At 38.1% G+C, this 67,365-nt stretch overlaps 1 protein-coding gene and 2 non-coding genes across 3 annotated transcripts; 1 reads left to right on the top strand and 2 right to left on the bottom strand.

Annotated features, from left to right (window-relative positions):
- Positions 1-20,286: 20,286 nt before the first annotated feature.
- Positions 20,287-20,393, bottom strand: LOC149750904 (small nucleolar RNA R71). The gene has a single exon (XR_016399052.1). It is a non-coding gene; the product is annotated as a small nucleolar RNA R71 (small nucleolar RNA).
- Positions 20,394-27,151: 6,758 nt separating this feature from the next.
- On the bottom strand, positions 27,152-29,686 carry LOC149750903 (uncharacterized). Its single transcript, XM_089928547.1, has one exon. The coding sequence runs from the start codon at positions 29,684-29,686 to the stop codon at positions 27,152-27,154; it is 2,535 nt and encodes an 844-aa protein (XP_089784673.1).
- Positions 29,187-29,293, top strand: LOC120112669 (small nucleolar RNA R71). Its single transcript, XR_005514244.3, has one exon. It is a non-coding gene; the product is annotated as a small nucleolar RNA R71 (small nucleolar RNA).
- Positions 29,687-67,365: the final 37,679 nt, after the last annotated feature.

The following is a 67,365-nucleotide window of genomic DNA, read 5'->3' as shown; positions in this document are numbered from 1 at the left end:
GATCCATCCTCATGTATCCCGAATTCAGATATATCTCTTGCTTCTACTGACTTCCGAATCTTCAATAACTGCTGGTTATTACGCTGAGCTGTCTTGATCCTCTCTATGAGTGTTGGCTGAACCTGCATATAAACCAATTGAGTCCCCGAGCCAAGTACTCGGATCTCTAATTCAAGTTTCCTCACATCTTCCAAAATATGTCGTTGGCTAGTAATCAAAGTAGCCATATTTCCTATTGACTTTCTGCTTAAAGCATCTGCAACAACATTAGTTTTTCCAGGATGATAATTAATCGTTAGATCATAGTCCTTCAACAATTCCAGCCATCTTCTTTGTCTCAAATTCAGTTCCTTCTGGGTAAATATATACTTCAAACTCTTGTGATCTGTAAACACCTCGCATCGTACTCCGTAAAGATGATGTCTCCAAATCTTGAGAGCAAAAATCACAGCTGCTAACTCCAAATCATGAGTAGGATAATTTTGCTCATAAGATTTTAATTGTCTAGAGGCATAGGCTACTACTTTACCGTGTTGCATCAAAACACAACCGAGTCCCTTCCTTGAAGCATCACAATAAATTGTGAATCCATCATCACCTGCAGGTATGGTAAGAATAGGTGCTGTAACCAATCGCCTCTTTAATTTCTGAAAGCCTCATTCACAATCTTCAGTCCATTCAAACTTAACTCCTTTTTGAGTTAAGCGAGTCAAAGGTATAGCTATAGAGGAAAATCCTTCCATAAATCGTCTGTAATAGCCTGCCATTCCTAGAAAGCTGCGAATCTCAGAAACATAAGTTGGCCTGTTCCATTGCACTACAGCTTCCACTTTTGCTGGATCCATAGAAATCCCATCTCCGGATATGATATGCCCCAAAAACGATATCTCATTCAACCAAAACTCACACTTTTTTAATTTAGCATAGAGCTTCTCCCTCCTTAAGAGTTGAAGGACGCTTCGTAAATGTTCCTCATGCTCTTCTCTTCCATTTGAATAAATTAAAATGTCGTCAATGAACACCACCATAAATCGATCTAGAAAGGATTTAAATATTTTATTCATTAAGTCCATAAAAGCTGCTGGGGCATTCGTCAATCCAAAAGGCATCACCAAGAATTCATAATGTTCATAATGAGTTCTGAATGCAGTCTTGGGTACATCTTCCGCTTTGATCTTTAGCTGATGATATCCTGTGCGGAGATCAATCTTAGAGAAAACATGTGCACCTTGCAACTGGTCAAATAAATCATCTATTCGAGGCAAAGGATACTTGTTTTTTATAGTGACTTTATTCAATTCTCTATAGTCAATGCAGCGTCTCATGCTTCCATCTTTCTTTTTCACAAAGAGCAATGGAGCTCCCCAAGGTGACACACTAGGTCGTATAAAACCCTTGTCCAGTAAATCTTGCAACTGATTTTTCAATTCTTTTAATTCAGCTGGGGCCATTCGATAAGGAGCTTTAGAAATCGGACCTGAACCAGGTACAAGATCAATAGTGAATTCAATTTCTCTATCCGGTGAAAATCCTGATAACTCCTCGAAAAAGACGTCCGAAAATTCATTCACTATAGGAATATCCTCTATCTTTAGTTCATCTTGTTGTATATCAATTACTGAGGCCAGATAACCTGTGCATCCTTTCCTTAACATTCGTCCAGCTTGCAAAGCAGAGATAATACGAGGAAAAGCAGTTCCTTGGTTCCCACAGAAACTGAATGCCGGTTCCCTCGAAATTTGGAAGTTTACCCTCTTAAGTTGTCACGCCCCCGGCCCGAGATCGCGAGCCAGGGGTCGCGCCAACCGCCGCACACTCGTAGGAAACTCTCCCCACGAGCATGCAAGGCATCTAAACCAAACACCTCAAATATGAAATTCTAAAATAATTTAACTAAATAAATGCAAATCTTATTCCATTGACTAAATCAAGTCATAAGGTCTCACAAGTCTAAATACGCAGTGGAATAATCATTTACCAACATGCAGAAACCTAGTTCTTAAAATAACAAAAGTTCACCAATCATAATAAATGTCCATAATAACAAATCAACTTAAATAACCCTAATCTAAGATAACTTGTGCCACAATCCTTCTAATCGCTCTCCCATTTTGAATCCCCAATAGACTAGTTCTCGAAATCTGTAAAACAACAAGAGATGGTATAATGAGCTAGACAGCCCAGCAAGTAATGAACACTTTAACTAGATAAATCAAGCAGTAATATGTAGAAAATAAATATAAATGCAGTTCCAAAGTACAAGTCAAATATGTCTTAAATTCATAAGATTCTTTTCACGGTTTCGAGATTCTTTCACATATTCAATTCATCTTGTCGATCCTGGACTATGACCACATGTTCCCTGTGGCAGGGTCATCAACACCTACTAATCTTCTTGCGGTGAGTCCTTCAGGACAATCAATTGCCAACGTATCTGTCCCCATTGGCGGGGTCCTCAACATAGCCAGGTCGAAGTTCAATTAGTTCTCTATTTCATAATTCAGTCATGAAAATATGCAGTGTCAAAACCAAATATTGTTCATATCTTATGTTATTTCAATTTATCAGATTCAACTCAACAGCCAGGAACTATGGCCACATGTTCCTTGTGGCAGGGTCATATCACCGACTATTCTTCTTGCGGTACCAATGTATTAGCCCCCATTGACAGGGTCCTCAACATAGCCCGACTGCAAGTCTGAATCTATTTCAAGTCTTTATCTTTTTTTTTTTTTACATTATGTTCAGTGTTCCAAGCCGAAAAGTACAATGTCAGAGCAATTAAATACAATTCAAATCAAAAGCAAATACGTTCAATCAGAGTCATACAATATTTTAAAAATATACATATAATCCATGCATCAAATTCGAAATCATGAATAATTCGATTCGTAAAACATACCTATAGTTTGCTAATAAATCTAGAAAAGAGGTTACATCACTTACCTTGCGAACGCGATCCACAATAAATCTAATTAATTCCGCAAATCCCTCGCAGAACCTAATATTCAAAAACCATTTTCTTTTTTTAAAATTCATCACAATATATCTATACAAAGACTTAAATTTTTAATATCCTCCCATGGGTGGCCCTGCAGGAGTGCCTAGCACCCCGAGTGCGGGTTCATACCCGTAAACCACCCCCTCTCTTATTCATTTTTTTTTCTTTTTCTTTTTCTTCTTTTCTTTTTCCTTCTTCTTTTTTTTTCTTTCCTTTCTTCTTTTCTCTCCCGACTCCTCTTCTCCTTCGGTGAAACAGGGGGTCCCGTGACCCCCCCCCCCTTTCTTCTTCTTCCCTCTCGATCGGACTCCGGGGCGGCCATGGTGGCCGGCCCCGACGGCGGCAAGAGGCGGTGGAACAAGCCCGACCACCCCCGGCGGCAGGCGGCGGCGAGCACGCCGGCGGTTAACGCATCAAGCCGAAGCAAAGCATCCCTTTTTTTTCTTTTTTTTTTTGGGCCAAAATCCGACGATCGGCCGGCTCAAAATCACCACTCACCATGGCTAATCACCAAGCAAGGAGAAGGAGAAGTTTACCTTAGCCCCGACGAAGATCCGACGCCTCTCTTCTCCGGCGGCGAGGAAGAAGAAGACCACCCGGTGCCGTGGCTTTTCTCTCTCTCTCTCTCTCCCTCTCTCTCGGTGGCAACACGAAGAAGAACCCCCCCTGCGTGCGGCGGCTCTCTCTTTCGGTTGGCTCAAAGGAGGAGAGGAAGGAGAAGGAAGAGAAAAGAAGAAAGGAAAGAAAAAAAAAAGAAGGAAAAAGAAAAAGAAAAGAAGAAAAAGAAAAAGAAAAAGAATGAATAAGAGAGGGGGTGGTTTACGGGTATGAACCCACACTTGGGGTGCTAGGCACTCCTGCAGGGCCACCCATGGGAGGATATTAAAAGTTTAAGTCTTTGTATATATATATATTGTGATGAATTTTAAAAAAAGAAAATGATTTTTGAATATTAGGTTCTGCGAGGGATTTGCAGAATTAATTAGATTTATTTTGGATCGCGTTCACAAGGTAAGTGATGTAACCTCTTTTCTAGATTTATCAGCAAACTATAGGTATGTTTTACGAATCGAATTATTCGTGATTTCGAATTTGATGCATGGATTATATGTATATTTTTAGAATATTGTATGACTCTGATTGAACGTATTTGCTTTTGATTTGAATGTCACGCCCCTGCCTCTGCAAGGCACGTGAGGCACCCAGTGCCCACGTGGAGGCCACATGAGGGGGGAACACGGGGCTTCCCTGCCAGATATTGTCCGGTTCTGGGGCTTCATGCAAGCGTCCTTCACCCCTCCCCGATTTTGTTTTCCACCCAAAACGCGTCTACAAGATTAGAAGACACCCGCCTCATATGCCCAGGCACTGGAACGAGTCTTTCCGATGTGGGACTATTGGGCCTTACACCCTTTCCACCATCAGACAAGAGCCGTCCTCGGCTCTGATACCACTTAAGTTGTCACGCCCCCATCCCGAGATCGCGAGCCGGGGGTCGCGCCAACCTCCGCACACCCGTAGGAAACTCTCCCCACGAGCATGCAAGGCATCTAAACTAAACACCTCAATTATGAAATTCTAGAATAATTGAACAGAATAAATGCAATCTTATTCCATTGACTAACTCAAGTCATAATGACTCACAAGTCTAAATACGCAGCGGAATAATCATTTACCAACATGCAGAAACTTAGTGCTTAAAATAACAAAAGTCCACCAATCATAATAAATATCCATAATAACAAATCAACTTAAATAACCCTAATCTAAGATAACTTGTGCCACAATCCTTCTAGTCGCTCTCCCATTTTGAATCTCCAATAAACTAGTTCTCGAAATCCGTAAAACAACAAGAGATGGTATAATGAGCTAGACAGCCCAGTAAGTAATGAACACTCTAGCTAGATAAATCAAGCAATAATATGTGAAAAATAAATAAATATGCAGTTCCAAAGTATAAGTTATATATTTCTTAAATTCAAAAGATTCTTTTCGCGGTTTCAAGATTCTTTCACATATTCAATTTATCATGTCGATCCTGGACTATGACCACATGTTCCCTGTGGCAGGGTTATCAACACCGACTAATCTTCTTGCGGTGAGTCCTTCAGGACAGTCAATTGCCAACGTATCTGCCCCCATCGGCGGAGTCCTCAACATAGCCAGGTCGATAGTTCAGTTTGTTCTCTATTTCATATTTCAGTTATATATAAAAAAGAAACATACAATGTCAAAACCAAATGTCGTTCATAACTTAATTTCTTTCAATTTATCAGATTCAACTCAACAGCCAGGAACTATGACCACATGTTCCCTGTGGTAGGGTCATATCACCGACTATTCTTCTTGCGATACCAATGTATTAGCCCCCATTGGCGGGGTCCTCAACATAGCCTGACTGCAAGTCTGAATCTATTTCAAGTCATAATCTTTTCTTACATTATGTTTAGTGTTCCAAGCCAAAAGGTACAATATCAGAGCAATTAAACACAATTCAAATCAGAAGCAAATACGTTCAATCATAATCATATAATATTCTAAAATACACATATAATCCATGCATCAAATTCGAAATCACGAATAATTCGATTCGTGAAACATATATATAGTTTGCCGATAAATCTAGAAAAGAGGTTACATCACTTACCTTGCGAACGCGATCCACAACAAATCCAATTAATTCCGCAAATTCCTCGCAGAACCTAATATTCAAAAACCATATTTTTTTTTAAAATTCATCACAATATATATATAAAACCTAAATTTTAACATTCTCCCAGGGCCGACCCTGCCGAAGTGTCTAGCACCCCGGGTTCGGGTTCGGATCCGGGTTCATACCCGTAAACCACCCTCCTTTTATTTTTTTTTCTTTTTCTTTTCTTTTCGTTTTCTTTTCTTTTCTTCTTTCTTCTTTTCTCTTTATTCTTTCTTCTTTTCTCTCCCGACTCCCTTCTTCTCCTTCGGTGAAATAGGGGACCCCATGACCCCCTGTCGCCGCCCCCTCTTCTCTCCTCTCGATCGAACCCAAGGCGGCCGCGGTGGCCGGCCTTGGCAGCGGAAGGAGGTGGCGGAGCAAGCCCGGCCACCCCCGACGACTGGCGGTGCCGAACACGCCGACGGCTAGGGCAAGCCGTTTTGGACCCAAATCCGGCGATCGGCCGGCCCCAACCCACAACACATCATGGCCAAGCATCAGAAGAGGAGGAGAAGAAAGCGAGGGACTCTTACCTCATCCCCGACGAAGACCGGCGCCTCCCCCTCTCCGACGGCAATGAAGAGGAAGAAGACCCCCCGTACGAACCCAATAGCCCTCTCTCTCCCTCTCACTTTCGGCGGCAATGCGAAGAAGACCCTCCCCCTTTGCGGCGGCTCTCCTTCGGTGGGCTCAAAGGAGAAGGAGAAGGAGAAGGAAGCCCTAAAACAGGGCTCTTCCTTCTTCTTTGGGATGGAAAGAATCCATCCCGTTGCTGCACGTGAGGCCAAGTGTTGGGACTGGGCCGGTCAAATGGACCGGGCCCAGTTCCAGGGTCTCACAGGTATGAAAACCCTAAATAAACACTATAGAATTCAAGATCTATTTTTCATCTTAAGCTCCTTCTATGTAGAACGACATGTTACTCAATGTAGATCTAATGTGCTGGCGCAGGATCTCAAACAAATACCCATTAAATCAAGTAAAAGTAGGCTGTAAAAAGTATAGGAGGGAAAAATAAATTTATCCAAAAGAAAATAAAAGCTGAAATTATGAGCTCGGGCTCCTCTCACAAATAAGCCTCATGCCTCTCCCCCTCTCTTAAAAAATTCTCCTAACTTTATGTAACTCTCTCCCCTTCTTTGTAAACCACACACTCTTTCCCGCTACTGGACAATATCGTCACCGTATCCCACTAAAAAGCAAAAACATTACTATCTCACTTCCACTGAAAAAAACCGTACTCAAATATATTATGTCTAAGACTCAACCTAACTAAGTGAACTAATACAAAATGACAAACTATTCCAATTAAAATTAGAATAAGAAACAAAAATAAACTAAGAGTAGAATCCTAGTACAAGCATGACAAGCAATTAATGGACTCCCAACATCGTATAGCTCCTCTATTGTTGCATCATATGGTCCACCGTAGTGGAAAACTAACTTGAACATCACTAACAATTCTGAGGCACATTTCCAAGAAAAAGCTTCTTTCCCTGAAAACAATATCTACATTCCCAGCATGCCTCCTTCGGCCCCCTAACGTTTGGAAGTTTCCACCCATTCCAAATAACTATGCTTCCTTCAGCATCCTTTGAGTGATTGCATGAGTCTTGTTCTATATGATGTCCAGAATATATTATGACCCAAGAGACATTAGAAGCAAAATGTAGAAGTAGAGCAAGGGGTAAAGTTGTTTTAAAAGAAACAGAAAAAGTTTTAAATTTAACATATTCAGAGAGCACCATCAACAGAAATATACATTTTAGATTAAGAGCTGAGCAACTCCAAAAGGTGCCAGGGAGAGGACTGTTGAGGATCCTCCGGACCTACCCCCAGTCTCAGTGAAATGCAGCTAGAAACTCACATCTCAGCTACTCATGAAATTTTGTCCTTTATTTGCATCCTTACTGTTCTGTGGGCAACACCTTGGTATGCCTTCTCCATCAAGGCCCACAAAATGTATTCAGTAGCATGCAGTATCATGCTTTTGTCTAGCAAAAATCGTGTTTCTGATTGCTAAAAGCATAGGTAAAGAAAACAGATTTCACACAAAAGAAAAGGCAATGGAGGAATGGGAGATAAGCTTTGCTCCCATGCAAGAAAACAAAACAAACTGCAGCTAAGGGATAGAAATATAAAGGTATTACCTAAAAGAAACATCAGCAGAAATTTAGATGATAAATTTGATATACTTACTGTCAACCTTAAAGGATGAATTTTGATGATTACAAAATATTTGAGATGATATTGTGTACTAATGACATTAGCCTAATTGTGAAATTTTATAAGTTAAGAAAAATCAGAAGAAATGAAGCACTGCAAAATCATAAGTTCTTCGCAAACATCTCATTGGAAATGTTCTAAAAGGAAATGATTTTAACTTATCCATGGAGATCAGAGATGAAGTCTAAAGTTTTTTGTTTGAAAAACTTGAGTCAACCCCTAAGTAAAAAGGACAAGTTTAAGTTGATTCTGATATGTTTTACTCAAGCAACACAGTCAATGAGTCAACCCCCGCAAAACATGAGTCGACCCTTGTGTAATTCAAATTAGACAAAGCTTTTATCGCCTGAGACAAAGTCTGAAGAGGCGACCCTTGTTCAAAATGAGTCGACCCCCGAAATTGAAGAGTCGACCCTTGTGTTTGAAGAGTCGAACCCTGCTCAGTCTCAGTGTCAGCCGAAAAACTATAGTATGAGTTGACCCTTGCATTTACAGAGGCGACTCCTAATGAAGATGAGCCGACCCTTAAGGATAAAGAGTCGATCCTTTGAAGATATCACAGCATAAGCCTTCTCAACATCTCGAAGTACCGATCCAGAAGGAACATGAGTCGACCCCTGAGTTACATGAGTCGACCCTTGTACTGCTGGGACCACAACGGGAAGCTTTGAATGACTTTTGTCTTCTTCTGTAACAAAAAAAGATTTTCATCAGAACGGGAAGAAAGAAATTCAAATCCTGCTGAAGAATTTGTCTATAAATATGAGGGAACCTCAGAATGGAAACAACAAGAAAGGAAAAAAATTCTATTGAAAACAAAAGGTTTCAACTGAGAAAAAGAGAAGAAAAATCTTAACAGTTCATCATCCTCACCGGCATTCCATCTGAAACCTTCTCCCGTGAGGAAATCAATCGAAGCTTCTCACTATATCGAGAAGAGCAGCTGTTTAAGCATTGGAACATCCTTCCACAGCCAACCTCTTCATCAGCTTCAATCTTCATTTTTATTGTTTCACTCTTTATATTCTGAAGCTTAAAGTTTTCTAGTTACAACATTCTTTTAGTTGGATTAATTGTTGCTGTAACAGTTTCATTGATTTGAAACTTGTAAAGGCTCTTCCAAGCCTCGATTGGAAGTTGCTGAATCGGAAATATTCAGCAAGAAAAAGTTTTTGATTGGTTTATCTGAAAACCAACTGGGTTGTTTGTGATCCCGGAAAAACAAATGGTGAAAATTTTTTGGTTGGTTTGTCTGAAAACCAACTAGGTTATTTGTGAGCCCGGAAAAACAAATGGTGTAATGTTTTTGGTTGGTTTATCTAAAAACCAACTGGGTTATTTGTGATCTCGAAAAACAAAAAGTTTTCGGTTGGTTGCTTGAAAAAATCAACTGGGTTTTGATTGTGAGCCCGAAAAACAATCAGGCTGTAATCTGCTGGGTTATAGTAAAATCTCAAGCAAGGCTTGAGGAGTGGATGTTGGTGCTGTGAGTGCACCGAACCACTATAAACCTTGGTGTTTGTGATTGTGGTTTTTCTCTCTTCCTCTCCTTTGCATATTCCTGATTGCTTTCCTCATTTTATTCAATGTCGTATTTGTGCAATCATATTTCCGCTGCTAAATCTATAGGATAACTGTAACTCATGCTCTTCACACGTTTTAACTTTAATTTTTAAAGAGATCCAATTCACCCCCCATCTTGGGCTGCACCTCTGGGCAACAAGTGGTATCAGAGCCTGGTACTTACAGTAACTTTTTGATTTAACAATCAAGAGTTAAAGGTCATGGCAGCCACTATGGGATTCTTAGTTGCCGAAGGGCAATCTACCAATAGACCACCTCTTTTCAATGGCACAAATTTTACTTATTGGAAAGCACGTATGCAAATTTTTATTCAAGCACTTGACTATGATTTATGGACTATTATTGTTAACGGACCTCACACACCAACTAAAATTGTTGATGGCATCACCTTATTCAAATCTAAGATTGAATGGGATGACCACGATAAAAGAATGGCTCAGCTAGATGCAAAAGCCATGAATGTTCTTTACTGTTCTTTAGATGCAAATGAGTATAATCGTATATCTATTTGCATGACTGCTAAAGAAATCTGGGATAGGCTGGAAGTTACACATGAAGGCACTAACCAGGTTAAAGAATCTAAAATCAGTATGCTGGTGCATAAGTATGAATTATTTAGGATGGAAAATAGTGAATCTATAACTGAAATATTTACTAGATTCACTGATATTATAAACGGCCTGAAAAACCTTGGTAGATCTTACTCTAACAGTGATCTTGTTCGGAAAATTCTTAGGTCTCTTTTTAGAGCATGGGAAGCAAATGTCACTGCCATTTAAGAAGCCAAAGATCTCAACTCTCTCCCACTGGAAGAACTGGTGGATTTCTTAATGACTTATGAGCTCTCAATGAAACAGAACCTTGAGGAGGATGAACCCAAGAAGCGCAGAACCATTGCTCTTAAATCCACTCTACATGAAGATGAGAGCGAGGATTCTGAATCTGATAACAGTGAGGAAATGATCCTGATTACAAGAAGATTCAAAAAATTCTTTAGAAGAAATAGAGAAAACTTCAAGAGAAGGCCTGTAATCAAGGGGGAGCAAACCAAAGAAATAAGGAGCAATATGTTTGTTATGAGTGCAGAAAGCCTGAACACTTCAAAACAGACTGTCCTCTATTAAAAAAGGCTCCAAAAAGGTTAAGGAAGAAAGCTATGCTGGCTACTTGGAGTGACAGTGATGAATCCAACTCTGGAGAAGAAGAACAGCAACAAGAAGCTGCAACTGTGTCTAATGACACACGAAAGTGAGTTATATTTAAATACTGAATATGATTTCACTTTCGATGAACTTCAATATGCTTTTTTTGAGATTATGATTGAATATATAAAGCTTAGTTTAAAGAATAAGGAGCTAAAGATTAAAAACCAATCGTTGGAAAAAAAAATGCTCAGCTTCTGGATAATAAAAAGGAACTGCATGAAGAAAAACAGAAGTTAGCTAAAGAACTTGAAAAACTGAGACCTATAGTAGATAAATTTATCCTAAGCTCTGAGAAATTAAATCTAATCCTAGAGAGTTAGAAAGCTGTTTATGATAAAGCTGGTTTAGGATATAATCCTTAGAAGAAACAAAAATCATTGAAGAACATATTTGTAAAGCTAACTTATGTTCAACCGAAATCTATATTGTTTAAGTTAGATAAACAGAAACAAGAATACACTGCATGCAATCCTAAAAGCCAAAAACTTGTAAGCAATGCTTCAATTAAGAAAATATGGGTTCCAAAGGGAACCATCATTGCTAACATTCAAGAACCCAAAAAAGCTTGGGTACCAAAGATAAAGAATTAAATTTCTATTTTGCAGGTATGTCTAGCATCCCAAGCATCAAACAGAAAATGATATTTGGACAGTGGGTGCTCTAAACACATGACAGCGGATGAATTTCAATTCATATCCCTTAAAAAGAAAGATGGAGGAATGGTTACCTTTGGTGATAATGGAAAAGGCAAAATCATTGGTATTGATAACATTCGGATTACTCCAACCACTTTTATTGAAAATGTTTTATTAGTAGATGGATTAAAACATAATTTGCTAAGCGTTAGTCAATTCTGTGATAAAGGATATATTGTGACTTTTGAATTATCTATGTGCCTAGTTTCAAATACTAATAACAGTGGCATAGTATTTACTGGACATAGACATGGAAATGTGTATTTGGTTGACTTAGATCAAATACTCATGAAAAACATAGACTGTTTGGTAGCTATGAAAACAAAAAATAGTGAACCTAGTTGGTTATGGCATCGAAAATTAGCTCATGCAAGCATGGACTTAATTTTAAAACTTATTTGAAAAGAACTTGTTTTCGGCTTGCCAAAATTATCATTTGAAAAGGATAAAATCTGCTTTGCATGTCAACTAGGGAAACAGACCAGAACTTCTTTCAAATCTTAGAAAATTATCTCCACAACTAGACCCTTAGAGCTTCTACACACGGACTTATTTGGACCAACTAGGACTACAAGCCTAGGTGGAAAACTTTATAGCTTTGTTATTGTGGATGATTTTTCTAGATATACATGGATTTTATTTTTGGCACATGAAAGTGAATTTTCAGCTTTTACTAAACTGTATAAAAAGATTTCAAATGAACATGGACTGCAGACCATCAAGATTAGAAGTGATCATGGAACTGAATTTGAAAATTATGACTTTGAAAATTTTTGCACTGAAAATGGTATTGAACTGAAATGCCTAGAACAATGTTATGTGAAAGTGTCTTACCTAAGTATTTTTGGGCTGAAGCCATAAATACAGCTTGTCATGTTCTTAATAGAGTTACTATTAGGTCAATTCTAAAGAAAACTCCTTATGAACTTTTGAAAAATAAGAAACTAAATCTTTCATACTTTCATGTTTTTGGTTGCATCTGTTTTGTTCTAAATAATGGTAAGGACAACTTGGAAAAATTTGATTCAAAATCAGATAAAGTTATTTTTCTTAGATATTCTTCATCAAGCAAAGCATATAGAATATTTAACAAGAGAACTCTAGTCGTAGAAGAGTCAATACATGTTATCTTTGATGAATCTACTGATCCTTCTTCAAGGAAGAACGTAGATCTCGATGATGATTCAGAAGAACTCGATAAGCAAGTCAAAGAATTAACCCTAAAGATGTTTCTGCATCTGAAAATTTAGAGCATGATGATAGTCAAGAAGAAGAATATCAAATGCTTAAAGGTAAAACTAGTCTACCAAAAGAATGGAGGTATGCACATAGTCATTCTAAAGACTTAATAATTGGTGATCCTTCTTAAGGCATTAGAACTAGATCTTTTATTAGAGATGTTTGTAATCACTTTTCATTTGTTTCTCAAATTGAACCAAAATCTTTTGAAGAGGCTGAAAATGATAACAATTGGTTAATGGCAATGCAAGAAGAACTAAATCAATTTGAAAGAAACAATGTTTGGAATTTGGTTAGAAGGTCTAAAAATAAATTTGTAATTGGAACAAAATGGGTTTTCAGAACTAAATTAAATGAAGATGGAATTGTAATTAGAAATAAGGCTAGATTAGTTGCAAAAGGATATAATCAAAAAGAAGGAATTGATTTTGATGAAACTTTTGCACCTGTAGCTAGACTTGAAGCTATTAGGCTATTACTTACATTTGCATGCTTCATGAATTTTAAATTATTTCAGATTATGCCTTTAAATTGAACAAAGCACTTTATGGCTTGAAGCAAGCTCCTAGAGCTTGGTATGATAGACTAAGCAATTTTTTAATAAAGAATAATTTTTTAAGAAAAAATGTTGACAAAACTCTGTTTATTAAAAGAAAAAATTCTGACATTCTAATTGTTCAAATATATGTTGATGATATTATATTTGGTGCTACTAATGAAAGTTTATGTGAAGAATTTGCTAAGCTCATGCAAAATGAGTTCGAGATGAGTTTGATAGGTGAACTTAACTTCTTCTTTAGACTCCAAATTAAGCAAACAAGAGATGGAATCTTCATCTACCAAAGCAAGTACTCAAAGAAAATCTTAAAGAAGTTTGGTTTGGAAGATTCAAAATCAATAGGTACTCCTATGAGCCTCTCTTGTAAATTAGAAAAAGATGAGCATGGTAAATTTCTTGATTCAAAGCTGTATAGAGGAATGATTGGATCTTTACTTTATCTTACAGCAAGTAGACCTGATATAATACATAGTGTTTGTATGTGTGCAAGACATCAAGTAAATCCTAAAGAATCACACTTAATTGCTTTTAAAAGGATATTAAGATACTTAAAAGGAACACAACACTTAGGCTTATGGTATTCTAAGACATCTACAATTGACTTAATTGGATATTCAGATACTGATTTTGTTGGTTATAGATTAGATAGAAAAAGTACAAGTGGAACTTGTCAATTTCTTAGAACAAACTTAATTTCTTTATTTAATAAGAAACAAAATTCCGTAGCATTATCTACAGTTGAGGCTGAATATATTGCTGCAGAAAGTTGCTGTGCTCAAATTTTGTGGATTAAGCAACAACTCGAGGACTATGGCATAAAACAAAATAAAATTTATATAAGGTGTGAAAACACTAGTGCTATGAATCTGACTAAAAATCTCATACAACACTCAAGATCTAAACATATAGAAATCAAACATCATTTCATAAGAGATCATGCTCAAAATGAGGATATAAAATGGAATTTATAAATACTGATAAACAAATTGCAGATATTTTTACTAAACCTCTTAATGAAGAAGTATTTTGTAAATTTAGAGGTGAATAATGCATTTGTGATCCATTTTGATGATTGATTATGAATGATAAATTGTGTATTTTGATTGACTATTATTGGTTGAATTTTAGTTGATTTGATCCGTGGTTTACAATTGAGTTTTAAATCTTATTCAAAAAAATTTTGTCTCTTGAACAGTCTAAGGAGACGACTCATATAAATGAGGAGTCAACTCATGTAGTAAGGGACGACTCTTAAGTTAAAAGAGTCGACCCCTAACTTACAGGAGACGACTCTTAAGTTAAAAGAGTTGACTTCTCGTCTATAGGAGATGACTCATGAGTTGAATGAGTCGATTAAAGTGGAAACTATTTGAAACGGATCCTAAAAGGCTTTTTCTCTCTCTTTGAAATGTTGAACCTGAAACGTTTCATACCCCGTAGAGCATCTTTTTATCCTAAACTCTCTTTCAAACAAAAACCTCCAAAACTCTAGAAAACCTTTCTGAGGTTCTGATTGATCTTCCAATGGTGAGAATAAAGCAAGTTACATCCAGACCAAAGAGAAAGAACACCATTCCACAAACTGAGAGGAGAATAAAGGCTCGGGCAGAGAATCCACAAAGGAAAGTAACACCACTGCCTCAACCCGTTACATCCCCTCTATCACCTCCGTCCTCAGTTTCGAAAAAAGGATCTCTCTCCATAAGAAATGTATCCACAGGAAGGAGAGTGGATTTTTGAGTTTCTAGAAAAGAAAAATTTCCCTTTAGGCCAAAATGTAAAGGATATGGGTTGGGAATACTTATGCTCACTGAAATGTGCCAACCTACCCGACCTGGTACGAGAGTTTTACAATAATGCCAGATATGGATAAGGATAAATCTTGTCCAAGGTAAAAGATGTCCCTATTTTGATTACTGAAGAGATTCTTAGAGATACCCTTCGAATTCCAAATGATGGAGAAAATAGAGATCACCTAGAGAATATGAATGAAGGGATAAGCACCATTCTGAATAGAGAAGTCACAGAAGATTGGACTGAAATCAGTGCCAATCAACTGAATGCTGAGATGCATTTGCTACATCACATGATCAACAAAATGTTCTCCCCGAAGACAGAAAAATTTGATCATGTTTCAGAAAGAGATATACTGGTAATGCACCATATTATACAAGGACTCCCACTGAACCTACCCTGCTTGATTATCAAATATATGGAAGCTCAAGGACAGAGAAAAGGAGCTTCACTTCCTTATGGTATGGTCTTAACTCAAGTCTTCTGTTACTTCAATGTAAATCTAGAAGGGGAGACCAAGAAGGAACTACTATCTTCTGATGTCTACAATGACAAATCATTGAAAAGAATGAGATCTGTCAAAACTGAGGGCAAATGGACTCATAAAGAAAAAGAAATTCAAGATGAAAGTGGTCAAGACACTCCAACACCACTTAAAGGCAAAAGAATTCCTACATAAGTACCTCCAACAGAGCCTCCAGTCAGTCAACCTCCTCCAATCCAGAGGCCATTAGATCCTTCACTCAGACTTGAGAAATGGCAATTAAAATTTATTGGAGATAACATTATAAAAGCAATGTTCAATTCTGGAGTCTGCTGGAATTCGGTTGTTGACCTCATTGACTTAGTAAAAGAAGTAAAATCTGAACTGTAAGGATTGAGGCAACTAGCAGCTAACCAGCAGAGGAGAATTACTGAGATTGGAAACAGTTGAGAGAACAAGAAAATTCTATTCAAGGATCTGTACAAGCACTGAAAGAAGAACACACTCAGCTCACTAGCTCCATCACTACACAAAATAGTAAAATTGACAAGCTGATGGAAGAGTGATAGTCCCTATACTCTACCCCAAGTGCACGGGTCGTGACAAGTAGAACAGGGTAAAAAGAGTATCGTTTCCACAAGGAGGTGATTCAAGTACCAATTTAAAAATTTCCTATATTATTTAGACGAACCCAAATTGATGTGACTGACTGCAATTTCTTAACTTGAAAAATCAAATATGAAAGGTTCCTAGGGCTTAGATTTCATTAATTGAATTCCTTCAATGAATTTAAATCTGATTGTTAATATTATGCTAATTACAATGACCGAATCCCTTTTTTTTATGTGATATCCTCTTTCAAGGCATAACACCTATACCTATATTAATCCTATATCTACTTTCATGATCATAGAAATTAATATAAATTCCTTATGATCTGTGAAATTTTTGAATATAGGTCACAAGGGTGTGCATTTATTTCTAAACTACACCACCAATGTTTGATAAATTCGCCAACTAATATTGAACTTCAACTTTCGTTACTTCATTCAACATCTTAAGCATGCAATTCATGGCCAGTAAATTGCAAGAATGAAAATCGAAATCATCAAATTGCAATTAACAAAATATATTAAATACAACCATACTTAATTCATATCAAAAATTCAATGACTACGTCCTAGCCCTAGGATAAGAAAAGTAGCAAATCATAACTAATAAATCAATCCAATTATTTCTCAAACATAAATTTGCATTCAACATCCTTAATAACAATTCAGCAAATAAAAAGAAAAATATCAGAGAAATGAAAAGAACTCTGTATTTGCAAAAATCCTCCGTTTCGTTCTTTCTCCCAGAATTCCAGCTTTTTCTTCCTAGAATTTCTAGCTTTTCTTCCTCTCGGAATTCCAGATTCTCTGAGTTTTTTCTTCCTTATCTCGTTCCATTCCCATCGTATCTGCTGGCCCTCTTCTTCTCCCAACCGATTCTCCTTTTTTTTTTTGAATTTTGAAATAGATTTCCCCCATATCTGTTGGCTGAAATCCGAAATTCTAGGCTGATTTTATGACTCGACTTCCAGCTAGATTTAGAGCACCAAAACAATAAAATCTGGAGTCATACCCTTCATGAAAGTTTTAGATCTAGTTCCAAACTTTCCAACGCACCAAGGTTTGCTTTATTATGACTTATAGAACTCCAGATACAAGTTGAAAAGCGAAATAGGGTCTGGGCTGCAGTAAAATTCTAGACAGATTCGGACTTCTCCATTTCGGATAAGTTTTGGACTTCAAAATGGCAGAACTTGGTTTTGTGATCTTCATAAAAGTTTTAGGTCTATGTCTTATCTTTCCAGCAAGAGAAACAACACATGAAACGAAGGTCTGTAGCTCCAGTTAGAATCTAAAAACTGAACAATATTCTGGCTTGACTAGACCAGCCCAAATTCAACCGAATTCAATAATTAAACACCTGCAAAATACCAAGAATTTTCAAGAATTAAATAAATATAAAAGACACCTAAATTTTAGACAAATGAGCTAAGAACATACAAAACACTCTAAAACAAAACAATTAAGACTAAGAAAATGTGTAAAATAAATTCCAACATCAAATACCTCCAAACTTGAATGTTTGCTTGTCCTCAAGCAAAAAAAAATCCATAAAAACAAAGGACAATAACCATAGCCAGGCTCAACTCATCACAACCAAAGGACCTATCATGCAAACATCAAATCTTCAGCTTAGTATATAAATAATAGCAAATAAAGGAAAACTAAGCATACTCACATTCTCTAGATCAAATATCCATATATAATTCCAAACTCAATCATATTTATCATGCGACCAACATAATTGAATCATGTAACAACTCAACCTGCAATTACCCCTTCTCACTACTACAAACAAGGTAGCAAACTAGAGAGTTTTTTTTTTTGAAGAATTATTCTTTGTCTTTAAGTTGTCACTCGTCTTTTGATGCGAATACAAGTATTTGTGATGGATGCATCCGATTACTCAACAAGTCACACACTTAAAGTGCTTTTGCATACTCATATTTCAAGTTGTTGTTTGACGTAAAAGTAAACATTGGTAATGAATACCCCTAGTTACTAAGCAACTCAAAACATTGGAGTAGATAGAACTTTGTACACATTTATTTATTCGACTGTCTAATCATTATCACTCTATTTACTTAAACCCTGTTTAGGACAAGATCAAAGGGGATAATCACAAGAAAAGCATTACACTCATCTTTTATGCATAATCACACAACTCATACAACTTTGCAAGAAAAGATGTACTTCAATAATCCCAAAGAAAAACAAATATGCTTACTCTTACTTTATAAGATATTGCCTATCCTAAATTAAAATTCAATGCTTAAACACAATAAAGAACTCAAAAGTGTAATGTTGATCCTAGATAAATCTCACACGAGTGCAAATGCATGTTCATTTCTCCTCATCCTCACCAATTAACTTGCATGAAAGTGAACAAACCAAAATTTCAAAAAAAAAAATTCTTTCTCAAACAAACGTAACCAACACTAGCATTCAGCATAATCAAATATCCACTCCCCCAAACCTAATTTTTTACATTGTCCGTAATGTGAAAGCAAAGAAAAATGGAAGACTAATACTCCCCTTTTAGCAAGGCTGAACACAATGAATGTCCGATTGAATTGAACATGAACTAGCTTCTTGCAAACCTACACAACACAACCAAAAAGAAAGGGGTCACAGCAATAATTATTCAAAGACTTAATAAAAACAACAACTAAAACATATAATAAAAGACAAAAGAAAGGAATTTTTTTTCCTTTTTTTTTTTTTGTTTTTGGGTTGCCTTCCAAGAAGCGCTTATTTACAGTCATTAGCTTGACTTCCACACCATCAACCATAGGTAGGATTCTTCAAAGAGTAAATCACTCCTTTAGGAACCACATTACTAGCAAAATAAGGCTTCAAACGCTGCCCATTAACCTTGAATGCACCAGTGATCTCACTACGCACCGCAGCAACACCATATGGATACACTTTTGTTACCGTGAATGGGCCATACCACCTAGAACGAAGCTTGCCTAGAAATAACTTAAGTCTTGAGTTGAAGAGTAATACTTGCTGCCCAATTTCGAAGTTTCTAATATGAAGATGTTTGTCATGCTAATGCTTTGTCTTTTCCTTATAAATTCGAGTATTTTCATAAGCATCCAACCTAAACTCCTCCAACTCACTCAACTGTAACAATCTCTTTTCTCCCGCAGCTTTCAAATCCATGTTCAACTCCTTGATTCCCCAATAGGCCCTATGTTCCAATTCCACTGGTAAGTGACAAGACTTTCTGATGAGAGCACAAAAGTGCGACCTACATATCACTAAAATTAGTGTTATTGCTAACGGATAATAATAAATTCACTAGATTAATATTATATTTGGGTTTGACATAGATTATCATAAATTAGAGATAAAATGCATATTAAGTACAAATTTGACTTCAGAAGGATCCCTTCCCAGATCCGACCTGGTTGAAGATCGGGTCGGGTCCGAGTCGGGGTTGGGTCCGAATCAGGTCCAATTTCTTTGTGCTTTTGGGAAAGAATTTTGGGCAAATCTAATTTGGCCATATCATAACTATGAGGTGCTGGGTGACCCATGACTTAAAAGATTTGCAATTGACCTCCAGTCAGAACAGATGACCCGTGACGAACTCAGTCCGTCCGTCTACAAGCCAAATTTCATATCACACTATTTTTTTTTATCTATATGACTAATTGGATGGAACTTGGTATCTCCCAGCTCTCATCTCAGGAGGGCAAAGAAAGTCCCAGACCTTCTTCCAAAATCTAATTCCATTACAGAAACTGGCACATGACCCATATTCAGTTCAATGTTCCAGCAAGGCGTGATCACGCCACCATCCCGCTCCTCCCAGTTTCATTCCATATCAGCCTATCTCCCTCAAATCTCCAGCTTCATCCGTGCAGGGGAGAAGGAATGATCCCAAGCGCCCGTCCGCGTTCATCCAATTTGAAATTCGGGCTGCAACAATAAATATGCTACCCAAATTCCATGGGTTTGAAAGTGAACAACCCTACATTCATCTAAATAAATTCATGACAATTTGTCAAACTTTCAAAAATCAAAATTTAGATGAAGAAAGTGTAAAATTGAGATTGTTCCCAATGACCTTAGAGGATCGAGCCGCGGCATGGCTATATTCTCTAGCCCCAAATTCCATCACAACATGGGAACAACTATCTAAGAAGTTCATGGCAAAATTTTACCCCATGATTAAAACAGAAAAAATTAAGGATGCCATAAGAACTTTTAGAGAAAAATCTGAAGAGAAATTTTTTCAAACTTGGGAACGATTCCATGACTTGTTGGTCAAATGCCCACACCATGGGCTTGATAAGGCTGATCTGGCCCACTTCTTTTATAAAGGACTAACTCCGGCACATAGAAACATGATTGAGTCCAAGCACAAGGATAGGTTCATGAACCAAACCCCAGATCAAGCCTATGAATTTCTTGTTAACTTTGCTGAAAATGCCCAAAATTGGAGTAGCTATGGTGAGGAATTAAATAGAGATAAGTTCGGATCTAGAAAATCAGGTAATTATGAAATAAAAACAGACCCAGAACTCAAAAATGTCATGTCCAATCTAGTGAATGGGATGAACAATTTAAGTAAAAAGTTTGATGCTTTCACTGTTTTCTCTAGTTCCAGTTCATACAAAGAGTCAAATCCCATCATGAAAGTGGAACACGAGCCACAGGGTTTATGTATCTTGTGTAACAGTTCTGAGCATCTAGTGGAGTGCTGCCTTAATCTGCCCACCATAAAGGCCGAGCAAGCAAATGCTCTAAATTCATATAGTGCCTTTAAGAAGCCCACTCCTAACTCGTTCAGCCCAGTTTACCACCCTGATAATAGGTTCCACCCAAATTTCTCATACAAGCAGAATGAACCTATTCAGCATCAAGGTGGTCCACCAGGTTTTCAAAACAACTTTTTCAGGATAAGTCCATCACAAATGAACCAACCATTGGTTCCATCTGTACCTCCTTATAATGCCCCTATCACAGCAACCTTCACCATTAGAAACCATGATGGCTAATATGATGAAACAACAACAAGATTTTATCAAGCAACAACAACAGACCAATACAGCCCAAGCCCAGACTAACCAATTCCATGCTCAAGCGATTGTAAAACTTGAGGTTAGTCTAAGCCAAATAGCAAACTCTCTAGGGGATAGAAAGAAAGGTGAACTACCTAGTCAACTAGTGCCTAACCCTAGTAGAAAACAAAATCAAGGTCAGAGAGGTCAGTACCAAACCGATTCTAATGGAAATCTGACCTATGAAGTCCAGGCAATTACCACTTTAAGGTCTGGCAAGCAAGTGGAAGGGGTCAAGCATTCTGAGGAAGGGGTCAAGCATGCGCCCCTTAGTTATGTTCCCCTTATGAGCATAGATCGTCATCAGCCGACTGTTCTTCATCGGACTCTTCCAAAACCATTCTTAGATAATGGTTAAAAAAAATGAATCCACATTTTGTCTGGCTGAAGACATAAAACTTAGCGCTCTTGGGAGGCAACCCAACATGTAAATATTATAAAAAAAAATTTACTAACATGCAGGTTTGGGGTTTTTTTTTTTACCCCAATTGTCAATTTACCTACCCATATCAGGTAACTTCTCCTCTATCCTATTACTGCTTTAAATCTTCTTTAACATTGAGGACAATGTTAGATTTAGGTATGGGGGTGAGAATATTTTTGATTTTTTATGCTAAAAAAAAAATAAAATTAAAATTTTTAAAAAAAAGGAGTTCAAATTTTTAACTCAAACTCTAATCTTTTTGGCTGTACAAACTAGGAATTGTTTTGACAATAGCTTTAAGTTAAGGAATATGATAGCAGTTCTAGCTTGAGTTTTCGTCCCACCTATCTTCTGCTAACATGATATAAGATGATTTAGCACCAACACGTAAGCACATGAATAGTGGGGTATGTATACTTGCAACTAATATGAATACTTTTAATCTTTGGGATAATTTAAAGTTATATGTGTGATGAACACCCTAATCAAAAAAAAAAGAAGAAAAAAAAGAAAAATAAAATAAAAAAAATAATGAGTTTATTTTAAGTCTTCTCACTGAGTAACCGGGCCTCTTGCCTGGCAAGCAGCGAGTGTTCGCGTAAAAAGGTGAGGATGATTGAGATTAAACTTTGAGTGACTAATTTAACCTTGAAGCCTAGTTAACTTAAGTTATTAAGCCTGTTAGGGTGTCTACACCTAGTGCCCTGAGCCATCTGGATTGGGAGTCATTGGCCTAGCACTCGCTACATGGGTCAGCTAGAAAGCTTAATAAGGGTAGATATTGCACAAGTCATTCTTCTTAGCATTCAGTCTGATAAATAAAAAATAAAATAAATAAATAAATAAATAAATATGGGGTATTCATTACCATTTAACTCTAGAAAGTCTTAAAAATTAGAGTGATCATGTTGGAAGTAAGTGAAAGCCACTCATTTATATGATACTATCTTGCACCTCACTACATTCTTGACTTCTTAGCAGATAGATGGGGAGTAATAGAACTTGAGTTAGAGTCTGCTTAAATATGATAGTAATAAGTCTTTATTGTCCTTGCAATTCTAAGTTCATACAGTAATACTTGTTCAAATTTCGAGTTAAAAATTGAAAATCCCTGACTGATGAAGTTTGTGGGTAACTTTACTGCAAACCCTCACGAGACAACACTCATCCACTAGGGTAACCTAAGGGTTTAAAGGCTTGTTGCACGTGCTAAGTGCAATCGTGACTCCCTACGAAAATGGGTACATATATTAGTTTGTGTATTTAGCTTCAATTTAAAAAAAAAAGAAGGAAAAAGTCATAAGTTAGACTACATCTTTTTGTGCCCTAATTTTATCATTTGCTTGTTAATTGCTAGAGACTAGCAATAAGCTAGTTGGGGGGTGTGATGAGAGCACAAAAGTGCAACCTACATGTCACTAAAATTAGTATTATTGCTAACGGATAATAATAAATTCACTAGATTAGTATTATATTTGGGTTTGACACAGATTATCATAAATTAGAGATAAAATGCACATTAAGTACAAATTTGACTTCAGAAGGATCCCTTCCCAGATCCGACCTGGTTGAAGATCGGGTCGGGTCCGAGTTGGGGTTGGGTCCAAATCTGGTCCAATTTCTTTGTGCTTTTGGGAAAGAATTTTGGGCAAATCTAATTTGGCCATATCATAACTATGAGGTGCTGGGTGACCCATGACTTAAAAGATTTGTAGTTGACCTCCAGTCAGAACAGATGACCCGTGACGAACTCAGTCCGTCCGTCTACAAGCCAAATTTCATATCACACTATTTTTTTTTATCTATATGACTAATTGGATGGAACTTGGTATCTCCCGGCTCTCATCTCAGGAGGGCAAAGAAAGTCCCAGACCTTCTTCCAAAATCTAATTCCATTGCAGAAACTGGCACATGACCCATATTCAGTTCAACGTTCCAGCAAGGCGTGATCACGCCACCATCCCGCTCGTCCCAGTTTCATTCCATATCAGCCTATCTCCCTCAAATCTCCAGCTTCATCCGTGCAGGGGAGAAGGAATGATCCCAAGCGCCCGTCCGCATTCATCCGGCGATCCCGCATCTGTCCGTGGGCCAAAGAAGAAGATGGATCTTCTTCCATCCGTGAAGCACTCCTCCAGCTCATCCCGCAGCTCCTCCCTCCTTCCGCTTCATCAATCCCGGCGATCCCGCACGGCGTTCAGACCCTCTTCCGGATTCCCAGCGTCTCAGCCCTCTCCCGTGGATCCACGTTTTCCCCTCTTCCGTGATGCTAGCAGTGGTCCCGCAGCGTGTCTCCACCGTGTCTCTAGCCGTCTGCGACCAAATCCCCGCACCTCAGCCCGCGCCTCCCTCCTTCCGTTTCCAAATCTCAGCCTCCCAGCATCTCGGACGACCCTCTTCCCCGATTCCAGCGATCCCACGCCCATCAATCATTCCGTGATCAACGTCCCAGCCAAGAGCCGCGTCTGCCCTCTCCTTCTGCCCATAACGCTTGCTGTGGCGATCTATAAGAGGGGGAGGTTGAGGAGAGCTCAAGGGGGGGTGGAGGTGGTGGCCGGCGGGTCCAAAGAAAAGAGAAGGAAAACAGAGCATTGCTCTGTTCTTGGGGGGAAGAAAGGAATAAAAAAAAAATTATATCTTATGTTGAGTTCTACCGTGGGAGAGAAAGGGAGAGAAAGGGAGAGAAAATAAAATTTTCTTTTATTTTATTTTATTTTTATTTGCAGAAGAAATAAACTTTAGGCTTCATCTTCAGTTTTTCATTACTTTTTGTAATCATTCCTTTTTATGAAATCAATCAATTTTCTTTCATGCAATCCATGGTCTAGGTTCAGTTTAATTTCTATTTTTTTAATGCAATCTTTTAATTTTTCTTTTATGCAATACATGTCTAAGTGTTAATTTAATATTTTACAATTTATTATATGCATTCTAGAATTCTTAATTTTAAGATAACCTTGGAATGAATCTTTGCAGTTTGATTGACGATTTTAATTTATATTCTGTCTTTAGAAATCGACTTCTACTCTACATCAAATTTCAATTGCAAATTTTCTTTCTTTCCTTTGTTTATTTTCAAATAGAAAACATTCTCTAATAGACTGGAGAATCATTCCACATCACCGAAGTAATGTTTTTCCTTTATCATTCAAAAATCGGTTTCAAATCCGAGTGAACGTTCTAATTTTTATGCAACTCCAATCGCCTCCCTGTGGATCGACCTCTTACAACCGCTATTCTTCGAGTAGGAAAGGTAAGAGTAAAATTAAATTAAACTTTGTTTGTCGGTTCTAACAACGATCTGTTTAGCATATTTTTAGTTAGACAGGAATCGAACGAACACTTTCTAAAGACTAGTCTGTAAGGAGACATACCCAAAGGTGTCTTGAAAGCTGTCCTATAGGCCCAAAGTGCATCATCTAACTTATTCGCCCAATCCTTTCTTGAACTGCTCACAGTTTTCTCCAAAATTAGCTTCAATTCCCTATTTGCAAGTTCCACTTGCCCATTTGTTTGAGGATGATAGGCAAGTGCCACCTTATGAGTAACCCCATATTTTTTCAACAAAGCCTCAAATGACCGGTTACAAAAATGGGAGCCTTCATCACTAATAATAGCTCTCGACACACCGAATCTTGAAAAAATATTTTTCTTCACAATTTTCATCACCACCCGAGAGTCATTAGTCTGAGTTGCAATAGCTTCAACCCATTTAGACACATAATCCACTGCTACCAGGATGTACTGATTGTTGAAGGAAGAAGGAAATGGGCTCATGAAATCAATTTTCCATAAATCAAACAGTTCAACCTCCAAGATATTGGTCAAGGGCATCTCATTCTTTTTCGAAATGTTGCCAACTCTCTGACATCTATCACACATGCTCACATATTGTTTAGTATCTTGATATATGGTCGGCCAGCAAAAACCAGACTGCCATACCTTTGCAACTGTCTTGGAGGTACTGAAATATCCACCACACTCCAAGGAATGGTAATGGTCAAGTATATCCTGCATCTCATCTTGGGGCACACATCTTCTAATCATCCCATCTGCACAATGTTTATAGAGTAGCAGTTCTTCCCAAAAATAATGCTTCAAATCCCACAAAAACTTTTTCTTCGGATGATAGCTCAAATCAGGGGGAACAATGCCACTCACCAAATAGTTCACCAAATCAACATACCAGAGGATGACTGAAACTACCAACAACTGCTCATCTGGAAAGCTTTCATTAATAGGCACCTCATCTGCTCTTGACTGCCCCTCTAATCTAGACAAGTGATCTGCCACCACATTCTCCATGCCTCTCTTGGTCTCGAATCTCAAGATCAAATTCTTGAAGCAACAGCACCCACTGAATGAAACGCGGTTTGGCATCTTTCTTTTTCAGCAAGTACTTGATTGCTGAATGGTCCGTATATACGATCACCTTGGAACCTACAAGATAAGATCAAAACTTATCAAAAGCAAACACAACAACAAGCAATTCTTTTTCAGTAGTTTCATAATTCAACTGTGCATTATTTAAAACTCTACTAGCATAATATGTAACATGCAACTTCCTATCTTTTCTCTGGCCGAGAACAACGCCCAAAGCGAAATCACTAGCATCACACATTAGCTCAAAAGGCAAACTCCAATCTAGGGCTGCCATAATTGGTGCTGACACCAACTCTTGCTTCAACCTGTTAAAAACATTCAAACAGTTCTTATCAAAATCAAACACAACATCCTTATTCAACAGATTACAAAGAGGTTTAGAAATTTTAGAGAAATCCTTAATAAAATGCTGGTAAAATTCTGTGTGACCAAGAAAACTTCAAACTCCCTTAACATTTATTTGTAGGTGGTGGCAATTTTTCAATAATTTCTATTTTTGCTCGGTCTACCTCAAGGCCTCTTGCTGAAATTTTGTGGCCTAAAACAATACCTTCCTGCACCATAAAATGACATTTCTCCCAATTCAAGACCAAATTGGTCTCCTCACAGCGCTGCAAAACTTGAGACAAGTTATCTAAACAACTATCAAAAGAAGTTCAAAAACAGAAAAATCATCCATGAAAACCTCCATGATCTTTTCAACAAAATCAGAGAAAATAGCCATCATGCAATGTTGGAATGTAGCAGGTGCATTACACAAACCAAAAGGCATCTTATGAAATGCAAAATACCATAAGGATAAGTGAAGGTAGTCTTTTCTTGATCTTCGGGCGATATAGAAATCTGGTTATACCCTGAATAACCATCTAGAAAACAGTAATACGCATACCTAGCAAGTCTCTCAAGCACCTGATCAAGAAAAGGTAAAGGAAAATGATCCTTACGGGTAACAGTATTAAATTTTCTATAATCTATGCAGACTTTCCACCTAGTTACTGTCCTAGTAGGAATTAATTCATTATTTTCATTATGCACCACAATCATCCCACCCTTTTTAGGTACTACCTGCACTGGACTAATCCATGAACTATCATATATAGGATAAATAATCCCTGCATCTAACCATTTAAGAACTTCAGCCCTAACTACTTCTTTCATGTTAGGATTTAACCGTCTCTAATTTTCAACAATAAGTTTATGGTTATCCTCCATTAAAATTCTATGCATACACAATGAAGGGCTAATTCCTCTAAGGTCTGATATAGTCCATCCCATGGCTTTTTTTCTCAATCTCAAAATACGTATCAATTTGTCAAGTTGCTCATCAGACAAAGAAGCACTCACAATCACAGGCAAAGTATTATTCTCACCTAAAAATGCATACCTGAGATGTAAGGATAATGGCTTCAACTCCAGAACTGGTGCTTGCACATTAGAAGGGGGAGCGGGTGGCTTACTTTTGTCGATATCCTCAAAATGAATACCTCTCTTCTTCGGCTTAGGATATGTAGCCTCTAATGCACACGCCACTTTAGCAACCTCTAGATTATCATCTTTACTTGTCCCTGCACTCACTAAACTAGTCTCAAGAGGTTCTTTAGTATTTTCAGCCCTAAAAATCTCTCTGGTCGACTCATCTACAACATCAACTCGAAAAACATGATCAGTAAAAGAAGGATATTTAGTAGCTTCAAATAAATTAAACTCTACCTCTTCTTCACCAACCTTCAGAGTCAACCTACCATTCTTAATATCTATGATAGCTCTAACTGTGGCTAGAAAGGGTTGGCCTAAAATGATAAGGATCTCGGTGTCTTCTTCCATCTCCAAAATAATAAAATCAACTAGAATGATAAACTTCTTTACCTTGATCAGCATATTCTCAAGAACACCCAAAAGATATTTGACCGATCGATCAACTAGCTGCAAAGAGATGGTAGTAGGCTTTAACGCCTTCAATCCAAGCTTCCTAGATATAGATAAAGGCATTAGTGAAACACTAGCACCTAAATCACACAAAGCTCTATTAAAATCAACATCACCTATAGTACAAGAAATAGAAAAACTTTCTGGATCTCTTAGCTTTGGTGGAAGCTTATTCTGGATAATGGCACTGCATTCCTCCGTCAAGGCAATAGTCACGAAATCTTTCAATTTCCTCTTCTTAGACATGATCTCTTTTAAAAATTTTGTGTATGCAGGAATTTGTGCTAAGGTGTCTGCAAAAGGAATATTAATGTGAAGCTGCCTAAATACTTTCAAAAATTTCTTAAACTGTTGATCAATTTTATTCTGCTTAAGCCTTTGAGGAAAAGAAATGGGAGGAACATAAGGTTCGACTGGTGGTAGTGGGGATGGTGTCTTGGTTAGGTCCTCAACTTCTTTACCGACCTTTTTGCTCACCTCTTCATAGTCTACTTCATCACCAACTACAGTCTCACCACTTACCTGACCAAGTTGCTTACCACTTCTCAAGGTGACTGCGTTGCAATGCTCCTTCAGATTGATCTCTGTCTTGCTAGGCAAATTACCCTGTCCACGAGAAATGATGGAATTGGCTACCTGCCCCAATTGCATCTCCACATTTCTAATGGAACTCGCCAACTGTTCAACCTTTGCTTCTAGTCTCTCAAATCTCTCTGAACTGGCATTGGCTAACTTCTCAATAGCTATCTCGCAAGACTGTTTACTTTCTGGTTGGGATAGTCTTGGTTGAAAACTAGGAGGATGATGAGGTCTAGAACTTCTACCTTGGTTACCTTGATCTTTCCATGAAAAGTTGGGATGATTCCTCCAGCCTGGGTTGTATGTGCTGGAATAAGGGCTGTTCTGCTGCTGCTGCCTGTTATAATTAGACACAAATTGAACCTGCATAAAATCAGAACTCATGTGAGCTCCTCCACAGCAATCACAACTCAATATAGGACTAGAAATGGAATTCACATTACCTAGCTTACCGAACATTTTTACCAGAGAATCAACTTTGGCATTCAACATGTTTATGCCATCTACATCATACATACCTGAAACTTTCTTAGGCATACCTTTTTCATTAGACCACTGATAATTGTTAGAGGCCATTTCTTCTAACAACTCATATGCCTCTTCTATTGACTTACTCATTAAAGTACCTCCTGCAGCTGCATCTATGGTAATCCTAACTGAATGTGTTAATTCATTATAGAAAGTTTGTACAATCAGCCAGTCAGGAAGACCATGATGTGGACACTTCCTCTGCAAATCCTTAAACCTCTCCCAGACTTCATACAAAGATTCACCATCAAATTGAGCAAAATTGGTAATATCATTTCTAAGTTTGGCGGTCTTACCTGGGGAAAAATACTCACTCAGAAAAGCTTTTGACAAGGCATTCCAGGTGGTAAAAAAGTTAGGCGCTTTGGAATTCAACCAGGCCGTGGCTTCATCCTGTAGAGAAAATGGAAAAAGTCGGAGTCGAATAGCATCATCACTAACTCCATTCATCTTGATTGTATCACAAATCTCCAAGAAATTGGCAAGGTGTGTATGTGGAGCCTCAGCAGGTCCTCCACCAAACTGCTCCTGCTGCACCATCTGGATGAGACCAGGCTTAATCTCAAAAATATTAGCATTTACTGTAGGTCTCACAATACTGGGTTGAGCACCATTGATATTCGGCACGGCATAGTCACTCAACAACCTTTTATTCTGGTTATCTTGGTTATCTGCCATGGCTACTGCTTATTTTTGCTTTAGCTCTAATCTTCGTTGTTTCCTTAATGCTCATAGGGTTCTTTCATTTTCTGGATCAAAAGGCTCAATTAGCTCACTGTTTCGTGGCATACACTAAATAGAGAAAATATAAAAAAAGAACAAAACAGTCTAAATTAATGCAGAAAATTATTTGTATTGATATTAAAAACAATCCTCCCCGGCAATGGCACCAAAAACATGATAGTCCCTAGACTCTACCACAAGTGCATGGGTCATGACAAGTAGAACAGGGTAAAAAGAGTATCATTTCCACAAGGAGGTGATTCAAGTACCAATTTAAAAATTTTCTATATTATTTAGACGATCCCAAATTGATGTGACTGACTGCAATTTCTTAACCTGAAAAATCAAATATGAAAGGTTCCTAGGGCTTGGATTTCATCAATTGAATTCCTTCAATGAATTTAAATCTAATTGTTAATATTGTGCTAATTACAATGACCAAATCCCTTTTTTTTATGTGATATCCTCTTTTAAGGCATAACACCTATACCTATATTAATCCTATGTCTACTTTCATGATCATAGAAATTAATATAAATTCATTATGATCTATAAAATTCTTGAATATAGGTCACAAGGGTGTGCATTTATTTCTAAACTACACTGCCAATGTTTGATAAATTCACCAACTAATATTGAACTTCAACTTTCGTTACTTCATTCAACATCTTAAGCATGCAATTCATGGCCAGTAAATTACAAGAATAAAAACCGAAATCATCAAATTGCAATTAACAAAAGATATTCAATACAACCATACTCAATTCATATCAAAAATTCAATGACTATGTCCTGGCCCTAGGATAAGAAAACTAGCAAATCAAAACTAATAAATCAATCCAATTATTTCTCAAACATAAATTCGCATTCAACATCCTAATAACAATTCAGCAAACAAAAAAAAAATATCAGAGAAAGGAAAAGAACTCTGTATTTGCAAAAATTCTCCATTCCATTCTTTCTTCCAGAATTCCAGCTTTTTCTTCCTAGAATTCCTAGCTTTTCTTTCTCTCGGAATTCCAGATTCTCTGAGTTTTTTCTTCCTTATCTCCTTCCATTCCCGTCGTATCTGCTGGCCCTCTTCTTCTCCCAACTATTTTTTCTTTATCTCCTTCCATTCCCATCATATTTGCTGGCCCTCTTCTTCTCCCAACCGATTCTCCTTTTTTTTTGAATTTTGAAATAGATTTCCCCCATATCTATTGGCTGAAATTCGAAATTCTAGGCTGATTTTATGACTCGACTTTCAGCTAGATTTAGAGCACCAAAATGATAAAATCTGGAGTCAGACCCTTACAAAAGTTTTATATCTTGTTCTCAACTTTCCAACGCACCTAGGCTTGCTTTCTTCTGACATACATAACTCCAGATACAAGCTGAAAACCGAAACAGGGTTTGGGCTACAGTAAAATTCTGGATAGATTCGGACTTCTCTATTTCGGCTAAGTTTTGGACTTCAAAACGGCAGAACTTGGTTTTGTGATCTTCATAAAAGTTTTAGGTCTACATCTTATCTTTCCATCAAGCTAAACAACATATGAAATGAAGGTCTGTAGCTCCAGTTAGAACCCAAAAACCGAACAGTATTCTGGGTTGACTAGACCCGCCCAAATTCTACCGAATTCAATAATTAAACACCTGCAAAATACCAAGAATTTTTAAGAATTAAATAAATATAAAAGACACCTAAATTCTAAACAAATGAGCTAAGAACATACAAAACACTTTAAAACAAAACAATTAAGACTAAAAAAATTTGTGAAATAAATTTCCACATCGAAAAGCCAAAAGAAGATCAGTCTAGACCTTCATCTTCAAAACCTTGAACCTAGACTGACCTTAGACTGAACCTAACCTGAGCTTAGACTGAAACCCATGTTTTCAAAACTTAACCTTGTACTATGCTGAGTTTCATATTTATTTGGCATACTTGTATGCTGACTGATACCAATTGATAAAAATTATAATCTTCTGATGTACTTCATTTACCCAATGCAATGAATGATTACCTTTCTTGAAATATATGTCTTTATTGGTTTATATACTGCTCTGATACATATTGCATCTGATACATATCAAAACCTTTAATTAATCCTTCATGTTGGTATCAGATATTCTTTTTAGCTTTCTTCCTTTTGTTGATGACAAAAAGGAAGAGAAATATGAAAAGAATTTTAGTCTGAGAAATGAGAAATGAAAAATATGAAAAGAATTCTAATCTGAGAAATGAGAAATAAGAAATGTGAAAAGAATTCATAATACAAATCTCTACACTAAAGATAATATACAGGGGAAGATTTAAATTATAATGATACTGCACTATCAAAAATTTAAGAAGAAAAAGAAGAACAAGAACTCTACATAATTCAAATATTTGTAATTGATAGGGGGAGACTTTTCTCCTTAATTTGTTGAAATTATGCATATATCTCTGAATGTCATATTTGCTCTGAACTTTATTATAAAATTCTTATAATTGCTGTAAAATTTATTGCAAAATTTTTTTTAACTCAATGATTTTGTCATCATCAAAAAGAGGGAAATTGTCAACCCTAAAGAATGAATTTTGATGATTACAAAACACTTGAAATGATATTGTGTACTAATGACATTGGCTTAATTGTGAAGTTTTATAAGTCAAGAAAAATCAGAAGAAATAAAGCATAAGTTCTTCGCAAACATCTCATTGGACATGTTCTGAAAGAAAATGATCTTAACTAATCCATGGAGACCAAAGATGAAGTCTAAAGTTTTCTCTTTGAAAAACTTGAGTCAACCCCTAAGCAAAAAGGACAAGTTTAAGTTGATTTTGGTATGTTTTACTCAAGCAGCACAGTCAATTAGTTGACCCCCGCAAAACATGAGTCAACCCTTGTGTAGTTCAAATTAGATATAAAGCTTTTATCGCCTGAGACAAAGTCTGAAGAGTCGATCCTTGTTCAAAATGAGTCGACCTCCAAAATTGAAGAATCGACCCTTGCGTTTGAAGAGTCGACCCCTGCTCAGTCTCAACGTCAGCCGAAAAACTATAGTATGAGTCGACCCTTGCATTTAAAGAGATGACTCCTGATGAAGATGAGCCGACCTTTAAGGATAAAGAGTCGACCCTTTGAAGATATCATAGCATAAGCCTTCTCAACATCTTGAAGTGCCGATTCAGAATGAACATAAGTCGACCCTTAAGTTACATGAGTCGACCCTTGTACTGCTGGGACCACAACAGGAAGCTTTGAACGACTTTTGTCTTCTTCTGTAACAGAAAAAGATTCTCATCGAATGGGAAGAAAGAAATTCAAATCCCGCCGAAGAATTTGTCTATAAATACGAGAAAACCTCAGAATGAAAACAACAAGAAAAGAGAAAAGATTCTATTGAAACAAAAGGTTTCAACTGAGAAAAAGAGAAGAAAAAGCTTAACAGTTCATCATCCTCACCGGCATTCCATCTGAAATCTTCTTCCATGAGAAAATCAGTCGAAGCTTCTCACTGCATCGAGAAGAGCAGCTGTTTAAGCATTGGAACATCCTTCCACAGCCAACCTCTTCATCAGCTTCAGTCTTCATTTTTATTGTTTCACTTTTTATATTCTGAAGCTTTACATTTTTTGGTTACAACATTCTTTTAGTTGGATTAATTGTTGCTGTAACAGTTTCATTGATTTGAAATTTGTAAAGACTCTTCCAAGCCTCGATTGAAAGTTGCTGAATCGGAAATATTCAGCAAGGAAAAAATTTTTGGTTGGTTTATCTGAAAACCAACTGGGTTGTTTGTGAGCCCGGAAAAACAAACGGTGAAAAGTTTTTGGTTGGTTTGTCTGAAAACCAACTGAGTTGTTTGTGAGCCCAGGAAAACAAATGGTGTAAAGTTTTTGGTTGGTTTATCTGAAAACCAACTGGGTTTGTTTGTGATCCCGGAAAACAAAAGGTTTTCGGTTGGTTGCCTGGAAAAACCAACTAGGTTTTGATTGTAAGCCCGAAAAACAATCAGGCTGTAATCTGCTGGGTTATAGTAAAATCTCAAGCAAGGCTTAAGGAGTGGACGTAGGTGCTGGGAGTGCACCGAACCACTATAAACCTTGGTGTTTGTGATTATGGTTTTTCTCTCTTCCTCTCCTTTGCATATCATATTCCTGATTGCTTTCCTCATTTTGTTCACTATCGTATTTGTACAATCATATTTCCGCTGCTAAATCTATAGGATAACCGTAATTTATACTTGACATTATCGATTATGTTGCGGCTTACCATTCAGGCTCGACATGTGGTGGACTTCCACCAGCGGCGGGAATTGGAGTTTCGCGTGGTTGCCGAGCAAGGCATGTTTTCCTTCTTCTATCAGCATGTCGGGAGATCCGTTATGGTCGGAGAGGGTGGTGGCCGGCCTTTCCTCCCTCAAGGTGATTGCCTCGGTGACACCGGTGGCAATAGAGGTGGAGAAAGGTGGCATGATCGACCATGTGCGATCATTGAGTCAGGTCTCCGATTTGTTGGGCTCCTAATGGGGGGACGAGGGCATTGGGAAGGTGGTTGAAGTTCTCCCTCTTTATCCCTCTCTCTTTTTCTCTCCCCTTGGGGGATCCAATAGCTGTCGAAAAGAATTTCTAGTGGTGAGGCAGGACACACACGAGAGGGGACAAAGGGTGATTGGTGGTGGTGGTGTTAGCATGAAGAGGAGGAGAACATCCCTCCCCGGCCTCTTGGAGCCATGCTTGGTTGGACAGGTGGCTATGATGCTGTATATTGGGGAATGGAGAGTAGTGAGGGCCGTGCGAGGCCAATAAAGTATGGTGAGGATGGAGGAAGTGGCGTGTGTTCCTCTTTGTATTCCAAACAAAGGGACGGTTGATCTTTATACTCGACATATGGCATGCCATATGCCTAACATGTGGCACGCTGATTGTCTGACATCACACATATATCATATATGCATGCATATATGCATGCATTCATGCATATGCATATATATATATATATATATATATATATATATATATATATATATATATATATATATATATATATATATATATATATATATATATATATATATATATATATATATATATATATAGTTGTATGGGCTGAGCTAAACTTGAAGAAATCTCCATTCAGATCCAATCAGATCTAGATCAAACGATGAGGGTCTCACTTGGTGATCTGGACTATTGGATATGATCTACTATCCCTAAACTAGTTATATATTAAAAAATCTTATAATTTAAAGACTCCTAGCTTGTGCATTAAATGGTCAAAAAAAAAATGTATTATTTTATGTTATTTAAACTGTCCAAATTTTTGACTACTTGATGCAAAAGTTAGATATCTTTGAATTCCATAATTTTTTAATGTGTAAGTAATTTACAAATAGTAAAATATATCCAAAAATTCAAATCATTAATACCGCATTGCCATCGTTCAATCTAGATGTGATCGAATTAAAGTAGAGATCTACTCAAGTGTAACTAAGTCCAGATCTTTATGTACAAATATGTACATACATAATGTGTATGTATATATATATAATTTAATTTTGATGTATAAACTTAGTTTTGATTTTAAGAATAGAAGCGAGAGAGAGAGAGAGAGAGAGAGAGAGAGAGAGAGAGAGAGAGAACGAAACGGTTGCTTGAGGAGCATGCATGGCCTGCAATGGGCTCGATAAGAAAGTGGATAGTGAATCCGTATGACTGCATGATCACCAAAAACTTCCGTGCAGTCACATGGATTTCTTTTGGGACTTTTTGGATTGACAACCTGACAAGCACTGGTCAAAGAATAGGTTCTGTGTGGGTAGGACTTTGAGGTTTTGCTCAATTACCCCTTCGACTACATATTCCCATTCACAAAGTCACCTTGTTTTCAAGTCTTCAATTTTCAAGAGGGTGGTTCTCCAAGAAATGCAGATGACATGCAGTTGATCATTGCATAAACTTTCTACATGGCAATCCAAATGCAAGCTTCGGCAAGTTGAATGGAGAGTAGATGCGTGCATTTTGTTTACCCATGAAGAAAGTTTCTTAAGTACAATTGCTCAAGTTAGAATGTTAATGATGAAAAATAGGCATATGGTCCGCCTGCATAAGAGTTTCACAATTTTTCCTTTTTTATCCTCTTAATAAAATTATTTTTTATATTTTATTGTTGGTTCTCCCGTGCACGATTTTTTATAATATGAAAAAGAGTGCATACGTAGAATGGTCATATTCTGTGTACATTTTTATAGAGCATATGGTTAAACTACTCAAGGCCAGGAAGATTATTAATTTTTATGGTTCTGTCATTAATGCAAAATCTGTATTTAATATCAAATTTTTTTAGAGCAATTCTGATATGGTTCACAAACTTATAATTATTGAAAATTTCTGTGGAATAATAGAAGAAGAATATGTAGTTGGTTGATTGGATGCGTAACTTCCTACTTTTAAGTGTTGCTTGTGTATAAAATTATTTATAGCAATTAAGAATACTGTTTTCTTCATTTTCTCTTGTTTGATGTTTTTTTTTTCTCATGATGATGACAGTTATCTTCATTTTCTCATGATCATCATTATTTAGGAACAGCCAGTCTAGCTGTCACATTATACCTACCTCAATAATTCCTTCAACGGCTCCGCCCTTTGGCTTAGAGTGATGAAGTGTTAACCCAAAGATTTACATGAAAAAAAAAGATAACCAATCCCTGCTGGATCTTGCCCGTTTTCATGGAGTCTTTCTCCTATCTAAATAATGACATTAAAATATCCAAATCTAAGTAAATGAGTGCTTCCACCAAGCTATTCCCGAACTCAACGACATGCTCCAGTACTCTAACAATGGTTTAGCCTCAATACCGGAATTGTATTTCAAATAGATTTTCACCTTTTTCTCCATTTTTTTTCCTTAACATATGAAGGAGATGCAAGGTTTCGCGAGAACCCTTGGTCATCATCAAAAGGAGTCAAAAAGTTATAGGAGTACCTTAGCAAACTAGAGAAAACTATCACTGAAGCGACAAAAATAACCATTGATGAAATAGTTTACAACTTTACAAACACGTCCAAAATACAAGTCAAATGCAAATTACAACATCAACCAAGATAGGAGAGATGTCTCGATCAGTCTGTCATGACAAGGCCTCCAACCTGCTTGCGATGATTCATCTTCTGAAAAGGCATCTATTACACCATTGTAATCACTTGTCATAGCAATGTGTTGCACTCCTTGACATCTGAATGATTACATTTAGAATATAATCCTAGTCGCAGGAAATGAATCTCGTGCAACAGTTTGCAAGGGCCAACAACTTTTTTGGAGCAAAAAGCATCCTCATCTCGAACTCTGAAAGCAGATGGATTTGGAATTACTTTTCTTAGTGTTTTGTTTCTCTTAAGCGGATGAGTACGTTATTTACAACCAATTAAAATTTTGTTTGTAGGTTTTTTTGATTAGTCCCATTAATTTGTTGATGAGTTAAGATTTGTCATGCGATTAGCGATTGTAGTCATAGTACTATATAGCATTAAAATTTTAATACTTTCTAAGAATTGATCTCTTATCTATTGTTATTTCCTCATGAATTCTTCAACAAGATGAACGCATGCATGCATGCATGCATGCATTTAGAATGATTGAAAGATCATTGAGAATCAATGAAAAAACCCTAAAGGGTCAGAAGAATACACCTAAAATTTCATGAAAGAATCCAAAGATAAAATAGAAGAAATATTATGACAAGTTAAAAGAGTAAATCCTATAAGTTATCAAAGAAAGCATAAAAGTCACAAGGTAATTAAAGAAGGCATCGAATCTCATTTGATGTCATCTATTGAGATCTCCCAATCTGATCACCTCCTCTAATATTTATGGAGAGAAATCTTATTAATTTCCCTCATGAAAAACTATTTTTGAGCAGTTATATCGAGTGCAAATTACCAGTTGCACGGTTGTTTTTGCAAGTGTTTTTTTTCTACATGATGCTGCTTGTTCTCCTCTTGAAAAAAGCTATCTGTTGCTTCCAGATCATCCAAATAAATAATCAAAATACAAGTTAAAATTTTGTTAGATAGAATTAACTAATAAACAAGTTAATAATCTACACAACAGAAAAACTAGTTAGCTTTAGCTAGTCAATCAGTGAATGGAACTACACAAATAGGTTGTTGTCAGGATCACCTGACCTACTATAGGCTGCTTCAACCACCTCAAGGAGGTCTAAATAGGTTTTCAGAGCAACATCTGCCACGTAACTTTTATTTATCTTTTATGAAAATAAAGGAATTAGGACCCTGCAATCCGGAATTCTTAGTATTTTTTATAATTTTACTTAGAAAGATTGGAGTTGGTTAGGTTGAAAAAAAAATTTCTGTCCAATTGCATTAATTTCAATGGTATATTAAAAAATTTGTTAACTTTTATGTTCGAACCTTTAAAAAAAGTTCTCTCCCTTTTTTTAGATCTCCTGGCAACCAAACATAGTCTATATTTTTCTTTTGGTCAAGACTTGATATGGAGATATATGAGGTCAATTAAAGTTGGCCCTATTTTTTATATACATCTAGTTAACCTTCTCGACATATCTAGTTATCTACTTAGAGAATAAAATAACCATCATCTACCTCTAAATGAAGTATCAAATCACAAATTGCAACAAACTATGTTGCACATATTGGCCTCCAAGAGTTGGTTAGCAAGTTTCTTGAGTAAATTAAAGAGCCTAACACTATTTCTACAAATATTCTATGTGTATTAATTGTGTGTATTTGTTGTTCAAAGAAATTGAAAGAAAGTGTTTTGCATCAAAAATAATATCATTGCAAGTTTGCAACTAGCTAAGCTCGCTAGACTATTGCTGACATTCCATATAAGGTAATATTCGGCATGATACTTTGCATTAGATTGCTATCTAACTATGACAAAATAAATCATCCACGCGTATCCAATAGTCTATCCACAATTGCTTATCCGTAGTTGTGATATCTATTACTGTATTTCTACTACTTACTCCTGTTGCTGTGGACATATGATAACAAGGAAAATATCATATCCATCTAATAAACAATTTCATGCATAACTTCAGTTCTCCGGGACAAGATCCTGGCCTTTTCTGTTATATTGTGTATGGACAAGAATTGTTAGCGTTTGCATGTAATTACAAAAAAAGTGATTTTTTTCCCATGTCAAAACCTAATTGGAATGGCTGGGCGTTGCAATGTTTTCCCTTTTTCTGAAAAAGGAAGCAATTTCTTTTGTCCTAATGTTGAAGTGTCATGGGTCATGGCAGTTTGTGTGCAAACTATTTTTTCCTTATTGAGTTAATCACTTCGTAGAAAATTTTGACTTTTAGGTATTATTCAAAAATCGACTAGAGAGCTATCTAATAGAAACCATCTTATAATATACAACTCAGAACCATACCTAAAAAGATCAGCTAAAAGATATTAGTTAGATTCCTTAGCCTTGTATAAATATTCAAAATCTATCAAATATACAGCCCATATGAGATTAAATACGCATATGCATGGGTCGTTACATACTCTCACTAGGTAAAAATTCTAATTCCATTTATCATAACTCAAAACCTCATCCAAAAAAACTAATCATAATGTATATATTATTTAGATTTCATAGCCCTATAAAAATACTCAAGATCTACCTGCCGATGAGAGACTAAACATACGTTCTTACAAATTATCGCATGTAACAATCAATTTATTGTTTCTTTATAAAAGAAGTAATCGGGTCTCCTTGGGATGCATGCATGAGATTTGGATAACACCATATTCCAAAATTTTGGAAATGCCAGAGTCTCCATTCTCTCCTCCAGCCCCTACAATCCTCATTTTGCGTCCACACGAGGATATCCAATGGACAGGGGTTATTCCCACAAAAAATTTCCCAAAATGGAAATCTTATTCAAAGGCGTTACTCCTTGTGTAGGGTACCACGGTTGGTTCCACAATGGTTATGAATTTATGATGGGACCATCCAATGCTTGTACCAAATGGCTCTTGGTGTATCTTACACCCTCTCAGGTATTCGATTCACTCTTTTATATTTTGGCCTTTCCCCTCGTCTAGTCTTGCATTGAATTGATGATTCCTACCCTCCAACCACCCACATATATATATTCCAAGTTCCAGTCCACACTCCAGCCTGAAAAGTTGAAGGTGATGTCCCATGGATTCATATGGGCCAATATGGTCAAGAATATGTTCTATATTTATCCTAGGGATCTATTCACTAGATCTCATCTCAAACTCTGGGTAGGTACCACATGTCTTCCTACCCTCTAGTACATAGGAAGCACTGTTACTAGCTAGGTCCAGACCAGCCTAGGGATGCAAGGTGGATCACAAGACACCAAATAGAATCTATGTTCATCTGACCTGGACCCTATGTTTTGGCTTATGCATATAGTGGGTTGTAATTAGCCTCAACTTGAAGTGGGGAATAAATGAGTTGGGCAACCAGAGAAGAACCCCTCTCTTTTTGTTTTTAGTTTTTGGGTTCAGTTAGTTATGTTTAATTTAGTCTTCGCTCCTTGGGTACTAGTGCAGGTGATAAAATGATGTAACAATGAGTTGGTTTCATGTCTCGGTCTCACCCCTATTCAGGTTGGATTTTCTCTATCACAATTTTCTTAAAAAAATTATTGTCTTGACCTAATTAACTTCTCATACTATATAGTTACTCGTTACCGCTACCATTATAATTGAAATATGGTTTAATTTAGATTAAGCTTCGCTATTTCAAGAGTTGAAATGTTGTACTTTGTATAAGTTATAATATTTTGTAGCATTGCAACAATTAGGTAAAAAAATACAAGAATGTTTGACAAGATATATCCCTTAGCACTACCATGTTGGAAAGGGTCCTGAAAAGAAAAGGTAATATTAGAGGTAATGTTCTGGTTGCATCAGTTAGGAATAAGGCACTTAACAAGTGAAGCATGCTAATCATGCACCAGGATAGTAGCAGTGGGCCAAGGGTGAAGAAGCAGTAGTAGAAGCAACAGTAACAATAGCACCAACTGCAGAAGAAGCAGCAGTCGCAGTAACATTAGCCGTGGAAGAAGTAGCAGTCGCAATAACAATAGCAGTAAAAGTAATAGTACTAGTAATAATAGTAGTAAAAATAGCAGCAGCACCGGCAGCACCAGTATAGCAGCAACAGCACCACCACCACCAATAGCGGCAGCACCAATAGCAGCAATAGTAACAATAGTAGTAGTAGTAGCAGCAGTAGCAGCTGTAGTAGCAATAGTAGTATCAATAATAATTATATTTTTATTGTTGCTGCTATTGTTATTGTTATTGACAGAAGTTGCAGTAGAAATAGTAGTAGCAACAGCAGTAGAAACATTAACAGTCGGAGTAGCAGCAGTAGCAACAATAGTAGTAGTAGAAGTAGTACTAGCAGTAGTAGTAGCATTTATTATTATTATTATTATTGTTGTTATTATTATTATTATTAGGCATAAGACTAATTAGAGGACTTGTTACTATTTACCTACTTTTATCTACAACAAATGGTAGTAACAACAACAACAAGCTGTTTGGTGAAGAAAGATTAATATGGCTAGCAAGGTTACAATAGGTTCAAGTGGATCAAAACACATTGCTGTAAAGTGAAATGCACTTCCATTGTGTTTTTATGTAAAAATTCAGTAAGAAAGTCTTAACTGGTCCCATAAGTTGTTATTTGTGCAATTTTTTTTTTTTTTTTTTGAAGGATTCCTATGCAATTTATATTGTTAGTTCTGCATGCAGACCAAATTCATCTAAAGACACAACTTAAGAGAAATTACAAATCCATAACAAGTCTCAAACCATCAGACTATGGTTCAGACTATCCTCAGCCTCCCAAATTTATACATCAGAAAGCCAAACAGCACAAAACATTGAATAAGCTTAGATTGTTAGCCAACATCAAAGTCCACCCACACCGTATGGTAGGAAACAAGAACTACAGAATTCCAGGTCAAAGCAGCAGTTTCCTTTTACTAGCTCAAACAAGTACCAGTGCAACATTGTGGTCTTCATAACATTTTGGCCACATCTGAAGGCCTCTCTTCCTGGCCTTCTCCAAGATATCATGGCCATATCCGGAGTCCTTTCCCTCTTTTTCTTCTGCAAATCTAACACTCAGGAAACCACATCCCATTTCCCCTTGTGATAGATTACGTTACCCTCCCTCGGAAACTAGTTTGGTCCCTCCTCTGGCTTCATAACATTTTGGCCACATCTGAAGCCCTCTCTCCCTTTCGTTTCAGCAAACTTAACACCCGGGAAGCCACATCCCATCTCCCAAGGTGACAGGTAAAGCTTCCCTCAGAACCCGCAACTCCATAAGTCCTTTGCTCTCACCTTCGTACTGCGTAGAAGAAAAAGTAAAGCCAGGTGCTGTGGGTGCGCAGACCCAACAATAGGGACAGCCCAAACCATATGGGGGTCCCACCCATTCAATGTCAGATGGTTCGCCTTCCAAGATCACAGAGGACTGGTCTCCCTCATAATGCCTTGATCGATAGGCTTGTGATTATACGAACCGAATGAAAGGATGGTGGTGATCATGATGCCATAATTATTTATGGTAGTTTCACCCTTCTAATGCACCCATTAGTAGTAGTAATAATAATAATAATAAATATTATATTATTTAGAAATACAAATAAATCAAAATAATCATAAATAATAATACATTATCTGGCGAGATAGACCGAATCAACCCGCAAATAAATTTCGGTGCAAATTTTATACCATAGATTGATTTCAATGAACCAAGATTTATTACAATGTTTGAGGCTCCAATGTATCGAATCTTAATTTTTATTATTTTTATGTTATATTTGTTTGATTTGGAAAAATTTTCGATTATCATAGTTTTGGAAAGTTAAATTTTAACTAGAATTGAGCCTCATGATTTTGCTAAAGTTTTTCAATTTTGAGTGATTTTACTACTTTTTATACATTATTTAGAGAAGATAGACCGAATCAAGTCACGAGTAAATTTTGATATACGGAAGCAAAAATTGCAAATTTTATACCATGGGTTGATTTCGAGGAACCAACTTTAAGTAGAAAGCCTAAGACATTCACTGTGTCGAATCTTAATTTTTATTATTTTTATGTCATATTTGGTTGATTTGAGAAAAAATTGCTATTATCGTAGTTTTGGAAGGTTGAATTACAACTAGAATCAAGCCTCATGATTGTGCTAGGGTTTTTCAATTTTGAGTGATTTTATTATTTTTTATAAATTAATACTAGAGTATTATATAAGTAAGGAAAAGATAATGTTTTTCTTTCTGTTCTTTGAGGCAACAATATGCAGTCTCTTTTTTCTGTATGATTCTGCTATGCAAGATTAAGTGTAATTATTTAGAAAAAGACCTGTAACATAAGCCGTCAGTCATCAAATTGGTTTAAGTTTGGGTGAAAATATATGATGGGCTTTGTTTCTTTGGATAGCATGGAGGCAATAAGAAATTCAGTCCTGTTAGACGGCGGAAATCACGCTGCCTGAGCTCTAGCTGTCAAGCACTTTGTGTGAGTTCCATTTCAAATCCAAATGCATTTATATTCCAAAATAAACAACTAAGGCCCTGTTTGGAAGAGCTGTTGGCAGTAGAGCTGCTAGAAGTAGAGCTGTTGGAAGTAGAGCTGTCTGAAGTAGAGCTGTTATAAAAAGCTGTTCGCTGTTTGGTAACTACATTCGTAAAGTGCTGTGGTACTTTGTTTTGTGTTTGGTAAACAAACTGAGAAAGTACTTTTATATGACAAAATTACCATAAAGGACATTGCATAATATTATACAACAGAACATAATAAAACATAACATAAATTAATACATAAATATACGATATAGTATAATATTATTGTAAACAAAATAATATTATGTTAATATAGCATAATAGTAATATAATTATTAGAGTAAATTAATATTTGGTAATATAACATAATATTAAATTATTTAACATAACATATTAATGTATTATGATATAATGTAATATATATTACATTTATAGTATAATACAATAATAAAAGTATAAAATATTATAATTATTAGTATAAATTAATTTCTCATAATATAACATAATATTAAATTATTTAAAATAACATATCAATGTATTATAATGTAATGTAATATAATACAATATTTATAGTATAATACAATAATAAAGGTATAAAATATTATAATTATTATTATAAATTAATTTTCCATAATATAACATAATATTAAATTATTTAAAATATGGGCATTTTTAGGTTTATAAAGGGACAAACTATGTAATTATATTATTTTAATATGGACATTTTTGTCAAAAATACAGCTTTTCGAAAAAGCTGAAACAGCTTCCTCCCAAAAGCTCCAAATTGGAGCTTCCTCCCAAAAGCTGTTTTCAGCTTCCCGCAAAAGCTGAAACAGCTTTTTGAAAAATTTACCAAACACAGTTTTTCATCTAAAAGTACTTTTGGAGGGCCAGAAAGTGCTCTCTGGCCCTCCAAAAGCTCCCCCAAACAGGGCCTAAGTCGGCCAGCCATTTTTCCGGAATTAGCTACTTGATCATGCACACCTAACATCACAGTAACCTAGGCAATTTTTGGTTTAACTTCCCTAACATCACATGAACTTAAGATTAATGGGATATGAATTATAAAAGATGCTTAAAATATTCTTTTTTATGTATATAAGGGAAGCATCATAATGTTCTAATATGAATACATCTTACAAATTCAAAAAATAAAATATCATAAAATAGTAAAGAAACAGACGTAAAATCAACATACAGAGTGTCACCAAATGTCACGCCCCGATACGCCGCATGCCCGCACGGCGGGCCGCGCAGGCGTGCAAGGCATCGGAACATATCGAAGCAAATACAGATGTTCAAAACTGACATAATTATTTAAATTTATTCAAAACCAGTCTTACAAAATTTCAAAATAACATTTGCTAACATAATTCAAATGTCCAAACTAATCTAACTGAAATGCTAATAACTGATGGAATCATCGAAACATCTAATGCACTCTCCATTCCCGTGCGATCAAGCCTCTGGATTTGAAAAACAGAGAAAATAAAATAATGAGCTACACTAGCCCAGTAAGCAACAAAATACCCCAAAGTGGGGTCAGAGCATATCAGGTCAAAATACAGGATAATGACTGGAATAAATCATAAATAACATCGTTTTACTATTTTTAAAACTTATTATCATTTTTTCAAAAACTCTGATACCAGAATCTCAACATAATAGGCTACGGCTACGCAACCCAGTGGCATAGGTTGCACAAAGTGCCAAATCCACTATTTTTATCCACCGATGGCAGCCGGTGTTGCACAAAAGTGCCAAATCCACTATTTTTATCCACCGATGGCAGCCGGTGTTGCACAAAAGTGCCAAATCCACTATATTTACCCACCGATGGCAGCCGGTGTCGAAACCGGTTCCTCACAGATTTCAAGTCGACAGGTCCAACGTATAATCCCCATTGGTGGGGCCAGAACAGAACAGAACAGATCATAGCCATGCTGAGAATGCATATATATATAAAAACATATTTCATAAATTGTCCAGTCATAGTTTACGGATTTCAGAGCATATAACAAAATTTTCAAATGAAATTTAACATGCCAGACCCATTTTACTAAATACAAAACATATTTCAAAATTTAATCCACTAATAATTATTTTACCTAATAATTTCGAAAATGCACTTTGAAGCATTAAGTTACTTATCTCTTCTCACTTAATCCCTACTTCAGATAGGCAGATCAGGTTCACCTGTTTAAATTTAATTAATTCCTTGTTAATTTCAGAACTAAGCAAAATCCAAAAATAATACTATTGGACACAGCCCAATAGGGCCCAGAGTTGGCCCATAATGGGCATGGACCGATAGGGCCCATATCAGACACGGCCCAATGGGCCCGCATAGACCCAGCTAAATAGGGCCCCCAAGGTTGGCTTCTAATTGGTTCATTTATGCAATAAAATTGATTGCAGGGACTAATACTTAATTATAGGGTACTATTCTATAAAGCTTGAGTGGACTAAATAAATATAGTTGGGGATCTTTATGTAATAAATCTTTTCTATAGGAATCAAATACAAATTACAGAAGGCCCTTTTTTTTTGAAATAGTATACTGCTAAGGGCTTAACTGTAAAACTCTATTTAGTAGCCAAATGGGTTCGGGTTTCGGGTTTCGGATTTCGGATTCGGGTTCAAGTTCCGGGCTCGGGTCCGAACTGGGCCCAAGTTGGGCCCACAGAGGTACTGCCCAACTGGGCCCAACCGGACTGGACTGGGCCCAAGTTGGGCCAGCAATGGATAGGGCCCAACGGGCCCAGTTTGGCCCGTGATGGGCCTCCTCCTTCCCCAAACCCCCCCCATGGACAGGGGAGATGGAAACTGAGAGAGGAAGGGGGAAAACGGCGGGGTGGTCGGCCTGGGTAGCCGGCCTAGGCGGCTGGAGGCCGTTGCCCGATCGACGGCCAGCCGATCACGGTGGCGGCCGGTGGCCGCTGCGGCTCCCGGCGTGAAGAAGCAACCGAGAATGGTCTCGGTTCATAGGGCCAAAACCAAGGGAGGAAAGCATGCATCGGCTAAGATCGGAGAACACAAAGGGAAGAGGGCTTACCAGCAGTCGACGAAAGTGGCGGATCTCGGCCGGGGGAGGCTCAATCCGGCGGTCAAGCGGCGGCGGTGATGTTTGAAACCAAGAGGATGGGTCTCGGAACAGGGGGTGGTCGTGAGGGGGATCCGAACAGCGCTCGGTCGGGAGGGCACGCCAATCACCAAGGAGAGGAGGAGGAGGGAAGGAAGGAAGAGGAGGAGGAGCTCGAAGGTGCCCTAGGGAGGAGGGCTTGGGGGGTTTTTATCACCCCCTTGTAACGGCTCTCCGCCGCATGAATCACGGCGGCCGAGCGAAATCCGCAGCCAGGATTGTCCGCGGATTGATCGGAGGGGGGGTGCCGCGGGATCCCCGCGGCGCCCTTGCCTCGTTTGTCCCTGGAGGAGCCGGAGAGGATCGCCATCGCGATCCTCTATTCCGGCTCTTCCCAAAAGAAGACGCGGCTGAAGTCGGCTGGGGCTGCCGACTTCAGCCCGTATCTCATATTCTCTCCCCCTTAGAAAAATTTCGTTCTCGAAATTTAACATACTTTAGCTTGCAAAAAGGTTCGAATATATTTATTTATTTATTTATTTATTTATTTTCCTTCATCTCGTCCTCCAGTTCCCTTGTAGCCTCACGTTCCGAGTGATTGCTCCACTGGATCATAACATAAGTAATTGCGCGCCTCCTAAATAGTTGTTCCTTTCTATCACCCACACGTACAGGCTGCTTAATTTGAATAGCAAAGAACTCGAGGAAAAGTATAAGCACCACTACCTATGAAGCTAAATTTAGTGTATCCAGGGATCTTAAATTTTATCCGCTTTTCATGGCAGTTAATGGTAACAAAGTGTGACGCTAACCAGTCCATACCAAGAATTATGTCAAAGTCATACATATATATAACTATCAAATCAGCAGGCAGGTCTCTACCTACTATATGAACCGGACAAGTCTTGCAGACCTGATTACCAATCATCCCACTTCCGGCAGGGGTGTTAACATGTAAATCATACTCTAACGGCACGCAAGGTAGGTCATGTTTTCGCACAAATATCCATGACACAATGAATGTGCAGCACTAGAATCAAACAGTATATAAGTATAAACAGAAGCAACCGGTAGTGTACCTGACACCACAGTATTGGATGCCTGAGCATCCTGCTGAGTCAGTGCATAAATACGACCCTGTGTGTGCGGTCTCCCTCCTATCTGTTGCTTAGAAGAAGAAGGCTGAGCAAACTGAACCGGAGCAGGAGAACCTTGCACTTGCTGGGTCCTTGTAGCTTGAGGCCTCTGATCTGATTGTGATACTTGCCGATTGCGAGGGCACTCTGCTATCTTATGACCCTGTTGGCCACATCTGAAACATGCGCCAGATAATCGTCTACAGAGTTCTGTCTTATGGGCACCACCACATGCTTCACATTTAGACTGGTCTTGTTGAATAGTCTCTCCATAAGATCCCTGCTTTTCTGATTGCCCAGACCTATTACAAGATTTTGCTGTCCTACTAGAATTCTGTCCACTATGAGCATCATCATCTCTGCTCCTCTTCTTTTGTATTCTATCTTTTGAATCTTGTGTTTCCTTCTAGATAATTTCCATATTCTTGGTCCTGTCTACCAGGTCATCATAGTTGGTTGAGTGCACTACGGCCAAACCCCGACGTAATTGAGGCTTCAATCCTTCTTCAAATCTCTTCATCCGGGACTCTGCATCTATGACGAGGGTGGGAGCAAACCGAGCTAACCTGTCAAACTCTGCCTCATACTTTTCCACGGTCATAGTTCCTTGAGACAGATTTAGAAATTCTCTCTCTAGCTCTCTATAAGGCGACTTAAAGGAAAATACTTGGAGTAGAAGGCTGTGCGAAACCTCTGCCAGGTAAGTGCCTCCTGCTCGGGTGCCAATGTGCGCTCCACAGATATCCACCAATGATGAGCTCGGTCCTGAAGCATATAGGTGGCAAATCTGACTTTCTCTTCATCGGTGCACACCATTGCCCTGAAGGCTTTCTCCATTTCATCTATCCAAGCTTCGGCCTCTTGAGGACTAGTGGTGCCTTTAAAAGCCGAAGGTGCCATTCTCTTGAAATCTGCTATACTCCTTCTCTGCTCAGGAGGAGCAACATCCTGCTGGACTGGTTGCTGAGGTTGTTGCCTCTGTTGGCGTACTAACCCGACGACCTCCTCGATCAGTTCGAGCACCCGAGTTTGATTTCCAGCGACAGCTTCCGGAGTCATTGTTGATTGACCTTGGGGCCCTGAGCTTTGCGAAGCCTCATCCGCTTGGTTAGCAGGGACCCTTCCCCGAGAGCCCCTAACCATCCGATTCAGGCTACGGACACGACGAGGCGGCATTTTAATTCAGTAAAAATATAAATGTCATAAAATCATCCAAACAGAATAATATGAAATAGTTAATAAAACAAATGAACATTATCCCCTTATCTGGTTCCTACCATCTCTCAACCTTTCTGACGGATCCTAGGAATCCTAAAACTTAGACTCAATATAATTATTTCAGTTACAATCCCTAGTGATCTTAAACCTAAGCTCTGATACCACCAAATCTGTCACGCCCCGAGCCCGAGGCGCGGCAGATGCCGCATGCCCGCAAATACAGATGTTCAAAACTGACATAATTATTTAAATTTATTTAAAACCAGTCTTACAAAATTTCAAAATAACATTTGCTAACATAATTCAAATGTCCAAACTAATCTAACTGAAATGCTAATAACTGATGGAATCATCGAAACATCTAATGCACTCTCCATTCCCGTGCGATCAAGCCTCTGGATTTGAAAAACAGAGAAAATAAAATAATGAGCTACACTAGCCCAGTAAGCAACAAAATACCCCAAAGTGGGGTCAGAGCATATCAGGTCAAAATACAGGATAATGACTGGAATAAATCATAAATAACATCGTTTTACTATTTTTAAAACTTATTATCATTTTTTCAAAAACTCTGATACCAGAATCTCAACATAATAGGCTACGGCTACGCAACCCAGTGGCATAGGTTGCACAAAGTGCCAAATCCACTATTTTTATCCACCGATGGCAGCCGGTGTTGCACAAAAGTGCCAAATCCACTATTTTTATCCACCGATGGCAGCCGGTGTTGCACAAAAGTGCCAAATCCACTATATTTACCCACCGATGGCAGCCGGTGTCGAAACCGGTTCCTCACAGATTTCAAGTCGACAGGTCCAACGTATAATCCCCATTGGTGGGGCCAGAACAGAACAGAACAGATCATAGCCATGCTGAGAATGCATATATATATATAAATATATTTCATAAATTGTCCAGTCATAGTTTACGGATTTCAGAGCATATAACAAAATTTTCAAATGAAATTTAACATGCCAGACCCATTTTACTAAATACAAAACATATTTCAAAATTTAATCCACTAATAATTATTTTACCAAATAATTTCGAAAATGCACTTTGAAGCATTAAGTTACTTACCTCTTCTCGCTTAATCCCTACTTCAGATAGGTGGATCAGGTTCACCTGTTTAAATTTAATTAATTTCTTGTTAATTTCAGAACTAAGTAAAATCCAAAAATAATACTATTGGACACAGCCCAACAGGGCCCAGAGTTGGCCCATAATGGGCATGGCCCGATAGGCCCATATCAGACACGGCCCAATGGGCCCGCATAGACCCAGCTAAATAGGGCCCCCAAGGTTGGCTTCTAATTAGTTCATTTATGTAATAAAATTTATTGCAGGGACTAAAACTTAATTACAGGGTACTATTCTATAAATCTTGAGTGGACTAAATAAATATAGTTGGGGACCTTTATGTAATAAATCTTTCCTATAGGGATCAAATACAAATTACAGAAGGCCCCTTTTTTTGAAATAGTATACTGCCAAGGGCTTAACTGCAAAACTCCATTTAGTGGCCAAATGGGTTCGGATTTCGGGTTCCGGATTCGGGTTTGGGTTCAAGTTCCGGGCTCGAATCTGAACTGGGCCCAAGTTGGGCCCACAGAGGTACTGCCCAACTGGGCCCAACCGGACTGGACTGGGCCCAAGTTGGGCCTGCAATGGATAGGGCCCAACGGGCCCTGTTTGGCCCATGATGGGCCTCCTCCTTTCCCAAACCCCCCCATGGACAGGGGAGATGGAAACTGAGAGAGGAAGGGGGAAAACGGCGGGGTGGTCGGCCTGGGTGGCCGGCCTAGGCTGCTGGGGGCCGTCGCCCGATCGACGGCCAGCCGATCACGATGGCGGCCGGCGACCGCTGCGGCTCCCGGCGTGAAGAAGCAACCGAGAATGGTCTCGGTTCATAGGGCCAAAACCAAGGGAGGAAAGCATGCATCGGCTAAGATTGGAGAGCACAATGGGAAGAGGGCTTACCGGCAGTCGACGGTGTTGGGAACCCGCCCATGCCGCAGAAAATTAAAAATTTTTCAAATGCAGTGGAAGAGGCATGCACGGGGTCATACGTTCATCTCATGAACGTTATTTCAAAAACCGTTCGTAGATGGATCAGGATTAAAACTTTTTAAACAATTAGAAAGATCAGATCTTCACCTTGTGCGGGTAGATGATCACCGCAAACTGAAGTTCGTGGTTTAGGATGAAGGTTCGCTTGAAGCCGTTCACACGTCCGGCCTCTATGGGTATCCACACGAATTAGAGAACCGATCAAAGCTCTCTTGTCTCCCCGGGGTGCTAGCTCTCTTGCAGAGATTACTCTTGATGGCTGAAATCCTTCCTTTGAATCAACCTTTGATTTCCTTAGGAAGGAGGAGGAAGAAGAAGGGATGAAGGATGAAGAACACAAGGCTCTTCGCAGCCTTTTCTTTTTCCTGCGCTAGAACCAGGGAAGAAGATGGAATAGGTGATGCACGCCTCCTCCTTTCTCTTCCTTGCTGATGGCGGCTGAAGACCAAGAGGAGGAAGGGGCCACGGCACAAGAAAGAGGAGAGGAAGAAAATCAATCTAGGGTTTGGCCTTTTACTCCTTATAAATTTATATGGAGCTCCTACCTTTTAGGAGCTTCATTATTTTCCTTTTAGGAACCAAGAGGAGGGGCGTATGCCCCTCTTCTTTTCTCTTTGATTTCGGCCAACCCTCCCTCCTAACTCTCCATCACGCACGCCCCCACTTGATCTAATCAAGTGGGCGTGGGGCCTAAGCCTAGTTGGTTCAATCCTCTTCCAAAAAGGATTGGATGCACTTGTTTCCCTTCAAATCCTAATCCAATTAGGATTTGATTGAACTATGACTCAATTGAACCCTTCAATCCTAATCAAATTAGGAGTCATCATAATTCATTAGATTAATAATTAATTGGGACTTAAGAAATCCTAATCCAATAAGGATTTATTCAATTTTAGTCCTAATCCAATTAGGACTTGACATTGAATCCGAAGTCCTAATCAATTAGGACTTCTAGGAATCCTATTCTAAGTAGGAATCCAAATTGAATTCAAAATCCTAATCTAATTAGGATTGTAGGAATCCTACTCCAAGTAGGACTCCCAGTCCTAGTCCAAGTAGGATTCCCAGTCCTAATCCAATTAGGACTCTAGGAATCCTACTCCAAGTAGGATTCGTATTTTAAGTCCAATTAATTAATTCCCAGTGTTCCTTCTTCAAATGATTATCAATCGAATTGATTACTCGTGATTCATAATCACTATTCAACCATCGGATCGGTCAATACTTCTAGTGTGTGTGACCCCATAGGTTCTATTCTGACTGGTAGTGAGATATATGGTGATCTCTATCATAATATCATTGAAAACTCCTTTCAATGGGTTGGAACGATTCCAACTCAACTCATTAGGGTTTATCGATCATCGAGAGAATTCCTATGAGTCCCACTATCCACCAGTGACACCTAGCAGCATGTAGTGGCCACCCAGCAGAATGGAATGATGAACCTCTAGGTGCAGTTGTCGTGTGATACAGTCCTTCTATCGTGGATCCCTACAGACCGGAGGTCATGGATAACTCGTCAAACCTCGTTGTCTGTCATATGTCTAGATTTATTCGACTTGAGTTCGAGAGTAGAAAACTCTTTTCCACTATATATTGTGCCCTGGCCAAGGTCTTAGAACTCAGTCTAATAAATCACATAGGATCACTCCTCATCTATCAAGGTCGATAGATTCCTTGTAGATGCGTACCCAACTCCTACAGTGAACTTACTGCAGCCAATCTACACTACAAGGACCCATATGACTAGAGACCATGTGTATGTGCAGTCAAACTACAATAACCTTACTGTGAGTAGCCGAAGCACCGAAGGTCAAAGGACCAGTCACACTACTGCAATATCAAGCAAGTCACTGACGAGTGGATAGACATCCAAGTGACTTCTTGTCTTGGTCACGCTCAGTACCCTTGTTCTCTAACAAGTACCTGCATTATCACTTCAGTGTCCCTACACTGTGGACTCGAGTCTCGTCCATCCATAAGGAAAGCGATGTGTGCACTGATCAGATCGATCACCGTCCTCGTGATGATCCATTGATCAGGAGCATTTAGAAATTAATCACCAATGATACATGGTTCAAATTCTCAACTCTTGAGAATATGTATCATCATCTTATTAATTCCTTGGACGATTCATAGACACATAAACAATATGAATGAAAAGAATGCCCATTTATTAATCAATAATAATAAAGTCAAGTACAAAATTATGTCCCAAAATTAATAATGTGTTAGCCAGATTGGCTTCTAGGGCATACTTCTAACAGACGGAAGTGGCGGATCTCGGCCGGGGGAGGCTCGATCCGGCGGTCAAGCGGCGGCGGTGATGTTTGAAACCAAGAGGATGGGTCTCGGAACAGGGGGTGGCCGTGAGGGGGATCCGAACAGCGCTCGGTCAGGAGGGCACGCCCGTCACCAAGGAAAGGAGGAGGAGGGAAGGAAGAAAGAGGAGGAGGAGCTCGAAGGTGCCCTAGGGAGGAGGGCTTGGGGGGTTTTTATCACCCCCTTGTAACGGCTCTCCGCCGCATGAATCGCGGCGGCCGAGCGAAATCCGTGGCCGGGATTGTTCGTGGATTGATCGGAGGGGGGTGCCGCGGGATCCCCGCGGCGCCCTTGCTTTGTTTGTCCCCGGAGGAGCCGGAGAGGATCGCCATCGCGATCCTCTGTTCCGGCTCTTCCCAAAAGAAGATGCGGCTGAAGTCGGCTGGGGCTGCCGGGGCTGCCGACTTCAGCCCGTATCTCACACCAAAGCTGCTACATAAAAGGCTATTCAGCTCGCAACGTTGTTTGCCATATGATAAATGTGAACAGCCCAAAATATAGCATAGCTTCTAGTTATCCACTAGACATCCAGCAACAAAATAGGCATATCCACCATTTGAGCCTATCTCGAAATCCACCTAATAACGATCACTAAATCGTCCTTAAGGTGAATATGGTCGACTATCAAGATGACTCTCACATTATTGATACCCTCCCATAGTACTCTCAATTCTGCTTCAAAAATTGAGATATCGTAAATTTGTCTACCGTTAGTGGCAATAAATTTAGAATCAAGATCTGTGATCACAAACTTTGCACCTCCTTTGCTACCCCCATATAGCACACTACTGTCGAACTTCACCATGTTCAAACTAAAGAGTGGAGGCTCCCAAGTGCAGAAGATCATCTGAGGCACAGCTAATGCTAAGAAGGAGTCCGAAGTGGCTCTAGCTAGCACAATCTCTCCAACTGCAAGAGGGTGAATAATCTTGGCTGCCTGTGAGTGCCTTCTCCATGATGAATTTTAATAACTAGATACTGCTCTTAAAGACTCTGACATTCCTAGCCAATCAGATATGGTACGCAATATAAGTAGCCCGGGTGCCTAGGGGGTTCGTAGAAGCTCTACCCCTGTAGCTTTTCAAATAAGTAAGGAAGGTCTCGATTAGAGATGTAGACTGAGGGTTGCTCATAGGAATGTTGGATAACCTTCATACTAGGGTCGCTCTTAGACACTAGAAAAGGACATAGGCAATAGATTTCTCCACATCAGGGCAACAATCACAACTCAAGGGAATGCTTAGATCCCTCCGAACTAGCACTCTCTTGCATGGAATATGACCCCACGCTACGTTCTAGAGAAAGAGGGACACTCTCGGATAGACATCTAGCCTCCATATCCAAGCACTATCAATCCTCTGCACTGGTGCTTCCCTATACAGATTATACAGATCCTTAGCCCTTACTTGGGAACTGCAGGTAGACCTCCATACTCTCCTTATCCGGTACAGCATGTCTAGGGATCGTTATAGATAGCACACCAACCGCTCCCTAAACAGATGGACAATAATTGGGTTATTATAAATCATATGATAAATCTATAGTTCATAATAATCAAATTAAAAAAAAAACATATCAATTCTTTGCAAGCCATATAAGTAGACTAAATACTAAGCTTGTAATCCTATAGTACATCTAATCAAAGAACTCTTAATATGATTAAATTTCAAAAATTGAAAGACAGTTATAATTGAACTATGACTATAAAATCAGAAAAGAATCATCATCAAACTTTGGCTATAAAAGTTGACCACTTTTTATTCCAAAAAATATCAAAAATGGAAGTTCTAGACATTAAATTTTAGAACTTAAATAAATTTTTCTAACGAACTTATGAGTACTAGAAGTGATCCGATCTGGAAGAAAGAAGAATTTTCTCAATCCACTCAACCTAATTCTCTCAAAAGAAACTTAGAAAAAGGTAAAAGAAATTTAAATGTAGGGTTTATGTCTTTTTTTTATTGATGATCGACATATCATAAACTTAGGTACATAGCCTCTATTTATAATAATAGCGAGATCTTTCCTTATAATTAAAGTTGGATTCCTCTCCTAGCTCAAATAGGACTAGCTCGGTCAAGTTCTTTACTAAAAAAAAATTGATTTGATCGGTTTGTTTTAGGATCCAACATCAGAATTTTAGCCCATTTCAATCTCTTACAGGGTTGGCACTAAGTCGTAAACCTCAAAAAGCTACCTAATTTTAAATAAAAGATCATCTCAATTGGGCATCATATGACCAACTAATACTCTTTCAAAATTTTGGTCTGCGACTCTGCTTTTCAATATAGTAGATCTCACTCCTAGAACTTGTCCAACCCTACTCGTAATGGCCAAAGTGGTCCACATTAAGTCTAGTAATTCTCTTGAATCAGGGCTTCTCCTATTTAGAAGATTTAGCTCCTACTACATCAGAACTAAAGATAAATAATGCTTGCTTTCCCATCTCATGGTTGAGCCATTTGGTTTTGCTTGAAAGTTGATCCTTCTAGTCATTTTAAAATGACTCAATCCTTCCACGCCTATTTTCAGTGACCTTTCCCTCGATAACATAATCCTCTTCTAATGGCTTTTCTTGATCTTGGTCTTCCATGCTTTTCGAACTCAACGAACGCTTACCCCACTTCTATATTTAGACTTCACCATAGGGACACTTCTTGCCATCCTTTCTCATTGACAATGACTATAGTTACTTTCCCTCGATCTAGATCTCGGTTGATCGGTCGATGGAACCAAGGGACAAGAGTTTGACTTCTCACAAACGGTATCAGCTTCTCGTATTATCACAAACTTGTTAGAAGCATTAACAAGTAGCTTCACCTAGGCAGCAATTGTAAGGTCAATATTGCCTTGTGTTCTAGAGGCATTGATTACAAACTTTTTTCTGTCCTTTATTAGAGGATACTTTCTCTACTACCTATAGAAGGCAACATTTCATGAAAGAGATGGAAAAGAAATTTTAAAAAATGTTATATAAACCAATCAATATCTTTATCATTAAGCATAGTAGAAGAAATAGGAATATTAGTGGTAATAGATGGATATTGAATTGTGATCTTTGGATGTTGCCATTCATTGTATAAATAAAGATTTCACCATTTGTAGAACCAATCCCATGTAGAGAAGATGGCTATACAATTGGAAATATCAGTTCATCAAATACAAGTGGACAAGAAATGTATACCTAGTCGGTACAAGGATGACGACTGATGTGGCAATAAAGGGTCTGAACTTAGTTTCACATCGACTAGATAGCGGAGAGCTCTGTTCCTTAAATGGAGGGGGGCTACCCCTTTCTCTTCAAAGATGCCTTTTGTGGGACAAAATCGTGCGTCAGGAAGAGACTATGAAAACCCCTGCAAAGCGGACAATACCTCTGAGGAGAAGCAGTTACCTCCACTGTTTGAGACCGGTGGGGACGAGGTCGGAGGGCGGTAGATTTTTCCGTAGCGCTGGACGCGCGGGCCGAAGGCCGATCTCCCTTGACCTCATCAATGGTGAGGTCGGAGGGCGCAAAATCCTTCCGTAGCGCTGGATGCGTGGGCCAAAGCCCGACCTCCCTTAACCTCATCAATGGTGAGGTCGGAGGGCGGAAAATCCCTCTGTAGCGCTGGACGTGCAAGCCGGAGCCCAACCTTCCTTGACCTCAAGAATGGTGCTTTCATTGAGAGCCCTTGACCCCGGCACAGACCCCTCCACTGGGGGGCTATGTTGTGGGAATAAAGGGTCCGAACTTAGTCCCACATCGACTAAATAGCGAAGAGGTTCGTTCCTTAAATTAAGAGGGGCTACCCTTTTTTCTTCAGAGGCGCCTTTTGTGGAGCAAAATCGTGCATTGGGAAGAGACTATGAAACCTCCTTCAAAGCGGACAATACCTCTAAGGAGAAGTAGTTGCCTCCGTTGTCTGAGACCAGTGGGGATGAGGTCGGAGGGCGGCATATCTTTCCGTAACGCTGGCGCAGGTCGGAGCCCGATCTTTCTTGACCTCATCAATGTTGAGGACGGAAGGTGGAAAATTCCTCCGTAGCACTGGACACGCGGGCCGGAGCCCGACCTCCCTTGAAGTCGGAGGGTGGAAAATCCTCCCATAGTGCTGGACGTGTGGGCCGGAGCCTGACCTCCTTTGACCTCAACAGAGACAATGATAACCTTTGTGATGGACATTATGTGCAAGAAAAACATTTGGTAGAGATCGAGGATCAAATTTGTGTGCAGTATAGTTTCGTCGACATGGTTAACAATGACATCCAAATGTTCTGAAGGAGGTGTAATCTAGTATTCTGTCATACAACTTTGGAAATGGAGAAGCCATCTCCAAGGATGATGAAGGCAGCCTATTAATAAGAAGATAGCTATTTGAAAGGCTTCAAGCTCATATTTACAAGGGTGTTTTATTATGAAACATCATTGTTAAAACAATCCCACAAATGTTGTTCTATTTATGTTGGACTATTCCATTTTGAGCTTATGTGTATGGACAAGAAATTCGATGGACTGTTCCAAAATTTTGTAAGTAATCAATAAAATTAGATCTCATAAATTCTCGTCCACCATCCCATTCAAATATTTTGAAAGAGTTTCCAATAGTCGTGTAACATATTTTTCAGATTGAAAGAAGCAACAAAAAAATCAGATCATGTCGGTCGAGTCGTATCACCCATAAAGCTAACTTAGTAACGAAAACTTTGAACTGAAATGATAGGGCTAGGTCTCCACAAATCACAATGATTTTTTTTCAAAAGGTTTATTACTATAAAAATAGAAAGAGAAAAGGGCAATCTACTAGAATTCCCAATTGAAAACTTTCATAAATGACTGAAATCAGCCATTTATTTTTGAGAAATTGAACTACCTTGAACTGTGGATGTCCCAAGCATTGATGTCATATATCTTCACTGGCCACCCTGAATCATGGCGATCGAGCATAATGCCATTGGAGATGAGTTGAGGGCATATAAATTGCCTTCTCTAGCTAGTTCCTAATGCTATCACCTTTCCGGTTTTCATGTCCTTTATCAGCAGTAAACTGGTTCATAGACAACAAATTCTTTTTCAAAGACCACACTAATAATACTCCTTTAACATCAATGATTTATATACAACATTAAGTGTTACATCTCCTGTGAATTATAGGAGGATATGTACCATTTCCTACCATGATAGGATTAGAATCATGATAAAGATGGAGATTCCAAAGATTATCTGCATCAGCTATTATCATGATTATCATATAAAGTCATAGCAGCTATTATCATGATTATGAGAAGAAGCTGATCTCTTTCCCCCTCATCAGGATGCACTTGACTTCTGCCTCTCATTAAAAGAACCACCAAAAGTATTTCTATTTCCTTGTCCTTGTTGAACACATCCCCTTACTTTAGATCAAAAAGGAACTTGTCCAGATTTTTTATCTTCACCATTTTTATTATGCTTGTAATTTTAACCAAGAAAGGCAGCATGTTGTGAAGCTTCAAAAGAGACATGAACATTATTTCTTGTTACATATCCTTATAAGTAGAGAAACGTTCTACATGCAAGGTGGCATAGGAGGTCACCATATAGATGTTGTAAAAGCTTTGTACTTACACTAAAGCCCTTGTAACAACCAATAGCTCTTGGCTCCATCCATTCCTAGACAGCCCCTGGCACTAAGGGTGTCATAAATAGTTATCAGCAGTAGAGAAATTATAGCGGTACAAACTTTACAATTGATAACCGAATAGAGGATTCTTTTTCTTGAGATCATTAATTAAGCAAAATGGTTTTCTAGAGTAGACCATACCTCTGCTAATGTTTTAAGGACATTAACATATCCAAAGATTTCCACTGTGAGAGATCCTGTGGACCAATCTTTAGCAAGTCTATCCAATTGCTTCCATTATGCATAGTCTGGATTGGGCATCTCTTTCTTGCCATCAAGATTACTGGCAGAGATGAATTGAACTGGTGCTGGAAGACTTCCATCAAGAAAGCACATCATATCAACTCCCGCTAGCTCTTAGACTTGTATTCTCCAACCCAAGTAGTTTCTAGGAGAAATCATCACAAAATTCTAGATATTGATATTAAGGGATATGGAAATTTGGTGGAACTAGCAGAGGTCATGGAAGAGGATGTAACCATTAGCAACCTCTAATATCAAGAGAAAATTTTAAGAATTTTGTAATTTCATCCAAGATATTCTTTTGTGGTACAATATATATATATATATATATATATATATATATATATATATATATATATATATATATATATATATATATATATATATATATATAATTTACAATGTATAATTGTGCATGGTAAGAGAATCGACGTTAAAGTTTTATGAAGAATCAATATATTATAACTTTTATGGAACCTTAACCATTATAACTTTGGTAGGAATATTACAATGTTTATCGAAACTCAAACCATGATTGTAACTTAGAAATCTGTCTTCAATCACTTAAGAGAATCAGAATTCAAATTTTGAATTTTTTAATTTGATTTTTGAATTCTCAAATCTTGAACAACTTGGTTTCCTATCAATAACTTGTGAGAATCAGAATTCAAATTTTGCATTTTTCAAGTCGAGTTTCGAATCTGGAATTTGATTTTTAAATTTTCAAATCTTGATCTGGCTCGATTTCCTTATCAATAGAGTTAAGTTTCTATTATTCAGCTGTGTGAATATGCTTAATGGATAGGATGTCTTATACATTATAATTTTATAATTTAGATAACTATTAAGAGATAAACACTTATAATTTTCTTTCGGCACTTTCCTTTATGGTCTTAGTTTTTAAGAGAGGAAAGTGATGTAATTTGTTTTGTTTTGTTCTTTTTGAGCTCCTATATATATTATATGTTGATATATCTGCACAAGGGTCATTTTTATGAGCTAATGCTTGTAGTTAGCATTTTTCTTTATTAAAAAAAAATAAAGTTAGGGTCTATTTGGCATCGCTTGAATTTCTTATTTTTATTTTTGAAAACAAAAACATATTATAATTTTGAATCCAAGACAAAAAGTATGTTATAGTTATTATATTTATTTTCTATTTATTATTTCTATAAAATAAAAAAAAATGTTCTTATATTTAGGTTTTTTGCCCTATACAAATATTCAGATTTACCTAATGCACAACTAATGTAAGACTAAACTTACTTTTGCACAAATTTTCTTAATAAACTTCTCTTCTTTATAGAATAATGAATCGACATTCTACAACCCTCGTAAGTGTTCTAGCTCCACTTATGATGTGATGTGACTTCATGGCAAGCTTGGTCCGACTCCTAAGTCTTCCCCTTTTGATGTGGTTTTAGAAGACCCTACACTATGCTGTGCCATGTCAATGGAAATATGGAAGTCTAAGTGATAACTGGTGCAACTCTGGTTGAATCAAGGAGCTCGATTGGCAAAATTTCGGACTAGTTATCCAGTTTAGATCTTCTTTTCTAATTATCCTTATTTAACTCATTTGGTTTGCATCAAGATTAGAAAATTTGGAAAAAATATTATTTTATTGTTATTATTTATTTATTCAAAAACAATACCTTAAAATTGTTGCAACACATTATGATATATAATAATGGACCATCATGTAGCCAAGAACATTTGAAAACTTATTTGTTGGATGTATTCATTGTTGCACTATTATGACCAATATTAACCATTGCAATGGCTTATAGTATCTAAAATTTTGACAGAAAATCATTACACATGTGATACTGAAATGTCATAAAAAGATCTATATAAAAAATATTTTGTCAAGGTATTGCGAATGGTAAATGTTGACATAAGAAATATTAGATTTTTGTATAACTTTCTCAGCTTTTTGGCTAAGATCGAAGTTGAAGTATTAGATTTTGAAGACAATTTCCATCTACTATATTGTAATGCAAAATGAATTGCAGCCAAAATGGAAGTTGTTAAGCAGGGACCTCACCCGGATTTCAGCCAGAAGTTCCCATCCTAGTTTTCTTTTTAAAAAAAAAAATTGCTAAGTTAGAAGCCAAAATGCCATTTTTTATCTTGATCATGCATGCAAAACAATTGGCTATAACAGTTTCAGGGAGGTTTTCAGGAACAGGAACATTCTTAATTAATTAACAACTATCTAAATGTTCCTTGCTGAAAGGTTTTGGATCAAAAATTTGAACGTCAGGCATGGCATTGATATCATTATTTATTCTTTTGTACGCGCATCCCTCTTCAAGTTATCTGCCACTCCAATGGCAACTTATAACTCCATCTTTAGATTTTAGTGGTACTTTGTAACGTAACCAACTTGCAATATTATTAGAATTGTTATCAAAACCAAAAATCTATTATACTTAGATCTACATATACATCCTGTATATACTATTAAAGTTAAGTAATTTTATATACAATTCAGAGTTACGTTGATTTAATCCTATTCTTCTTCTCTTGCTTTTTTTTTTTTCTCGTTTCTTATCACCCCCTCTCCCCAACCTTCCTTATTCTCATGAGATCTTCTTTCAATCAACTCCTCCACTCTTAAAGCCTGCCCCACCCACTTGCACAAACAAAAATCAGATGGAGCACCAGAGAAAAAAAAAAAAAAGAGGCATGTTTTCTATTTTACCATATTTTCTCTAATGATCATCTTAAAGAAAAAACTCAAAAAATTAGAAACTTCCCTGGCTAACGGAGGCGTCACTCCTATGAGTAAAAAAATCTAAAGAGGAAAAAAAATCGTGTGTTGCATCTTTCTTCATCCTCATTTTTAGAATATAGTTTTTACGATACACATTGCATAACCAGATAATATATACCAAGTAAATTAGTCATCTAGTAAGCCAATACAAATCTTTAGATAAATTGATACACAATTTTCAGAACATAATATTCATTAGTATATACTATACATCAAAATGTTACATATTTATTAAATTAGTCATCTGCAACAAAATATATACCTCTAAGTAAATTAATATACAAGTTTCAGAACATCATATTCACCAATATATACTAAATAACCAAGTAATATACATCCGTTGACTTCTTGATATATACTACAAGCTTCTCTGATACATATCAAACAGTGATCCAATATACACCTTCAAATAAATTGATATGCAATTTCTAAAATATGCTTTTTCACTATATAGCTAAGTGATACTATGAGGATCCGTGTGAGCATGTGTTTAGTCCCATATTGGTTATTCGCTGGGTAGATCTTGATTACTCATACAGTATCAAGGAACCCAAATAATACCTTTCGGCTAGTCATTTTGAGTGAGATCTTAGATTGCTACAAATGGTATCAGAACGGATCCGGCTCATGGCCTATATGAACCAGAAAAAACTGCAGCACGAGCTCATTAAGGCTAACCGCGAGTTGATCATGGTGCTTGTGATTAGATTTGAATAGATTTGAACTTTTAGTCTGATAAGGATGTCAGGACTTAAACTGGAAGAGTATGTGAAGATTCGTGCGGGCATATGTTTAGTCCAACATTGATTATTCGCTGGATAGATCTTGAGTACTTATACAGAATCAAAAAACCTAAATAATATCTTCCAGCTAGTCATTTTGGGCGAGGTCTTAAGTTGTTACAGATCATATAAAGCAAATTAGTCATCTAGCAAGTCAATACACACTTCTAAATAAATTGATACATAATTTTCACAATATAGTGTTCATCAGTATTAACACATAGTACACAATTTTCTAATTTTGTTTAACGTAAATAACTATGTACACATTATTCTTTAGATTTGAAGGAGAAAGAGACTCGATTTGATGAGAAAGAGGACCGATGGAGAGGCTTGATAAGAAAGAAAAAGGATGTTGGGTGCAATTTTTTTCTTCTTTGTTTTTTTGTTTTTGGAATCATGGGACTAATGACTCCAATGGTCAAAAAAGTTTCTGATTTTTGGATTCCTGACTTAGGGGATACATCATAAAATAGGAAGTCTACTTCCTATGTTCCTGTATGGTATGGTTTTTGTTCCCACTCGCACACGCCCATGATGAAGGCAGTCCCACACTTGTTGGCCACTTTTTGGATTCCCAGCAAGTGGCAATGAATGAAACGCCACACCCCACTCCACCCCACCCCATGAAATCTTGGTTTTCCCATGGCAATCAATGGATTTAACATCAAGTCAGGCCACTTTGCAAGCTGCCAAACAGAAGGCGAGGAAGGGAGAACCCCACCTCGCCCTTCCACCTCTGCAAGATGGAAATGGTTGTACAGGCTTTCCTGCTAAAAGCCCAGCCAAGTGGGAGCCTCATCCAGGCCACAAGTGGAGAAATTATTTGAGGCCTTGGGCTGAGGGAGTCCCCGTCAGAGATGCCATTTTCCCGTGCAACAGAACCTCACTAATTTACTCAAAAAAAAAGACAGAAAAATAAAAATGCCTCAGTATTTAAGATGTCCTTTTCAATGCTAATAGATCTGCACAGACGGATCGGGAAAAAACAAAGTGCTTTGAGAACTGTATAATGCGTGATCCAACAGTTGATGCGGCAAAAGAAGATAAATTATTCTTTCATGCAAAGGATACAACCCAAACCCGCATTCATTAGTTGATGGAAGGGAGAGAAATGAGCAAATGGTAGCTAGTGAACAAAAATCATATGGAGGGGGCACTACAAAATATCATATAGATGGGACTTCTATTTTGCCGCATTTCTTTTCATACTCTTCTTAATGAGGAAATTCAAAAGGTCAAATAAGGACGAGACTCTTTTTATTAACGGAGTTCGTCAATTCCGTAACTTAAAAAAAGAAAACGAGATCATCCATAAAGAGAAATCACCTGCATTCTTTTTCTTTCGTCAAGCCTCTTTTTTTATTATTTTTTTTCTTCCTTTGAATTTCTTTCTCCTTCTCCAAATTCCTCTCTTTTCTAAGATCTTTGCACCTAAAAGTTCATAGAATATATAGAATGGTATGTATATAATTTCTTATATTAGACAAAGCTAAGAAACTATATACTCATACAGATGAATACCATGTTCTGAAAACTATGTATCGATTTAACTAGAGGTATGTATTAGCATGCTAGATAACTAATTTGTTTTTGTGTATTACCTAGCCATGTAATGTGTATTGGTAAAAAATATATTCTGACAACTGTGTATTGATTTACCTAAAGATGGGTATTGGATTACTACTTGGTGTATCAAATAAACTTGCAGTATGTATCAAGAAGGCGATGAATGTCTATCACTAGCCATATAATATATACTAGTGAACATGATATTCTAGAAACTATATATCAATTTGCTTGAATGTGTGTATTAGATTTTAGATGACTAATTTACTATGTATCTATCATCTGGCCGTATGCTATGTACTAATAAACGCTATGTTTTAGAAACTATGTATTGATTTACTTAGATGTATATATTGACTTAGTAAATGACTAATTTACTTGGTGTGTATTACTTAGTCACTGTAGTATATACCGAAAAGAAGCATTTTTGAAAACAAAGAAGAAAAAGAATACCATGCATGATTTTATTTATTTTTTTTATTTTTTAATTACAAGACTGAAAACTCCATTAATAAGAGTCTCTCATTTTTGGTTTCTTCTTTAAGATGGGCACATGGCAAAATTTTGAGCTCGCCTGCCCCATATGATTTTTGTTCATAATTTATTTAGTACGTATTACTTAGCTATGTAGTATGTATCGGTAAAAAACATATTTTAGGAATGATGAAGAAAGAAAATGTTGTGCATGATTTTACTTTTTTTTGGTTTTGATAACCATTGGGCTGAAAACTTCGTTAATAAAAGAAATCGCTAACTTTTAGGTTTCATCTTTAAAATAGACAGTAAGAAAAATGTGTAACCACACGAGCTGGTCGTTATTGGGTTGGGGAAGGGATACGTGTGTGAGCTAGTCATTATCAATTTCCCGTTCGACTACAAATTTTTCGTGGCAGTCGAGTATCAGTGTAACAAGAGAAGGTAGGTGATGCCACATAAAGTTTAGGTCATCCATTTGTGCTTTTTGAGCCAAAAAGTTAAAACACTTAGTAGCCGTTCTTTCATAAGTTTGTGGATACATGCATATCCAGTACCAGGGCTGCAAATCTAAGCTTAACTTAGTGCCAACCCAGTTAGGCTCAGTTTTAGTTTTTTTCAGCAAATTAATAGCTAGTCTCTCCATTGATGGGACTATAACTTCTAGATCTTGTTGATTGGACCTTAGCAACATCCGAAGTTTCAAAGTTTCTTTAATTAATTCCCAATCCCTAGTGGTTGTGCACAGTTACTTTCCAATATGTATACAGTTACAAATAACTGTGTATACATAGATACAAATATGCAGGGACAATATAATAGTGCACAGAGAGAATATAACTACATGCAAGAATTAGTATAAATGTATATAATATAAGTGTAAATGTGTACAAATTTTGTATAAGGTACGCAGGATTAAAAATTAAGTGATAATGGTCGAGGGACCGTGTGTTAAAGTCTGATCAAAAAAAGGACTGGATGTTAAGTTTCCTCTCTTTTTTTTCTTTACTAACATGAATCAAGCATGGATTAGAAATATGATTTGTTTCAAATACTGGGTTGGGTTTGGATCATATGTGTTGGGGAAAAAATAAGTCGCTCCAAAATATAAGGGCACACGGTCGGCACGTGCCTAAAGGCGTCCGACCTAGAGCCAACCAGAAGACGCCCGACCAGGCGCCCGACCAGAAGGCGCCCGACCTGGACCCGACCACGAGGCGCCCGACCTGGACCCGACCAGAAGGCGCCTGACCTGGAGGCGCCCGACCTGGACCCGACCAGAAGGCGCCCGACCTGGAGGCGCCCGACCAGAAGGCGCCCGACCAGGCTTTAAGGCCTGCAACCGGACTTGGAGTCCGACCAGGCGCTCAACTCCGAGACGCCCCGCCCAAACACTTGGCCTTAGCATCCTCGACTTCGAGAGCCTGGTCTCCCAACCGCACCGTCCACCTGTTGCAGTCACATCCTCCTGCAGTCCGACTAGGGACCATGCCCTGCCATTGCACTCAACAATTAATGCGCATGGCTTCTGCTGATCTCCGGCTCACTCAACAATTAATGCGCATGGCCTCTGCTGATCTCCGGCTCACTCAACAATTAATGTGCATGGCCTCTGTTGATCTCCGGCTCACTCAACCATTAATGCGCATGGCTCCTGCCATCTACGGATCTCAAGCCCTCCATGGCAAATCTGCTCGGCCGCGTCCGATCAACCACGATGACTCATTGCCGTCAGCTTGATTTCCTACGGCAAGGCATTAATTCACACGATCATGCATTAATCCAATATGTGCAATCATACGGTAACCCGTTCGCTCCATCACATCGCAGGTATATCTATATCCCTCTATAAAAAGAAAACCCACCTCCGGAGAAGGAGGTTGGTTGGCTGGCAAAACTCTTTTGAGACTCTCTCTCTCTCCTTCCACAATTAGCCCCCTCTGATTTAAGCATCGGAGGGCCGGCGCCGGAAACTCTGGCCACCGGCTTTTTGCAGGTCCTCCGGAGGACGCCGCCTGCCGACGGACCGTCACCCGCAATCTCACGCCGGAGCTCCTCCTTCTCAACCGAGCGATTACCCCCGGGTCCAATTTCCAGCAACAGTCGACGCTAGAGGAAGGGCCTGAGTCGTGGCCATGAAGTTGAGGAGCAAAGAAGCCCCCAACGCCTCCCGGCGTCCCCCATCAAGTCCTGGACACTCTGTCCAGAATTCACCATCTCCGGCTGATCCAGTTCCCCAAGTTCAGCCGGAATAGTTTAACATCTTGGTGCAGCAGGTTCGAGCCTTGGCTGCAGCCATCCAAGGCCTGCAGCATGAGGAAGCCCCACCTGTGCCGCTTCTGCAAGCCCAGGTCCAGCCAGTGCTTCCTCCAAACGAACCAGTGCCCTAGGGCCAAAACCTCCATGGCTCTTCGAGGGCCAACAATGAAGAGCAATGCTGTCACCAAGGTTCAGTCCGGGTGTCTCCTCGGAGAGAACTTCTGGAGAAAAGCATGGATAGGAGGCCACAACTTTCAAAAGCCGAGTTAGCCCCGAACCACCACGAGCCAGAGCAGACCACAGTGGCGATTCCTCAGGCCAGGGAGCTCGACAGAAAGGTCGAGAACCTGGAACGCCAGATTGAAGTGCTTCACAGCAGGAAGGCAAGGCGCGAGGGCGACTTCGAGTTTACCACCAAGTCTCCCTTTTTCTGCCAGATCGAGGACGAGCCGGTCCCACCGAGGTTCAAAGTGCCTCAAGTGGAGCCCT

Source organism: Phoenix dactylifera, chromosome 18 (assembly GCF_051530095.1).
Source record: "Phoenix dactylifera cultivar Ajwa chromosome 18, Ajwa_hap1_PhDact_Kaust_v1.1, whole genome shotgun sequence".
In the NCBI taxonomy this organism is placed as follows: domain Eukaryota; kingdom Viridiplantae; phylum Streptophyta; class Magnoliopsida; order Arecales; family Arecaceae; genus Phoenix; species Phoenix dactylifera.
This window is presented reverse-complemented; position numbering and strand designations above follow the sequence as displayed.

What these genes read in the sequence shown, in the direction of transcription:
- LOC149750903 (XM_089928547.1), bottom strand. Translation starts at nt 29,686, where the DNA reads ATGGCAGATAACCAAGATAACCAGAATAAAAGGTTGTTGAGTGACTAT.